The 72,089-nt window shown below is 35.2% G+C and overlaps 3 protein-coding genes across 5 annotated transcripts; 1 reads left to right on the top strand and 2 right to left on the bottom strand.

The window, feature by feature from the left end:
• The first annotated feature begins 24,915 nt into the window (after positions 1-24,915).
• On the top strand, positions 24,916-31,241 carry LOC129880450 (uncharacterized). Of its 2 annotated transcripts, none has more exons than XM_055954485.1 (16): positions 24,916-25,119; positions 25,191-25,266; positions 26,205-26,330; positions 26,805-27,165; positions 27,243-27,338; positions 27,549-27,628; positions 28,051-28,126; positions 28,212-28,388; positions 29,091-29,195; positions 29,288-29,383; positions 29,472-29,564; positions 29,648-29,686; positions 29,786-29,827; positions 30,156-30,283; positions 30,387-30,513; positions 30,678-31,241. In XM_055954485.1, the coding sequence occupies exons 1-16, from the start codon at positions 25,044-25,046 to the stop codon at positions 30,831-30,833; spliced, it is 1,854 nt and encodes a 617-aa protein (XP_055810460.1). In that variant the 5' UTR covers positions 24,916-25,043; the 3' UTR covers positions 30,834-31,241. The 2 variants fall into 2 exon arrangements, with proteins under 2 accessions (XP_055810460.1, XP_055810461.1); XM_055954486.1 differs by having other exon boundaries at positions 25,030-25,119; positions 25,216-25,266.
• Positions 31,242-31,971: 730 nt separating this feature from the next.
• Positions 31,972-32,478, bottom strand: LOC129870780 (TLC domain-containing protein At5g14285-like). The gene has a single exon (XM_055945645.1). The coding sequence runs from the start codon at positions 32,476-32,478 to the stop codon at positions 31,972-31,974; it is 507 nt and encodes a 168-aa protein (XP_055801620.1).
• Positions 32,479-41,991: 9,513 nt separating this feature from the next.
• Positions 41,992-46,530, bottom strand: LOC129880449 (3-oxoacyl-[acyl-carrier-protein] reductase 4-like). Of its 2 annotated transcripts, XM_055954483.1 has the most exons (11): positions 46,193-46,529; positions 45,541-45,686; positions 44,772-44,825; positions 44,487-44,567; positions 44,368-44,413; positions 44,195-44,289; positions 44,080-44,112; positions 43,632-43,766; positions 43,458-43,551; positions 42,395-42,477; positions 41,992-42,294 (listed from the first exon to the last, which is right to left on the bottom strand). In XM_055954483.1, exons 1-11 carry the CDS (start codon positions 46,350-46,352, stop codon positions 42,262-42,264), a joined length of 960 nt encoding a protein of 319 aa, XP_055810458.1. In that variant the 5' UTR covers positions 46,353-46,529; the 3' UTR covers positions 41,992-42,261. The 2 variants fall into 2 exon arrangements, with proteins under 2 accessions (XP_055810458.1, XP_055810459.1); XM_055954484.1 differs by lacking the exon at positions 44,772-44,825 and having other exon boundaries at positions 46,193-46,530.
• Positions 46,531-72,089: the final 25,559 nt, after the last annotated feature.

The raw sequence follows: 72,089 nt of genomic DNA, 5'->3' as shown, positions 1-72,089 counted from the left end.
CTAGGCCATAAATACAAACCTACACGAGTAACATAATTAGGGACTAAAGGTTGCTACTAAGATTTTCTTGGGTCTCTACTTGAGCTTCCGGATCGAACCCCACCTTAAAGTTCTCTCGATGCTTAGTTAATATCCCAACAGAAATCATAAATCATAGTCATAACATCATTAGAAAAGGTAATAATAGACACCAATCCAACATCATAAAAATAGTCATAAAAGTAGCTCATTAACATAATTGATTATTACAATAATGAGAAAACCTTTCAATCCTTATGAATCCGTGATTAGGTGAAAAAATCTTTCACCATCTTTAACATGAATGTGTGAGAAAAACCCATCACAAATATTATACTTTCCTTGTAACATCATTGAAATCATTATTCATCATCATTCATTGCTTTCATGAGATATTTATAAGTCCTTGATAATCATTCATAAAAAATCCTTTATAAATCATGATCATAATTCCTTAGAAAATCATAGTTCAAAATAGCATATGACATGGGTCCATACAAATCAACTTGAAATTATGCAATATAATTTGAATTGTGCATAATTAGGTCAATATTAAAGAAAAAAGCCATACTTGAGATGATCTAATGCAATTTCATAAGAATTAGGGCTACAAGATAATCATGAAAGAAGAATTTGGAGAAAAACCTCTGGACTGCATGGATGGAAGGATCCATGGTTGAATTCTCACATACATTAGATAATAGAAGCCCTAAATGCTCTTGAATTGGATACTTGGACTTGAAAACCCTTGAAATCTTGCTTGAGGAAGAAAAGAACCTTGGGAGGAAAATTTTAGAGAAAAGATTTATGTTTAGGGTGAATGGGAGTGAATGAGGGATTTATGAGGGTTTGTGTTATGTAATAGAATAAAATTAATCCCTAAAAATCATCCAATTACATTAATGAACTAATGAGAAACAGGCCAAAACACTACTTTAAAATTATTGGATGGGTCACCTGGTCGGGAGGTCACCATAGACCATCAAAGTCACCACAGTCTGTGGTGATGGTCATGAATTGGAGGGAAAAATCAGGCTTCAAAGGTAGACTTCTACGGAGGCCACTATGACCTGTCTAGAGCTCCACGGGACATGGAGCCAATTATGGTTGCCACTTGAGTTTGGGGTCTTGGTGAATCAAGTTCATGGATGGGTATATGGTCTATAGATTCCACCATGCCTCATAAACCCTGTCGTGGACTCTTTTCCCCTTTTCCTCATATTTCCCGAACTCTACCATGGTAGCTTTCCACAGCCCATGGTCCTTTCCATAACTCGTGAAGAGCTCCGTGAAGGACCCAAAAAGCTGCAACTTTGAGAAATCTCCTTTTAACTCCATTTTCCAAATTCCAAGGTCCTTCAAAGATATTGCACGTGAACACCTGCTTACACTGCAGCCCTGGAATTTCTCCAATCATTGTATGTCAATCTCATTATTTACTTTTTTCAAATTTTAGCATATAAATACCAATCACACTCTTTATGAGCGGTTAAATAAATAGTTAAACTTAGTATAATTTATTAAATATTTAATCGACAAGTCTCTGTGGGTTCAACATCCAGGTCCTAAAAAGAGCCACTCAAAAACTTATGTTCTAAGGTTGTGGCTACGAGTGATTTGTAATATCAAACCTTTAGATGAATATGGGTTATCATTCAAAGTTGTTCTTGTATTCTTGATTTTAATATTTTAATTCTTGATCACCATTAGAATATAGTTATTATCTGCTTTTGAACTCTCGAGAGGAATAGACGGATACAATGTGGAATGCAAGGAGCATGTTCTTTCTAGGTCAGAAGTTAGATTGATTTGTATCTAAGATAGAAATATATCTAGTATACCATGCTTGGTTACGAAATAAGATGATAGATTAATGCTCTATGATTGGTTCAATCTATCTCTGCTCAATGATGTAGTTAGATTGTCAAATGCGATAGGCGATTAGAAGTAGAGAGATCATAATCGTATTATTAATCTTATAAATCAATAGCTTAAGAACCTATCGAATTCTAAAGTGAAGGATATTACATATCCTACAGCCCTTGAATTTCCCCAATCAATGTAAGTCAATCTCATTTCTTACCTTTTGCAACTTTTAGCATATAAATACTAATTCAACTCTTTAGGCACGCTTAAATAAATAGTTAGACTTAATATAATTTAGTAAAATAGTTCATTGACAAGTCCCTGTGAGTTTGACATCCGTTTTCTGAAAAGGGGCACTCTATTACTTGTACGACCATGTATACTTGCATGTGCATTTTGACATAACAAGTTTTTGATGCCGTTTTTGGGGACTTAGAAACTAACAATTTTCTAGGTTATATTTTCTTTTTATTTATTTAAATTTTATTTTTTATTTTTTTAATTTCTTTGTAATATAAATGCTTTGTCCTTTGAATATTTTGGTAATCTTATTGAGATGGAAGCTTGGGATAGATATTGGTTGGATGGTGGATATTCTTATCAGTACTCTGAAGGACCCCACTTGGATGTCAATTGCTATACTATTCAAAAGAGAAAGTTGTGCACACCTATCCAATCTTTTAAATAGAATGTGTGTAATCTATGTGGTGGTCAAGATCGTTATTGGAATGGTTGTCTACCTCTTATCCCCCTTCCCCAAGCCCCTATTATGATTTTTATATTATTTATGATGTTGGCAGGAGTAATAAAGAATGCTTTATACAAAAATTTACAGAGGCTGACAGTTGATTAGCTGGAACCATTTGCTGATTTGCTCTTTCTCGGTGTTTTTTTCTCTTCTCCCAATAAGTGCTAACAGAGAAGAAGTTCAGGAACACCTAAATATAGATTCTCCCCATATTTTTTATTTTCGACATCGTGGATAGTGCCTTAAAGGTGTTCGATGAAATTCCTCAACGAAATATTACTTTATTAAATGCTATTATTTTTGGATTTTTGGCTCAAATATTCGTTAAACCCAAGACCTGCTATCCACACAACCTAAAGGCCGTTGTGAATAACATCTTGGCAAGATGACATGGATAGTAACACCGATGTAAACAGTAACTCCAAAGTTAACAGTTTTTTTTACAACAACCAGGTTTATTTCAACTGAAGTTGGTACCTTCAATTTCTATATCTTTCTATATCTATTCTTTGCTAATACAATTGTAGTTATATTTTGCTGACTTTAAACCTTTGAATAATTTATTAGTTCATATGCGTTTTTGTGACTTTGGATAGTGATGGTAGACTAGGGTTATATTCTCGCTCAAGGATGGGGACGAGGACGGGGATGAGGGTAAGGATGAGTAAGTGGGTTAAAAAGGCATCTAGACTGAGAGTAGATTCTTGGAACATTGGGATATTGACGGGAAAATCCATAGAGCTAATTAAGATTCTAAAAAAGAGAAAGATTAATATAGCTTGTGTACAAGAGACCAAATGAGTAGGTTCTAAAGCTAAGGAGGTAGATGGGTATAAGCTTTGGTTCTTTGGTAGATCGAAGTATAGGAATAGGGTAGGCATTTTAGTAGATAGTAATTTAAGGGATCAGGTGGTGGAGGTTAGGATAGTCATTGATAGGATGATGTTGATTAAGGTGGTCGTTGAAGGGATCATGTTGAACATTATTAGTTCTTATGCGCCGCAAATGAGCTTAGGCGAGGAGGATAAGAAGCGCATTTGGGAGGATTAAGATGAGTTAGTGAGAGGCATACCGCCTACTGAAAAGCTTTTCATGGGAGGGGATTTCAATGGGCACATTAGGTCTATTTCGGGAGGGTATGATGATGTGCATGGAGGCTTTGGCTTCGGAGATAGAAATGGAGTAAGAGTTTCACTTTTGGATTTCGCAAGAGCTTTTGGGTTGGTGATAGCCAATTCGAGTTTCCCAAAGAAGGAGGACTACTTGGTAACCTTCCAGAGTGCGGTGTCTAAGACTCAGATAGATTTTTTACTCCTTAGGAAGAATGATAAAGGTTTATACAAAGACTGTAAGATCATTCCGATCGACAAACTTACGACCTGACATAAGCTCTTGGTGATGGATTTAGGGATCAAGATGATGAGTAAGAAAGGGGTCAGGGATGACCGACCTAAGATCAGATGGGGGAGTTTTACCACGGCTATGAGGGCCTAGGATAGTAGTGGGGATGCGAATACTATGTGGGGTAGGACAGCTATTTGTATAAGGGATGTAGCAAGGAAAGTATGGGGAGTCTCGACAGGTAGCCATGGCTGACATCGAGGGGACTGGTGATAGAATAGAGAAGTGCAAGAAAAGGTGAAAGCAAAGATGATAGCATATGCGAAGCTGATAGAGAGCAAGGATGGGGTGGATAAGTAGATGAATAGGAAACTTTATAAGATAGCGAGGAAGGAGCGAAGTCATCAATTTCAATGGCAAAAATGACAGCATTTGAATGCCTTTATGCTGAACTAGAAAAGAAAGACGGGGATAGGAAATTGTTCAAGCTATCCAGGGTACGAGAAAGAAGGACACGCGATGTGGATCAAGTAAAGTGCATTAAGGATGAGCATGGAAAAGTATTGGTAGAGAAGACCCTTATTAGATAGAGATGATAGTTGTACTTCCATAAACTCTTGAATGAAGAAGGGGACAGAGATTTTGTGTTGGGAGATTTGGAACATATAGGGAGGCTTAATGATTTTGGGTGTTGCAGGAGTATTTCGGTCGAAGAGGTTAAAGGTGATGTGTGTAGGATGCGTTGGGGAAGAGCGACCGGACCTGACAAGATTCTTAGGGAATTTTGGAAGAGCGTGAGCTCGATAGATTTGGAGTAGCTGACTAGGTTATTTAATGTCATTTTTGAGATAGCAACGATGCCCGAAGAATGGAGGTCGAGCATAATGATTACTCTATATAAAAACAAGGGGGATATCCAGAGATGCAACAACTATAGAGGTATTAAGTTTCTAAGACATACTATGAAAGTGTGGGAAAGAGTAGTGGAGATGAGAGTTAGGAGAGGCGTGTCTATTTCAGAGAACCAGTTCGGATTTATGCCGAGATGCTCAACTACAGAAGCCATTCATCTTTTGAGTAGACTGGTGGAGCAGTATAGGGATAGGAAGAGGGACTTATATATGGTATTCATCGATCTAGAAAAGGCTTACGATAAAGTTCCACGAGAGATACTATAGAGATATTTGGAGGCTAAAGGTGTACTTGTGGCGTACATTAGGGTGATCAAGGACATATGTGAGGGTGCCAAGACTAGGGTAAGGATAGTAAAAGGGGACTCAGAGCACTTCCTAGTTATGATAGGGTTGCATCAAGGATCAACCCTTAGTTCATTTTTATTTGCCTTCGTGATAGATGGATTAATGCGACAAATTCAAGGTGAGGTGCCATGGTGTATGCTTTTTGTGGATGATATAGTCCTAATCGATGAGACTCATAGTGGAGTTAATGCTAAGCTAAAGGATTGGAGACATACCTTGGAGTCTAAAGGGTTTAAGCTGAGTAGGGCCAAGACAGAGTACTTAGAGTGCAAGTTCAGTGAGACACCTCAGGAGGTTGGTGCAAAAGTTAGGCTTGGTGATAGGCCATCCAAAAGAAAAGTAGTTTCAAGTACCTTAGGTCTATCATACAAGGCAGTGGGGAGATTGAAGATGATGTCATACATCATATTGGGGCAGGGTGGATGAAATGGAGGCTTGCTTCCAGTGTGCTATGTGATAAAAAGGTGCCACCACAACTTAAGGGCAAGTTCTACAAAGTGGTGGTTAGACCGACTATGTTATATAGGGTGGAGTGTTGGCCAGTTAAGGTCTCTCACGTTTAAAAAATAAAAGTAGCCAAGATGAGAATGTTAAGATAGATGTGTGGGCATACCAGGAGCGGCAGGATTAGAAATGAGGCTATTTGGGACAAGGTAGGAATGTCCTCGGTGGAAGACAAGATGCGGGAAATAAGACTGAGATAGTTTGGGCATGTAAAGAGGAGAGACACAGATGCCCCAGTGTGGAGGTGTGATAAGTTGGTCATGGATGGTTTCAGAAGAGGTAAGGGTAGGTTGAAGAAATATTGGGGAGAGGTGATTAGACAGGACATGGCACAATTACAGCTTACCGAGGATATGACCTTAGATAGGAGGGTGTGGAGGACCCATATTAGGGTAGAAGGCTAGTACATAGTCTCGTTATTCTTTCTCATTAGTAGGCGTATTAGCGCAATATAATTTCTTGTGCTCTGACTTCTGTTATTATCTTTCTATTACTTTTTATACTTTGATTACTCTATTTTATCTGTATTGCTTTTGTTATTTACGTTATTCATTATTTGCTTTCCTATAACGCTTTAAACTTCTTAGCCTTATCTGACCTCTTTTTATGCTTCTTTTGAGCTGAGGGTCTCTCAAAAATAGTCATCCTACCTTGGTAGAAGTAAGGTCTACATATATTTTACTCTTCCCAGATCCCACATTGTGGGATTTCACTGGGTTGTTGTTATTGTTGGCAGGAGTAATGAAGTGAATGATGCATAATAAGAGGCTCACATTATTGAGTTATTGAAGCAAATAGCCATAAAGTAACTCATTCAAAACTCATGAAAATGCAGGCTATGAGTGACACCTGGAATCTGCAAGTAACACGCCTAGATAATACTCAATAAGAATTAGAAGAGAGTGAATCCCAATAAGAAGATAGTTGTGAAGTACAGATAGTGAGCCAATCTTGGCTATACAAACAAGATCAACTTCTAAAGTTTCATGAATCTCTCCATGATGGTCTCACATACATGACAACCGAACTGATAGAAAAAAGAGTTAAGCTCATGTAAGACATAGACAAATTTGGCTCATTTATTCATGACTTAAAGGTGCACTTGAATAAAATGCTTGAGGCATATAATACTCAATCACTAATTATCGTGAATGATGACCAACTAGTAAGGCAAAAACAAGAATTCCAACCATTCAACTATACCTTACTCCTAAGTGTCGATTTTGAGAAGGAGTACAAAAGTGAGAATATTGTGAATAATGTTGCTTTGGAGTTGAGGCATATTGGACCTTATTCAAAATATCTTTCCACGTTATGCTTGAATGACAACATGAAATTTGAGTTATCTATACTAGTGGAGGAGTGTCTAAATGAGGAACAAGGCTCGTACATCCTAAAGGTCTCCAGTTCATATAGACAAAATGATATTTCTCGCGTAAGGTTGAAGAAGTGCAAGCTGCAACATCTATTGTTTGGTTCCTTTATCTTTATACCACCATTTCTTGAGATGAGCAAAAAAATTGATGCAAAAGTAGGGGTGCAATTTATAAGCTCAAAGTGGAAAGAAAATCTGAGTACCCAAAATTCAGAGCTAAGGAGCATGACAAAGAATGAGTATAGGGTCACACACCTCTTGATAAAAAAATGGATATTCATATGTTGTTAGCTAGGCTTAGAGACCTTAGATAGTTATCCTAAACCTTGCTTTTAATTTTTGTTGATGCTTTGAGAATATAACATCTTTTCAAGTGTGGGGTGGGTATGAAGATTTCCTGTGTAAATATTTTTGATGTGTGCTTTATTTTTTATTTGGGTTCCTAGGAGATTATTTTCGGTTCTTTGGCCAAGGATGGTCCCCTGAACCACACAAAAAGGATTTTCTTTGTAGGATTGAGTCGTAATCTTCGTTAAGTGACATTGTCCTATGATGGATGGATGACAACCATCTTAAGGGTACTTTCTTCAAAGTTTATGTTGTGTCAAAGTATTTGTGCTAAGGCTACATGACTATATAATGGCAAATTTGTGAAAGCTTAAGGTGAACGATGTTTAGAGACTTTTAGGCTCTTTTGTTGACTCAAAATCGACTTAAGCTTAATAGGAATTCTTCCATATGATGAACTCTAAAATCTAGAGTGATCCTGCCTGATTTGAACATGTGTCAATGTGTGGTAAGGTTTAGATATTTTGTGTTACAACATGATGTTTAGAACTTGCCTAGTGTGTGTGAAGTTAAATACAAAGTCTTACTCTGTTAGAATGTGATAATAGGCCTTTCTTGATTTATCTTGTAAAGTTAGCCTTTTCAGATAGCATATCACTAGTTAGCCCCTTTGAGCCTGTAGCTTTTTTTTTGATATCCGTGTAATTTGCCTTAACCATTTTCTTAAATTTCTAGTTTTTGCACCCTGCTTCCTTAAGCACTATAGCATAGACATATTCTAATTGTTTATCGGAAGAAAAGGAAATGGTTGAGTGTGAAAGAGAATTATTCAAAGCTACAAAGTGATAAAATAAAGTCCTTTTTGAAAGATTGTAAAAAAACAAGATAGAAAAAGAAGAATAAGTTAGAAAAAAATATATGATTCATTCTTGATTAGAGGGGGGTTACTAGTGAAGATATGATTGTTAAGGAGGGGGCTGATTAAAAAGAAGGAAATAATGGGTAATGAAGTCAAAAAGTGCAAAGTGCTAAGGAAGTATAAGTCACTATTATATAGTTTCCATACCCATCCCCTAGCCCACATTATTACCCAAAAAATTGCTATTTGAATCTAGTCGAGCATACTAAGTTAGTGGAGCATCACACTGCAATCCTATGGTTTGTTACGTGTATTATGTGAATTCATTTGTAAGAGTGAGTGTGCTTCTATGTTTACGCCCTTTGTTGATGATATATTGCTTTAATATGAGTGAAATTAGGCGATTCATTTGAGTGATGACACATGTTTAATGAAGGATAGGTGATCGAGAAGATATATTGAGTAAATTTTATGCTTGAATGTGCAAGAAGTTGTGAGTTGATACTTGAGGTTAAAAGGTTTCCATTTAGTTTGTTATGGGATAAATATGAAGTTAACCTTGCTTGATTTAAAAACTAAAGGCCTCATGAGTTGTGTATCCAAAGCTCAAATATCTTTTGTGTTTTAAGTCGGGATTTAAAGCCTTGTGTGCAAGTATGAGAATTTGTGTGAGGATGAACAAAGCTTTAAATATGAGGAGGTGATCTAGGGCGTATTTATACACTTAAAAGCCAAGGGAAACCCATGTTTTAAGCTAATTTCAAGAGCAAATTCCATTATGTTTAGAGTATTTGAGTCGTATTTATGTATTTTATCTAACCAATGTGATTAGTTGTTCTTAGGTTGCAAAGCGCGTAAAATAAGCACAAAACATGAATTAGAGGAAATGGAAGTGAAGAAAAAAATAATGTGGGCCTTGAAGAAATAAAGGAAAGAGCGGAGAGAAAAAAAGTTGTATTATCTCCGTGTCGCAGAGCTAGAAGTTAAAAATAGGCTCAGGAAAATATTGAGACAGATAAGTACGTATTGTCTACGTGTTGTGGAGAAGGCCTTACTGAGGAAGTAGGCAGGTTTGTATTGACTCTGTGTCACAGACCTGTATGTAAGAATTTTGCTGCATTTTTTAAAGCTTATAAATAGACTCGTTTTTATTATTCTAAGCATATCTTTTTCTAATATTTTTAAGGATACTACTTGGGAGGCTCTATTTAGGTTTTTTTCTTCCCTTCTTTCATTACTTTAATTTGTGTATAAATTCTTCAATCTATACAAGAATTATTGGAATCCTTAGCGGCTAAATTCCTTTGATCTAGGGTTGTGTCTATGAGTGATTGTGTAACATCAACTCTTCAGATGATGATGGATTCTTGTTCAAAGCTATTCTTGCGTTCTTGATCTTACTATTTTAATTTCTGATCACCATTAGAATGTATTAATTGTCTACTCTTGAATTTGAGAGAGGAATAGAGGAATAGAATGTGGAATGCAAGGAGTGTGTTCTTTCCCGTTCATAACGTAAATTGATTTGTATCTAGGATAGATATATACCTAGTATACCATGCTTGGTTACAAAACAAGATGATATCTTAATGATCTACGATTGGTTCAATCTATCCCCACTCAATGATGTAGTTAGATTGTCAATTGTGGTAGGCAATTAGAGGTCGAGAGACCACCATCGCATTATTAACCTTGTAAATCAATAGTTTGAGAATATATCGGATTCTAAATTGAAGGATATTACACGTGAAATCTTGCTTAAGCTACAGCCTTGGAATTTCCGCAATCATTGTAAGTCAATCTCATTATTTACTTCTTACAACTTTGAGCGTATAAATAACAATTGCACTCTTGAGGTGCGCCTAAGTAAACCGATAGACTTAGTATAATTTAGTAAAATACTTAATCGACAAGTCCCTGTGTCTTCAACATACGGCTCCTAAAAAGAGTCATTATATTACTTGCACGACCACATACACTTGTGTGTGCGTTTGGACCCAATAAGTTTTTGACCTTTGTCGGAGATTTCTTGGATGACTTGGGAGGCTCTTTTTAGGGTTCTTTCTTGCCTCCTTTCATTACTGTAATAAGTGTATGAATTCTTCAATACATACAAGTATTATTGGAATCGTTAGTGGCTAAATCTCTTTGTTCTAGAGTTGTGGCTTTGAGTGATTGTGTAATATCAACTCTTTAGATGAAGATGAGTTATCTTTCAAAGTTATTTTTGTGTTCTTAATTTTTCTATTTTATGCTTGATCACAATTAGAATATATTTATTGTCTATTCTTGAACTCGAGAGAGGAATAGAGGGATAGAACGTGGAATGCAATGAATGTGTTTTTTCTAGGTCAGAACTTAGATTGATTTGTATCTAGGATAAATATAGACCTAGTATACCATGCTTCATTACAAAACAAGATGATAACTTAATGCACTACGATTGGTTCAATCTATCCTTGCTCAACGATGTAGTTAGATTGTCAATTATGATAGGTGATTAGAGGCAGGGAGATTATGATCGTATTATTAACCTTGTAAATCAATAGCTTGAGAACCTATCAGATTCTAAAGTGAAGGATATTACATGTGAACTCTTGTTTAAGTTATAGCCCTGGAATTTCCACAATCATTGTAAGTCAATCTCATTATTTACTTCTTGCAACTTTTAGCGTATAAATTTCAATCACACTCTCTAATAGCTCTTAAATAAATAGTTAGACTTAGTATAATTTGTTAAAATAGTTAATTGACAACTCCATATGGTTTCTACATTTGGCTCCTAAAAAGAGCCACTCTATTATTTTCACTATCACGTCCACTTGTGTGTACTTTTGGACGCAAGAGTGAACCTCAAACTTTCAAAGAATTAATTCTTTCTTCAGACTAGTAGGAGTTGTATCTTATTTATTTTGATCTCTTATTCTTTTGGAAGTTGTTGTACATGTTTAGACTAGCTCCTTGGGAGGGTTTTTAGTGTATTTCATAACTGCTCTTAATTATTAAAGAGACTTCTTATATTTTGTTAACTTCCACGTTGACCTATTATTAAATGGATGGAAGGATTCTCCTATCTAGATGTTAGAGTAGGTGTTCGCATGGCTCATTGGGTTAGGTAGTGACATCTATACTCTTTAAAAAGTTAATTACCAATACCTTATAGTCATTTCCTTATCTGGATTCACAAAGGAAAACAATTTGAGTTTTTAGCAGTGTTTTGTAGTGAAGGCTACTGAAAATATATAAATGAAAGAAGAATAAAGGATGATAGGTGGATTTCATTAAGAATAATTCCAAAAGGAAGGAAATACTATACTGTAAACAGAACGGAACTCTAACAGAAAATACACATGGCAGCTATTCCAAAGGCCACTTGGAGGGACAAAAGATGAGATAAATATAGGAGTTAATTAATAATATAGAAACTACAAGATGGGAGTAGAACTGAGAATGGGCTACCATGTAATTTATAGATGTTATCTAGGAAGGTTTGGGCAACTTGAGAAGATATATAAGGATGGAATAAAGCTATAAAATAGACATACTTAGTAAAAAGATCTACTATGACAAAGATTACCTCTTTACCGTTTGACTTTGGAAATCCTTTTATAAAATACATTGACATATGCTCCCATGCGTTTGAAGGAATTGGTAAGGGTTGCAGCAGTCCCGAGTAAGCTACATTCTCACTTTTATTCCTTTGACACACATTGCATTCCAAAACAAACCTTTTAACATCCTCAAGAAGTACAGGAAAATGAAATATAGATTTGAGTCTTTGTTGAGTGGCATAGACCCTCGAATGGCCTCCCCAAGTATTGATATGCATATCTTCCACCAATTGTTATCTTAGATTTCTGTCGCTTCCAACCCATATTTGCCTTTTGTATTTGAGGATGCCTTGTTTTAACAACATATTCGGTACAACTTTATCATCCAGCAAGAGTTGGGATAATAGTTTAGATACCTCAATGTCTTCCTCATAGTTGTTTAGGACTTCTTGTACCCATGATGGTTGTACAACTGATATACCTTTACATTCAGCTTCCTCTTCAAATATGCATAAAAAGAGCATCGACTGCAATGTTCTCCACTCCATTCTTATATTAGATGTCATAGCTACGACTCAATAGTTTGGTCAAACTATAGAGAAGTAGTCATTCTTTAGTTTTTGAGGAACTTCAAACTGAAGTGATTTGTTTTTATGATAAAGTAGGTTGGTTGAAAGTAGTGTCTCCATTTCTCAATAGCTAACAAAGAGCTATCATTTCCTTCTCATAAGTAAAAAGCCCAAGGTGTTTGTTAGTCAACTCTTGGCTAAGGTAAGCTAAAGGCCTACCCTCATATATTATGACATCCCCAACATGTGACCACAAGCATCGAATTCCACTACAAATGATTTAGAAAAATATGATAGTTCTAAGACAGGGTCCTGGATCATGGATTGTTGTAATATTTCGAATGCCTTCATAGCTTCCTCATTCCACACAAAGGAGATTTTTTGAGTAGGTTGTTAAGAGGTCGGTTAATAAAGGCAAAATATTTAATAAATTTGCGATAATAGCTGGTCAATCCCAAGAATCCATGTACAACCTTCACACTATTTGGCCGAGCCCAATTAAGCATGACTTCAATTTTAGAATTATTTGTACTTACTCATTTTCTCGAGATAATATGCCCTAAATATTTAATTTGAGATTGGCCAAAAATGCACTTAGAACATTTAGAAAACAACTGATTAACCCTTGCTAGTTCGAACACAATCTTGAGGTGTCCATGTGATCATCCAAGTTAGAACTATAAAACAAAATGTCATCAAAGAAAACAAAAACGAATTTCCTTATATGAGGCCCAAAGATTCTATGCATAAGAGCTTTAAAGGTGGCTGGAGCATTTATGAGTCTAAAGGGCATTATCCAAAATTATCACAGCCTATGATGAGTATGGAAAATAGTTTTTAAACTCATCATCTTCCTTCATACGAATCTGATAGTAGCCGGAGAGTAAGTCCAATTTTGAATAGAAATGGGCTCCATTCAATTCATCCAATAAGTTGTCAACCACTGAAATTGAATATTTGTTCTTTATTTTGATGTCATTTAATTTTCTGTAATCCACACACATGTGCCATGATGCATCCTTCTTTTTCACCAATATGACTAGTGAAGCAGAAAGGGAAGAACTGGCACTATTGTGCTAGCTTATAACATTTCATGCGCGAACTTTTCAATGATATTCTTTTGTTCATAAGAATAGCGATAGTGTCTTTGGTTTACTGCCTTAGCTCCATGAACAAGTCAATTGTGTGGTCACATTCACGACTGGGAGGCAAACCTTTAGGTTCAATGAACAAGTCTTGATAATCAGACATCACTTCCTCAATCTGGGTGGGAATGCTTGATTGGTCCTCTATTGTATTCAATTGTGCCTGAGCCACAAAGCTACAATAGCTATTGTGCAGTAATTTCATCATTGTTTTAGAACTGGCAGGTGATACTTGTGCATTTGGTTAACTTCCATACAAAGTTACCATGCTTCTATTCATAAAGAATGAGATTCTTCAAGGATTGGTATTTAATAAAATTAGAGTCACTAAATCGATTTAATCCATTCCTAACACTAGATCGCATCCTTTGACCTTTAACTAGTGCAAATTGAATATAAAGGCCATATCATTCATTTTTTACATGAACTCAGAGTTCGAATGTGTAAAAATCATTTCATGCTTACTAGCCACGTTAACACACATGGATTTTCGCATAGGCTCCCATGCAGGCCTAACATCTTTGGGACATTTGGTTCAATGTATCTATGGGTTGATCCACAACCTATAAGAATAACCAGCGAATTGTTTTTGACCCTGCCCAAAATTTTAATGGTGGCACAAGAAAAGCCCACTGGGTCTAAGATCATTAACACATTCAAAGACACCTCTAGGTTACTTCTGTCTCTTCCTCCTTGGATGGACATTCCTCTTGGACCTCCTCTAGCAATTGGGTTACTCCTGATCCTTCATCCATTTCAAACTCACCAATTAACATATGCGGGACTTTGGGTTTACAAACATGACCTAGAAAATATCGATCATGACATTTGAAGCAAAGGTTACGTTCACGTAATATGTCCAATGACATAGTTTTGGGTGTCCTCTGTTTGGTGGGTTCATTTGTTAATAATTTATATGGGATGGTACGAGGAAGGGATAGGTGTCTAGTAGTTGATAATGGATGGACATAAATAGTTGAAGGACTTCTAGGGTGGGTGACAGTGTATTTATGTTATATATTGCGATAAATAACAGCTAAAGTCTCCTCGTGTAACTTGACAACCTCTAAGGCGTCCATTATCTTTGATGATTAGTAGTACATACTATCGACCTCAAATCAGCCCTAAGTCCTCCAATAAAGTATGAAACAAAGTAAGGTTCATTAAGGGCTAAATTACCAACAATAAGTAATATCGCAACTTATCAAAGTGAATTTCGTGCATTAACATCACCCTTTTGTTATAAACGATTGAAATTGACCACAACATCCATGGGTCGAATATTCATATCATCTACATACATCCATACAAAAAGTTTCCTAGTCTCATATGGTCCATCATGTAAACATCAAACCATGTGTCCATTTTATCTTTCTCATGACCAGCCACATAATACATTTTGAGTTTGAAAGAAATCTGAGACAATTCAAAATATTTGTCACAAAACCTAATCAAACCTTGGAAATTAGTTTCATCAAATTCTAAAAAACTTAGCATAACTCTTGGATAATTAGCTAAGCTTGGTGTAGAAGCAAGGGTTTTGACTAAGGAGATAGCAGCAAGAGAAAGATTTATGGTGTGGTTGAAGAAAGAAGTTGGTTGTGTGGATGGAAAAATATTGGGATTTGGTCGGGAAGTGAAGTAAGATTGTTGATAAGCAGGGAGAGAAATGGGTAGAAAACCTTATATAACATTTATAACAGAAGTAGCAGGGACTGAGAGAGGGTTCGTGAGGGATACAACCTCAGGGATAAAGGAAAAATTAGTAACTCGAATAGATGAAAAATTAGAGATTTCAAGAAAGAGAGTTGGGGCTAGAGGTAAGGATGGGATATTTCGTGGATTGAAGAGAGCTGGAGGGTAAGGGTTAGTCCTCTACCATGAGGAAGAAACAATTAGGTGCCACAAGTGAGTGTGAAAAGAGAGTCAGAAGAACGAAGGTTACATACAACTGAGGACTCACCATGTTCAGTTGATGTTTCACCAATAAGCATCAATGCCAAAGTTGGAGTCCTAACCAAGGACATAGATCTATGATCCTGCTCCAACTGATTTAACAATATCAATCCACGATGGTTGCTATCCATGAGGTGTTGTCTCGATTCAGTATCTCTCTTGGCATGAGCTGCTTTTATGGCCTTAAATATTTTTGAGTATCCAATACGTAAGAAACCATTTGTGTGTCTATGAGGTTCAACCCATCATCCTCAACTTGCTGATTATGTTGAGATTCCACCATCGTCGGACAATGGTGAATCGTCATCACTCTGATACCAAATGTAGCGAAAGCTACTGAAAATATCTAAACGCAAAAAGAATAAAGGATAATAGCTAAGTTTCATTAAGAATAATTTCAAAAAGGAAGGAAATAAGGTACTAGAAATAAAACGGGACTCTAACAAAAAGACACATGGCAACTACTCCCAAGGCCACTTGGAGGGCCGGAAGATGAAATACAATATTTAATTAATAATATAGAAACTACAGACCCAACTTGATATTAGACTAACATCTTTACTTATTCTAGAACCTTTCCAAACAAAGGTAATTATCAATTTACACTCAAATGTCTGCATTCACAACATGTTTAATAATTATAGAATGTTGACAGATGATGTTATGTGTAAGCTTAGAAGTTAATAGAATATTGTGGTCGTGAAGCCAAATATCATCACATTATTCAAATGAAAAGCATGAAAAATTCTATAATTGGTTCAATATCATTTGAAACTTAAAAATAAATTTTTGAAAATTTTTGATGAATAATCTCAAATTGATTTCGTTATCATGACGGAATTAGTTCAACTTAGTGCATATTAATATCTTTGCTTCATTCAAATTTTCAGAATTATACCAAAGAATGCACGCCTTAATTTAAAAGTTCAACACTATAACCGTCATCATTTTTACCTTTTGTCCGATAACACTACCATCAAATTAAACATGGTCAACTTCTACTGTATTAAAAGCAATTTATGGCACAACTTAGCTTCTACTACATTTACCTATTTCTTAACACCGGTTCATTCTCGAAGCAAAAAAATAAATATTACAGATATCACAGTGTTGAATATTTGTAACAAGAAAATTAATGAGAGTTCATCTCTATTATAAGTACAAATACAATGCTTGCCTGGAAAGTAAAGAATTTAGTTGACATCAATGGCTCTGAGAGTGCAAAATAAAATTGCATACTTGTGGCAGATGCAAGGTCTAAATATAGAAACACTGAAATCAAGTAAGCTTCAACAGGTCAACTCATAGAGCAACCTTCAATAGTATTAAACTTTAATATAGGTAGGTTGTGTAAAATATATCAATGGGAAGTCCAAGGATCAAAACAAGTACGATGTGAAACATCAAATGAAAGGAAATTTGAAACTAAAGGAAAAATAAAGAGACAAAATTAATCAATGTTTAAGCTTCTGCTTGCCTTATTTGCTTGAAATCTAAACAATCTTACCCTAATTTTATGAGAATTAATCTTATGAATTCAAGTTACTGCATAAGATTTAAATATTTTTAAAAGCTCATCTCTGATTCAATCCACACATCTCTATGACATGCGAATTAATCGTTCAAAAATGAAGACAATCCTTCAATATTGAAAAATGATGTGTTTAAAAAATAAAAATTTTCAATCCTAAACTACCTGAAAGTAGTAGAAATTAGATTCAACGTATCTCAGCTCTTCGTATCAAATTGAGATCTTGAAAACCTTAGTCCTCTTAGTTAATATATCAGGATAGTTGTTTCTGATAATGCCTCTATTCTACCGAACTTCATGAATCGCCATATGTTAGATTTCTCTTTCCTATTTCAAGATGTCGGTCCAGGACAAAGGGATGGAGAACTTGATGCAAAGTGGTGGACTTCTTACAGGTTGCTGGGAATAGTTTCATACCGTCCTCGACATAGATTTATTTATCTTTTTTCTTATCCTTGCTAGAATATTCACTGTTATTCTTCTTTGTATTCTTAGGTTGGAGATTTTGGAGAGGTATATAACAGAATAAGGTAAAAAGAAGAATTATTATTAACAGATTTTAATACTTTGGTGAAACAATATAACAATAAGAATTCCATTATACTTCTAATGTAAAGTTTGTTGAATAGCTCTATGACCCTCATGAATGTTGACTGTCATTTTATCACTTGTTCAACCTTTCTAAAAGTCACTACACCACCCATATTCAATCAAAAAATGTTTGGATTTTTAGCAAGTTATGCAATCATAAGTATGAGTTGTCCCACCTTCAACATCCCTACTTTTTTTAAATTATGTAAAAATAACATCAAAAAGATAATTTGCTCAACTAACAAAATTTAAGTATAATGCATATCATGGAATTATTCATAGAAAAAAATACCAACGGAGATCTCAACTCCAGCAACTTAAATATAGTAACAACATGTATTTTTTGTATATGGATAAAAAAGCTACAAAAAATATCCACCGCATGTGATCTTTAGTTTTCTAGAAGATAGAAAGAAAAACTCTATAACTTCTCCATTTGGAACAGCCATAGCAATTAAATTCACTCAAGCTTCAGCTATGAGCCGGTAAGTGCTATGGGCTAAGTCACTCAAAAAAGAAACATCTTTTATCAAATGATTGTTTTATCTTGCATTTGGTTAGAGATATTAGTTAGACCCATAATTATGTATTATACTATATAATGATGGAATAAGTTATCCGCATATATGCTGGAAGCCTGGGATTACTAATCCCATGAAATATCTAAATCCATAGGATAAATTTGTCTATCCCATCCCCCTATCAAACGTCCCTTAAGTATTTGATTTCACATAGCATTCCATTTTGTGCATTTTATCAAGCAAAGAAGACATGCAAGTGTAGCGAATGTTGTACATTTTTATCATCCCATTAATGTACAAAATTGGATGAACTGTTAATTTTTTTGTGTTTAATTTTAGTCTATTTTATTTCTTTTTGATAATAAAGGAGGAACAAAGATGTAACCAAGACTATTGCTTGCTTATATATAAATTGGTGGTATTTTTGAAAATTCAAAATTTTATGGTGATTTTCAAGTTTAAGCCAACATTGAGCGAGCCTTGAGCGTAACTACAAAAGGCATCGTCACTGAACATGTTACAAGTTAAAACTATACAACAACCTCTTGAAAAAATGCAAGATAATATTGTATAAATAAGGAACAAATTGAAACTTGCATACTTCCATATCCCCCTCATATTTTAACACAACACAAACTAAAATCTCTGAATGTGTTAGATGCAACTCTTTTTGTACAGGTGAAACTTTCAAATATGTAAGTTTCAAACCAGCCTTTTGATTGCTGAAACTGAAAACTATATTTCATTATTTTTTTTGCTGACATATCGGAAGAAGTTACAACTACAAATTTGAGTTTCTTCAAGAAATTTAGGATTTTTCTAAAACTTTAGCTTACATTTCTTAATCTTTTGAATTGAAAACTCATTATTTAATTGGCTAACAAATGTTAGACATTATATAAAAATATATATATATATAAAAGTGTGTTAATAGAAAACTTTGACTTAGATGCATTATTAACCCAATAGTATACAGGTAGAAAGAAATTATGAGAGACTCATGTCATCATAAAGTCAAGCATGCTTGTGGGTTTTTCATCAAAGTATTCGTTGTCATATATTCTTAGTATTGAATCCCATATTGTGACAAAGTTTTTGTAGTTTTCTCTGCTTCTGCAATTTATTAAATCGTGGATAACACAAGCTTTTCATCATACCAAGATTTGATTACCTAATTTGCAAGCTAGCAATCATTTGAAAAGAAATGATATTTCAGAATCTGTTCTTTTTTTTTACGAAAGAAACAATTTTTTTCTTCTGAAGGCACCGGAAGAATCACGTCAGATAACTAAGTGAGCACAAGTTGTAATAATAGGAAAAAGCATTGACGTTTCGGAATAAAATGAGGATATTTCTCTCTTCAGTTTTCGGTCTAAATAAGGTATCTCCTCCATTAACTCTGTCGTTAAAGAAGAAAGCACAAATAAACAGGAGAAGAAATTTATCTCTTTCCACTCTAGAACCCCTATATAAAATTAAATTATAGTGTAATATATAACCATGTAATGACAGAGGAATGTATTTTTTACTTTCTCGATTTACTTTTTCGACTTGCTTTAAAAGATTATTATTTTTGTCACTTGTCATCCTTATAACTTGTCACGACCTAGCCCGTAGGCCGTGACTAGTGTCCGAATTGGACACCCTCGTATACACACCTATTATCTATAATCAATCGGCAATTAAACATGATATAGGATTTATATGGGTAGCACATTGTTTCAAACTGTTACTTATATATATACTAAAATCACCTATTTCTTGGGGAGTCTTAATTGTCAAAAATAAGATAACATAATATGTAAGCCGACAAGGCTTCCACTCCGAATGTAAACGTCCAAAAATATAAGTCATACTAGTACACCGGACAACATCTATATACAACCCACTCATATGTCTACAGACCTCTAAGAGGATTAACAATAGCATATGACGGAACAGGGCCCCGTCGTACCCCTAAATACACAAATATATACATTATAAGGATTAGTACCCAAAGTTTGGGCTCCGAGACAATGGAGCACTTCAAACCCGTTGAGTAGAATCCTAAGCTGGCGGCTCTCCAAAATGAGTATCTGTACCTGCGGGCATGAAATGCAGCCCCCCAAAGAAAGGGGGTCAGTACGAACTATGTACCGAGTATATAAAGCATAAAATACCGTAAAGGAGATCACATCTGCAATAAAGATTCAGGAGCTAATCACTGTACCTGTGTCTTATGAAATGAATACATGCATATCATCATCATATATCATACCCGGCCCGTTAGGGAACTCGGTGTCACAATTATATCAATATATCGTTATATGTATATATATACTGTACCCGGCCCTCTAGCAAGGGACTCGGTGAATAGAGTAGTGTACACTGATACCGTACCCGGCCCATTATGGGACTCGGTGCCATAATCATATCATCATATCATCATAATATCATATTATCATATCACGTACCCGGCCCTCTAGTAAGGGACTCAGTGAATAATGTAGTGGAATCTATACATGATAACATACCCGGCCTATCGTAGGACTCGGTGAATAATACCATAACAATATGCACGAATATGGTATCATTAGCAATCTTGTGAAATTTGATCATTATCGGAGACTTAATAGAATAAGCAAAATAGTCCATCATTTGAAAACCAAGACAATAGTTATTATAAATCACACTAATTATGGATTATACTAAAATATGAATTATACCACAACATGAGTTATACCAACTAGGATGGCTGGAATCATACACATGAGTCAAGACATAACAATATAAATTTTGAAAATCAAGAACGGTAGCCATCCGAGTATATCTACGAATAAGAGTTTCTTTGGAATTTAAGCATACGTCATTCGTTCATTTCATATGGATCATGCCAAAAGAAGAAAATGTTAACTTTACATACCTTTAGCGTTTATACGTATATGTTGTCCAATATTGTCTCAACCTATATTAAAACGTTAAGCACTATGGTTAAGCTATGGACAAGAATAAAACGTAGTCTATCGTTAGTAGGTTATTTCTAAAAAAAATTGGACAGCACCTCCCCTATACCGCTCACTTTTCCCACTTTCAAACCAGCCATATAATCATCAATCAACATCAACAATCCAAAATATTGACACAAAATAAGATTTATTATTGACAATAAGCCTAGAATATTTCCACCCGACTCATGTTACCAAAGCAGTAAATTCGGAAAGTCAAGTACCTCACGTTGTATCTAAATTTTAAAAATGAAAACGGCAAAACTGGACTTTATGACCTTCATGAAACATTTAGATCTCTGTCTTAAGTTTCCAATGCAAAAGAAATCAACTCAAAAGTCATTTTCTACAAAGATATATCATCAAAATACGAACAGCTATACATGAAGGATTTTTCAATCCAGAATCTGGACAGAATTTGTCTTATGATTCATGCTCAGTTTTTGATATAATAACAGCAGATATAGACTAATACATAAACATAAGAGTTGTAGGTACGTGTATTAGCTTTCCAAAACATGTTTAATATCTAAAATCGAAGGTCTACATAATGAGATATTCCAGAATTACTACCAGCTACTCAATTCCAAAAACGGGTTTGAACATTCACAATCTTCATACACCTTTTTCCTCCAAATTCAAGAACAACAACTCATCAACAACATCAAAACAATATCAACCATTATTATACATCATCACTAAGATAATTCCATCTATTTAATCTACCTAAAACAACCCCTTAACCCATAACTCTCAACAAATCACCAAACTAGTTTATAATACTATTTTCTCCGTTCTAATCCGTTAAAACTCTAACTAAACTTGTTAACAATGAAAAGGAGACTTTAATATTACCTTAAATTTGCAGCACCACATAAAATCTTCTCCTTATTGGCTGATTTCTAGCTCAAATTGAAGCCAACGCGACCTACAACAATTTTCTCTTCATGAGCTTCGGATTTCGGGACTCGAATTTTGGTCGGATTTGGTTTTTCTCTCAAGAACTTCCCCTCTCTCTCTCTCTAGAAATTTTTCTGGATATTTTTTTAGTCTAAACTATGAAGAAAGACATAGAATTTAGATTAATTTCGTGGGTATTGGGCCTGACCCGAATTAGAATTGGGTTGGGCCGAATTCACTATTTAGTTTGGCCTGTCAGACTTAAAACGTCTATATCTTATTACTCCGATATCACATTTTGTCCCACGACCTATGGTTGGAAAGATATTTCAATTATCTACAACTTTCATGTTGAGAGTTTTCCCAAATTCTCAAATTATAAAGAGGTTATGGCCTCCCGAAGTCAGCTTACCCGAAACGTAACTTTAAGAAAAACATATTTGATGGCTTCTATTTTGATTTGGCTTAAGGGTCCTTGAGATGTATTTTACTACACATAAATTATTCATATAACTTGGCATCTACAACAAATCATGTCCTTTTAAAATTCAAAATTAAAAGTCCTTGAATTTATAATCGTTAGCTTACGAATAATCCAAAATGCAAAAATACGGAATGTAACATAACTCTTTTCAAATCACAATAAAATCATTTTTTTAAAGATTTTCTACAATGTAAGAGAACAAATCTAGCTTGTGATAATTATGAAGAGGGTTGAAAATTTCAACCAATTTAAAAAGAGAATGGGAGTAGATGTATTTACCTATTTGGTCTGAGGTCGTTGTGTGGCGATCACCAAGAGATGGCGAATATATCTGACCACTAGAGAACATTCAGTAAGAATCCACAATGACGATGGATTCAATTTCGATAAAGTGAATAAAAAAATTCAGTAAATTCGTCAATTATATTTGATCCTTTACAAATATAGTAGGGGTAGCCATGGATGTGAATTGCGAACGAATGAAGAACAACAGATATTTGACTGGGGAAAGAAGTAGAAGAAGAAGAAGCACAAAAAGGGCATATGAGAAGAGGTGTCTTTTTATTTTTCTAAAAACACATCTTCTACAAATTTGTAAGTGAAAAGTAATATTATAGATTTAATAGATGAGAAAATAATTAATTAATTTCTTGATCAGTGAGGATTGTCATGTAGGTAGGTCTAGTAACCTGGGAAAATAAGGTAAAAGGGACCTTTGAGAGTGAAATGAAGGATAGGGGATTTGTACTTTTTTTTAATTATAAATATTTAATTAGATGTTAATTATGAAGAGATGGGGTTGAATTAGAATATTTAAAAGTTTAGGGTAAAAATTAAAAGATCAAAAACTTTTAATAAAACCCTAATTTTCATTCATTTACTCCACTTTTTAAAACTTATGTTTTCTATTTCCCTCTTCTCTTCTCTTTTCTTTACTCCATTTTTTAAAACTTCTGTTCTCCATTTCTCTCCTCTCTTCTCTTCTCTTTTCTTCATTTTTTTAAACGCTCTTGTTTCTTTTTCTTTCATCTTCTTCTTCCTTAACTTTTTTACTTTTTTTCTTCTCCGTTTTTTCCTTTCTTTTTAAACTTTTTGTGTTTTCATCTTCTTCTTCTTCGAATGTCATTCTCATATTTTTCTTCACTCCGATTTAATTGTGAAAATTATATTAAAAAATTGATGAAAAGAGAAGAGAACAGAATAGAGGATATGTTGTAAATGTTTATATAAACATGAGTTGTTCAAGCAACCAAGAAGATATTTAAACAACCAAAAGTTGTTTAGTTCAAACAACCAGAAGATATTTAAACAGCCCTAAATTATTTAGTTCAAACAACAGAAGTTGTTTAAACAATCAAAAATTGTTTAAACAACCAAAAATTATTTAAACAACCAAAAGTTGTTTAGTTCAAACAATCAGAAGATATTTAAACCCTAAGTTGTTTAGTTCAAACAACCAGAAGATATTTAAACAACCCTAAGTTGTTTAGGTGTTTTTTACAACCCTCTTATATGTTGGACCTATTTGTAAATAACAAAACTTTGGGGTGTATAAAAATATTCTTTTTTAAATTAGCATAACCCATTAATACCTAATTATACTAGAGTTCCTTTTACCCAATTTTTAAAACTTGTGTCCTATATCCTCAAATAGATAACTCAAAAGTCTCTTTTAATTAAAATCCCCCTAGTAACCTCTTATATATATACACACACAAAAGATTAATAATTATATCATTTCCCAAGATATTAAATCTATTATATTTAAATAGTAATATAATAAACTTGTGATTCTATTTATTGTTCTTAATAAGTGCGCCAAATTAATAGGGTTAATTATAAAAATGGGCCTCTCAATTATTTATTTACAAGAAAATGGCCTAATTGGCCATACCTTCTTCTTCTTCCTTCCAATTTAGCCATTAATGACTTCTGTTTTTCTTCCTTCCTCCTCCTCCTTCTTCTTCTTCAATTTCGTCATCTTCTTCTATTTCTTTTTTTTAAAAAAAACTGACGAACTTCAAATGTGAATCGTTTCGAGCGAATTACATATCAAAAGGCTAGAAACACCGAGAGAATTGCATATCTAAAATTTGTGACTGTTTAAAAGTGATTTTGATTTGATCGAGATTGAATAGTCAGTATATATTTTATATATTGATAAGGTATATTGTATAGTTAAAGTATACTTCTTATAACTTTTGGCTGTTTTCAATTTAAATAAAACATGATTGTATTTGTTGTAAGTTAATTCCTTTATTATATATATATTTGAAATTAACCCAAATTAATATTGGATAAATAAAAATGAATAAAGAGGTTATTAAGAAATTAATGCGGATGGAGTATCACTTTGAATCAATTTATTCTTCTTTCTAATTTGAAAATTGGCTAGATTTCACGAGAAAGGAAAAAAGAAATATAACACTCTCTATAAATTACAACAAAAGTAGAAGTGGAGGGAAAGTTTCCCGCCATTTTCCTATCAGCTAAAGTTGTTCTCTTCTTCAAACAGACCAAAAAAAAAACCCTAACACTAGGCTCGCGACCGCCATGGAAGAGGAAATCAAAGCTGAATTCCTAAAAAATGGCTTTAGTCTCGATGATGAAGCAGAAATTCTCAACAAATGTAAGTAAAAAAGTTGATTGTTTTTTCGCATTATGCGGTTAAGCTCCCTGATTCGATTCTGTGTTTTTTAGGTCTTACTTTCTGTATTCAATACAGCCTAAGCCCCTCCGATCTCGTTTCTAGCTGGGAAGTCTACTCTCTCAACAGGTCAGACTTGTAACTTCACTGAAAGAAAATACCATTTGCTTCTTTATTTTGTGCAAATTTCAGTTTCTTGCTTCATAAGTGAAGTAGGAAACTAGAAGAAAAGAAAATTCAGTACTTATATTCTTTATGAAGAAGTTATTATACTAGATAGGGAAGATCCATAGTTCTAGCTGGCGTGATGAACAAATACAACTGCATCTGCAGCTCTGTTCTCTTGTTAATTAAGTCTGTCTGTAACTGAAGCATGATTAGTTTAAAAGACTTAACATAAACGAGTTCGCATGCCCTTTTTGTTGTGATAAAGAGAAGAGATCTGAGTCATTTAAGCTTAATATGTGGCCATTTTACTTGTGAAACAAAGACTCTTTCTTGAATTGTGAAAAACTTGAAGATTTAAGTGGATGAAAAAAATAAACAAAGAACCATTTTTTTTAGGAATGAGGACTGTATCTTCAAATTGCTTAGACACTTTGGGCTTCCAGTTTTTCAGCTTCGCAAGCTAATTAGATAAGAACATAGTAAAATTCCATACTTGTGTTCATTGCAGAAAGATATTGAAGCATTTTTTGTTAGATCAGATGCTGCTAAAATTTAAAAGACTTAGTATTTTCTTGTCATTTAGTAAGTGATAGGGTTCAACTATTTAGGACTACATATATGATTTTTATCCAAAAATTAGAATTCTTTGGTTAAGTTGGTCGGCGAAATGTTGAACAGAAAACGAAGTGGAAAATCGCTTATACAGTGGAGCAACGAGTGGATAGTCAAATAACTCGAACTACTGGATTTTCTTTCTGTTTTCTAGATAGATATACCTAAAATTTGACTCTTTGATGTTCTATTCACCTTTGGATACAAACTGAGGTGGCGTTAAATTTTACTCTGAATTCTAATTGAAATATACACCTGAAGTTCCACTTGATGGCCATTTCTTTCAGGGGGCTGCAATTGACGGTGCAGAGTTCACATATGGGTGCATTTCTACAACAATTACAGAATGAGCGGAGAGAGGACATTGTTAAAAAGGAACCTGGTTTACATTTCTACTCCAGTGATATTTCTATGTGAGTGTACTCCAACCTTTCTGAGTTTATGATTTTAGTATCCTCAAACCTCCTCTCTTTCCATGTCTCAACTGGGCTGACTTATACGATGAATTGACTGTCTGGCCAATAAGCAGTTAGACTTTTTAGGAACAGGGGCCAAATATATCTCATTGTGTGGTTTCAGTAAAATCTTTCCATTTTTTTGAATCTCCTGTGCCTGTGATCCTGGACGTCTCTATTAGAGAAATACTTTCGCTCATATTAGTTGTTAACATGTATATATGCATATTATCCACTTCTCTTTGAACTCTATCTGTCCTCTTGTTAATTTTTGTGAAGTGGGAAACAAAAGAAAAATTTCTCTACTTCATTAACTAACCTAAAAACAAAGGTGAACTTAGTTAAGTGGCCTCTAATGTGGAATTTAGTTTTTTCTCTAGGCTACTGAAAGATGTGACTTTTCGATGCTTAATGCTGAAAATATCAATGCAGGATATTGAATGCTGAATACGAGAACACAAAGGAAATCATTCTTGGTACCCCAACAGATAAACGAAAGACATCACAGTCAGAAACAATTGGTTCAGCACGAAAAACCAATGGAAGCATTTCCACCTCCAGAAAGCATTTAGAAACAATTACACCCTTTGGAAAAAGAAAGAACAAGTTTGTGGTGCAGTTTTCTCTCAATGAGAATGCTAATGGAGAAAGTATGAAAATAGAACACGATGAGGAGAACCCCAATGATGACATTATTAAGAGAGTCCAACCGATCAAAAGATGTTCTTTGCAGATCATTAGCTCTCAACCTGAGCCAGGGTGCAGGTTCATGTTTGATAGGACGGAAAATAAGGTACTTATCATGTTACAGTTGTAGAACACCCAGGTTTTTTCATTACAAAGTCCTTGCTAATTTTTTTTTTGTTTCAGTTTAATTTTCTTGAAAGCCGAATAAAAGATCACACAACAGCACTTGTAGCCTCTGGACTGCATGAGGAACCAACTGATCCTACAGTTGCTTCACAGGTAACATCTTTGCTTCTGAAGTATGAAATTCCCACTCCAAATATTTGCACTGGCATTCCCCTGTTTTTGCACTATAATGCAATCACCAGTATTAAAAGTCCGGCACTTAAGTGCATTGTACCAAGTCTTGGTGCTTTTCTAATTATTATCTTGATTTCCATATTGGTGAAGGGACATATTTTAACTGTTTTATGGACCCTGTTGTTTCAGAGATCTGTATTTGCTGTTGGTATGATTTGTTGCGAGGAAGAAGGGCGTTTGAAGGAAAAGCCTATTTTACTGCAAAGCAGGTAAGGAAATGCCGTGTGCATATATAATTAGTCTTTCACTTTCCCTGTGAAATCAACTCCTTATTTTCAACGGTGTTGGTCTCAATGTTTTCCACAGTTTACAGATGGTCCACCCTGGTTCAATTTATCCCAATTCACTTCGTAAGCATTTGAATTTTTAGTGGATTCCACACCCTTCTATAGCTCAAGACAGTCAGTAGTAGTTGAAGCATGATAGTTGCATCATATTCTTAGAAGCTTATTATGTATATTGCCGTTGATATCTTGACTAGCATTGACATTGAACTTATTATTTCACAATGACATGCTTGATAGATGTCAGAGCAACATAGATAATTTTCCATCTATTTATGTAAATTTGTCTGTCCATGGATATGCTGCTCATTATGGTTGACGATATCTAGTTGCTGACTTGCTGACAGTGTTGAGCATTCTGGAGGTCAACGTGTGCGCCTTGACTTGCAAAACTTGGACCACTTTTCTGTTTTCCCTGGCCAGGTATGTTTAAACTGAGGTCATGCATTATTTTATTCGTACTTCAAAAACGTTGAACAAAGAATAAACCTGAAATATTCATAATCAGGTGGTTGGTGTTGAAGGGCACAATCCAAGTGGCCATTGTCTCATTGCATCAAAAATTGTTGACCACATTCCTTTGTCGGCTTCTTCCACGGAAAATCTCCCACCTACAAAGAAACAAGCAATGGATCAATATCTTCAGTCAACCAGTGCCGTGGTTGCTATGCCAGAGCTATCATTGGTGTGTAAGCTTGTATTGCATATAAGTCTACTACAAAATTAAAAATAAGAGTGAGATGCGTGCATTTGGGTTAGTATTGGTTGAAATCTATTTATGCAATTATATCAAATGACTGTTATACTAAGAAGTATCCTTGGATTTGGGTGTTTGTCTCCGATACCTGCCTTTCTCATTATGAGAAACTTAAGGATATTGACACCTCATTTCAAATCTGTTACCTTTTAGCCTGCCATTTGGCAACAACGATGTTGGAGTGCATTTCGGAGATGTGTTGCCTTATTAGTGGTGGTATCCCACGCAGGCTTGATAAACCACCGAGTTGAAGAACTCTGATAGCCCTTTGTAAGAAATCATTTAAAAGAGGAATACTTGGCATATTTATTATGTATGTCATATGATGAATATTACCTCCATAAGGGGGTGTCTTCTGGTTTGCAGATTTTGCTGCTCTCATTATCCATTGTTTTGTGTGGGTGTGTTTGTTTGGCCACTTCTCTTTTCTTTTTTATTTTATTTTCTTGAACTTAATTAGAAGCTCAGACTACAGTGTAGATGAAGAAAGGGGCTGCATGCTTTGGCCTTTGGTTCTACCTTTTGGATCTGCAACCAATCTCTTTTCTGCAACAGATGATTATAATATCCATTATCTAAAAATAATTCTTCCTTTTTTGTGTCTTCTCAACATTCTACGTCCTTGTTCAGATCATAGCTGCGGGTCCTTTTACAACAGTTGATAACTTATTCTTTGAACCTCTTTCTGAGCTTCTGTCGTATGCGCGGCGCAAGCAGCCTCAATTGATCATTCTGGTAATAGTTTACAGCTCTCATGCCAAAGTTGTATTTAACTTTTTTATTAACTGATAGAAATTTCATTTTACCTTTGTAAATTCGCTTCACAGCTAGGACCATTTATAGATTCAGATCATCCTGTGATCAAGAAAGGAACTGTAGATAGGACATTTGATGAAATCTTTCAGGATGAAATCCTTGCAAGGGTATCTATATATAGAAAACTTCTTTCCCTTTTCGAATTAATTTTGGCCTATATGTTTATTTAGTTTCCTTCCGTTGGTTGGTTTTCAGTTGAGAGATTATGTAGAATATATGGGTTCTGCTGCTCGTGTGATTCTTGTTCCATCTGTACGAGATGCTAGCCATGACTTCGTTTACCCTCAGGTGAAAATCTCCAGCAGCTTAGTCATCTTGTTTGGTGTTACATCTAATGTACAATATTGAAACATCTTTTTTGTTGCTTACAGCCAGCCTTCGACATTCAGTCCCCCAATCTTGAACATCAGGTATGCAGTGTACTGCCACACGTCAAATTGTTCCCTAGAGAAGAAAAAATAGTCTGGTGATCATATACCATTACTAACAAGGATTTTATGTTTCTCCAGATAAATAGCATTACAAATCCTGGGATATTCTGTGCAAATGAGGTAGAAGCTGATAGTTCAAATAACTGCATTCCCTTTTGTTTTCTTAACTTCTACATGCTTCTCTACTCACATTCAAGATACAAGCTCGATTTATTCTCTCACTGATAATTAATCTGAAGAATCTTGGAATAGTTTTCTGTCAATGCTATCTGCCTGTAGCTAGACTGTAAAAATTGAATCGAGGATGATGTGAAAATAAAAGTCGGACTATACATCAATACAAAATATCTATCTCAGTAAGCAGTTGTGAGATTACTTTTACCTCTCGCCCCAAGTGGAAGTGGGTTTCTACATGCTATTCCAGTTCTTGATGTTGTGTTATATTCAGGTGAAAGTGGCTTGCTGTACGGTTGATGTTCTTAAACAGCTCAGTGCAGAGGAGATTTCACGAAATCCACAAGGTGGATCCAAGCAACGGATGACAACTCTTGCAAACCATATCTTAAACCAGCGCAGGCATGTTTCACCATTTGTGGTTCCTCGTTTATGCAGAAAGCTCAGCTAACCTAATATTTTCTGAATCCTTTTTTTTGTTTGGTCTTTTTTGCAACTGCAACAGCTTTTATCCTCTATATCCACCAGCTGAAGGCGTACCCATTGATTTCTCTCTAGCTCCAGAAGCTCTTCAGATGTCAACAGCCCCAGACATACTTATTTTACCCTCAGATTTGGCTCACTTTGTTAGGGTAATATGAGCTTCTGATTTCCAAACCAACATTTATTTCTATCATACAACTATATCGAACTAAAGCAAAGCAACTATGTTGAATAGACATGCATGCTCTTGAACGTGAAGATACACACAATCAGCTTCTTAAATCCTTAATTTCTCAATTTAATCTTCCCGTAGGTGATCTCCCTTGGGGAAAGAAGTGAAGGAGAAGAAGTGAAGTGCATATGTGTGAATCCTGGACGACTTTCAAGGGGAGAAGGAGGAGGTTTCTTTGTGGAGCTCAACTACCATGGAAGCTGTGATTCATCAAGTGCTTCAGTCCTTCGTATATAACATTGAGACACGAATCTTCCTGCAGTTCATGTGTTTAGCAGTAGCAAAGATTGTGGAAACCCATGAACTAAGTCACGGCAACGACTATGAAGAACTGGGGCAGACTGCACTTGTTGAAGGCTCGTCATGGATACCCAAAAAAGAAATAAGTGACTAGTCATGCTGTAGCTGCATCTATTCCCTTGGTGATTTCAAACTTCCCCTTGTTTCCTATGTTAATATTAAGGAAGTCATTGTTCTGTCCAGCCAGTTATAGCATCTTAGGATCTTTCTGAGGTCAATATGTAGGAAGTTTATTTATACCTGAGAAGTTGTGCTGCCTTTGTTCATAGGAAGTAGAAATGTAAGTTTTTGGAGGATCCTTTTCTATATGATGAAATGCAATTTTGCAAGGGTTGACTACCATGAGATGCGGGATTAGATGGTTAACTTTTTCAGTTCAAGTATTTCTGTGAATTTTTTTAAGACCTGAGTTTGCAAGTGCGAAGTGTTTGTTAGTACTTCTATGCAAAGATGTCCAAACTAAGGTTATTTGCAAAACCAAAAAAATAAAGTATTTGAAATATGTGAAAAATTGATTACGAAGAGGTTCAAGTTCTTTTTGGTTAGGTCAAACAGATAGTATTTTTTCCCCCCAGAAACTAACTTAACTTTTGGAGAAGTGGCACCAGATTTTTCTCAATTCACAAGTAAAGCCTGTCTGTATCAATCAATTTTATCACTTGAGCAATATGCTCAAGATATGAATGATCCAAATGAGGGAATATGACATTAATATAAGTTGTTATTTTAATGTTTTTTTAACATGAGCTAAGATGGGACCAAAAACTCATGTTATTGCAAGTAAACTTGAAGCAAAGTAACGAACAAAAACTGGGGAAATATACGGACTAAAAGAAATGACATGAGAAATTGCTTCCCTTTTGGTTTTGTTATGTTTTTGTAGAACTTTAACAACTTGAACAGTCCACTTATATGTATGTATCTAAATAAGAAACTAAAGGACAATGAAGAAAACAGTCATTTAAACAACAATATAATATAAACAAGTGTACAAAATAAGTAGTAGTAATAAGTTTAGCCCCCATTACAGACAAATTCAATTACCAAATTCTTCAATCCAATCATTGAATCTGTATCAATTACATTTCTTCAACTGCTTCCTCTGTCTTTCTCTAAACAAGTCTACCCAAAGATTCATAACCCACAATATACTAACCAAGATTGCACTTACAATCACAACCATCCAAGACATCCACATAGGCCTAGAAATCACACCATCTGCTTTTCTACTTGCAAAAGCCATTCCCATCTTGTAAACAAACAAGGGTCCAAGAATCCCCCTAACCAAACTATACAACATATAAAAGATCGGTGACAATTTTTCATACAATACAGCAGCCATAGGCGTGTCGATTCTTCGATATCTAGCAAGACTCCATATGTTCTGGAAAGGACTTGTGATCTCAGCTAGAACAAGAAGGCCAATAAGGGTGACTGCACCATGATCAACAATGAATCGACAAGTTAAAAAGACGTAAAGGGTAGCCAAATGATGAGCAATGAATAGAATATCAGTTGGATAAAAGACCAAGTAATGCAAAAGGTCAGCTAAGAAGTAAGCAATGCTGTATTCAAGAATCATTTCTTGGAATTTTGAGTTTTGGATGGAAAAATCAAGAATTTGGAATGAAGTTTGGGACATTGAGTATATGGATAAGATAGTAGCAGGGGTACCATGTGCTAAAGACATTATACAACTTGAAGCATCAGACCTCACTTTTTCTTTCCAATCTTTGAAGATGATAAAATATCCAAAGAAATAAATCACAGTGAATAAAAGACTGAATACAACAAGGTTTGTTTCCAAGATTGTCAAAGTTTCCATTAAGATTGAATCTTTATGCAGACAAGGAACTGTGTAGGAAAGAAGTATTTTTTTTATCAAATAAGAAGATGCAGCAAACTGCTTTATATATAACTTCTTTTGGGAATAAAAATTTCCAGGGAGAGAGAATCTAACAAGCAACAGATGAGGTCTTCTTTAATTTATTGGAAAAAAGACTAATTTTTTTGCAATTTAAGATAAGATAAATAGTTGTTTTTTCCAATAGTAATGTGATTGATGTACGTATAAATAATAAAATAAAAATCCCTTCCAACATCCCTTTTCGGTACGCTAGCTATACTTTGTGCTGGGAGAATATTTAATGACCCCATTTCATGATGGGTTAGAAATTTTTACACTAAACTTAAACAACAAAAAGAATTTTAAAAAAATCCTGGCATCGGGGAAGGTAAAATTTGGTAGAAATTCATTTATTTTGCTTAAAAAGCATGAACAATAAATAAATAAATAAATGTTCACACCAATAATATACGCAATATAATTTTCTTAGTGGGTTTACGGAAGATAAATTACATTAAATCTTATTCCAACTTTTGTGATGTAGAACAATAATAGAGTCAAGATTTTCATTAAGGTAGAAGTCAAAGGAATTCAACATCTATTATATATATATATGTATTAAATTAATTTTAATCTTACATATAATATAGTTTTCTAGTGAAGGAGGTTTATTGATCCAACCTTACTCCACTTCTGAAATACAAAAAATATTTTTAATAAATTTTCGATTGAAAGAAAATTATTTTTGAACTGATATGAAAAAAAAAATAATGAAGGAAAAAGGTTCCACTTTTGAAAAGGTACATCCTCCCGAGTCCCGTGGAGTACTAAACTATCTATATGTTGCTTCACTGTCTTTCAATGAGTCCGGAATCTATTTGAGCCCTCAAAAAATAAAAGTGATACAAATAAATTATATTTTTAAAATGTAATTAAAATAAATTTTGTGTAGATTTTTATTCTGTTTTATAAAAAAAAAATTAACAACGGTTGTTAATTGTTAACGTCTAAATTTTAGTGTAAAACGAAACTTTTTCTTACACTTTATAAAATATAATTTTTCTTACATTTTATTAAGCGTAACTATTTCTTCCACTTAAAGTTGTGTCTCTTTATGACCTCTTTATGCTGCTTTTGCCGTGTTTGTCATACAATTATATTGATATGACATATCAAAAAAATGAAAAAAAAATATTATGTTATATATTTTTATTTTGTTTAATTATGAAGCTCCACCAACCTCTATTTAAGGATGGTAAAAAATTACACCTTCAACATCTTTAATCCTCCATTTTTTTTCAGTTCAATTTCAAAAATGTCTTCTGAATCAAAAGTTAGAGTTTCAATTTATTGGGAAGGTGAAATTATACATGATGGAAATACCATTCATTATAATTGTCCCCCCAAACACAATACTAAGTATTCACTTAATGCCCGATTTTAAAAGTTTCTTTCATCAATTTATAAAAGGATGGGCGTAAATAGTATCGATTATGATTTGATTATAGTCGGAAAGTACCCAACTTCATTTTTATCACAAGGACAAGTAAATTTTGGGGAGTGGATTCTCTATAATGACGAATCGTTGACCGATTTTTTGAAGGCTCCAAGTGATTACATAGATCAAATCAAGTTAACTGTGCTTGAAATCTATGTTAGGAAGGAGCCTAAGACTAGTCAATGGTGTTCTCCTTTACCGGATGATGTCCATCCTCAATTAGAAAATCGTGATAACCCTGATGAATTCCCCACAAACCAATCCAATGATTTTCCTAACATGACTCATTACCAAAGTATTCTTACGGTCAATATGATTTTGATTTGAACGAAATTATAAATAAATGATAGTGTAAGAAAAAGTTACACTTTATAAAGTGTAAGAAATAGTTACACTTCATAAAGTGTAAGAAAAAATTACACTTTATAAAGTGTACAAAAAAGTTTCATTTTACACTAAAATTTAGAGGTTCATAGTTAATGACTGCTGTTATTTTTTTTATATAAAATGGAATAAAAATCTACACTAAGCCTATTTAAATTATATTTTGAAAATATGGGTTATTTGTGTCACTTTTATCTCTTTGTGGCTCAAATAGGTTCTGGACTCTTCTCCAATCTTGCCGGATATTGGACATGATTTTAGATTAGTGATTTGAAATTAAAATTTTATTTAGATATATAATTCAAATTTTTAAGTTTATTTTTTTTCATAAACATAAAATCTCATAATTTGTGAAAACCATCAAAATTTCTCAACTCTTATGCTATTTTACCAAATGAGCATAGCAATAGTTCATTAAACAAAGTATGGAAATATCCTAAGGTGTCATGTTCTTTTTAAGGAAACACATAGATATATTATATTAAGAAAATATTTACCATTTATAGCAATAACATTTTATTTTCACTAAACACTTATAATACATTTATAATATAGTTTTAATTAGGGCTGTTCACAGTTTTGGTTAAAACCAAAACCAAATCGAAAATTTAACCAAACCAAATAAAAAAACCGACATTTGGTTTGGTTTGGTTTGGTTTGGTTTTAAATTTGAATAACCGATAATATTTGGTTTGGTTATGGTTATAGGAAAAAATAACCGAATAAATAACCGAACCAAACCGATAATTATATACATAAAAATTATAATTATTTATATGTATAATATTAGTTTTTCATAAATAATTAAAGATATTTTATACCTTTTAATTATTAATTTAATATTAATCTACTTATTTTTAAGGTCCAACAATCCAAGCTCAACTCTCAAGCTCAATTATAAATTCTAATAAACACTAAACAGCAGTCCAAGTCTAACAATCCAAGCCCATTAGCCCAACTCTCAAGGCCAATTTTAAATCCTCAATTCTAAATTCTAAATTCCTAATAAGCACTAAGCACTAAGCACTTAAGCAGCAGGCAGCAACATAAGGTAAAAGTTAAAACTTTAAAACCCTAGTATCTGTTTTCCTTTTACACTTCTGTTCCTCTCACGTTAGTTTCTCACAAAGTCACAGACTCACAGTCATAGACTAACAGTGAAGGCTCAAGAGCAACTTCAACTCCTCAACCCCAAGTACAAGATTGTCAAATTTTGAGAGGGTTTGTAAGAAATTTTTCAAATTTTAAATTGATTTTAAGTTGTTTTCTTTTTTGTTTCGAATGTTTAAGTTTTTTCTTTTTTTGTTTCGAACCTTTGTGGGCCGTGAGGAAAAAGAGCTTCGTAAGAATTTGAAGAATGTAGAGAGAGAATATTTGAATTGTCTCGGCTAGTCATAAACCGAATAACCGAACCAAACCGACAATAACCAAACCCGTGGTTATTATTTTACTTGGTTTGGTTATAGTTTTAGACTTTTAATAACCGATTAAATTGGTTTGGTTATGGTTTTAATCAATAACCGACCCAAACCGAACCATGAACACCCCTAGTTTTAATAAATATTACAGAGAATAATTAATAAAACACCTATAAAACAAATTTTATTGTTGGATAATACATTTATCACACACTTTATAAACTTATAATACGTTGTGTTAATTTCTTACTAAGCAAGCATAATTCACTTTTAATACATGGTGAGAGTTATCATAGTATTATTATAAATGGTAATAAATAAAAGTATCACCAAAACTAGTAATTATTTATTAAAAAGTACTCGCTCAAATAATTTTTCTTTCTTTTTATAAATAAATATCGCGATTACATGTTATTACAAATTTTCAAATACACACAAGTTTACAAAAATCTACTAGTATCAATAGTAATATTCTTTAATATAATTCTTCCACGTGGTATGGACAATTTCTTCACATCGAACATGAGTCTTTTTTTAAAAATTTAAAATAATGGGTAATTTTGTTTTTCAAAATATAAACATATTGGTTAACTTTTACATTTTTAAAAATTTGAAATCATGATTTGAAGTTAAAATTTTGTGCAGATTCATAAACAAACACTGATTTGAAACAAAAACTTTAAATTAGGCGTCCAAATCCAATGCTCAAATGCCTACTGTTAGTTTTTTTAAAAATATGGGGCAACAAAAAAGGGTTAAAATGACTCTTTTTGGATTGAAACGTCTTTCAATTATTTTCAATAATTTTATCAAGCATTGATGAGCTTTAAATAGCCAACCTAAAACACATAATATGCATAATTTGAAATTTAAAATAACCTAAAATATCACAACAACTCAAATAACCTAACTAAAATTTAAAATTCAAATTCATTTAAACTAAACAATTTATTTTGCTAAAAACTACTGCAGTAACTAAAAGAAAGTTTCAACACTCCTCCTTTGTTTTAGTTACTGCAATTTGAAAAACTACTTCTCCTCAATTTTTGCTCTAGTTGTTGATGTTGAATTTTTCTTGGTTATTTTTGAACTTGCATATTTTTTGCATATTGATCTTTATCTTTTTCTTCTTTTTATTTTGTGCTTCAAAAACATTTTCCACGACATTGTCTTGTGTAGAACGTCTTTTGAAAGTGCTTTTATTTAGAGAATTGTAAAATTTACGAAGTGTTGTTACAAGTATTTTTCTTCCACAACAACAAAACATATGTCATAGGCCATAAACTATGATTTCATTTTCACTGACCAAAGCTGATAGTTTTTGTCAGTGAAACTTTTTTTGGCATTCAAAGAGAGACCGCTGCTTGACATCCTTTTTTTAGGTTGAAAATTGGTTTGAAATAACTTGTGCGTTGAAAAAGGCACAGGTTGAAAATAGCCCTGATGAATTAAAATGGGTAGCCCTGATGGGTTAAAAGGATAGCCCTTACAGGTTAAAAAGGTAGCCTTTACGGGTTAAAAATGATATGATAGTTCTTTGAAAGAATCACAGATCCCATAAAATTAATAAAACTCTAATACCACTGTTAGTTTTTTTAAAAGATGGGCAGCAAAAGAGGGTTAAAATGACTCTCTTGGGATTGAAATATCTTTCAATAATTTGATCAAACATTGATGGACTTTAAATAGCCAACATAAAAAAAATAATATGCATAATTTAAAATTTAAAACAACCTAAAATATCTCAACAACTCAAACAACCTTACTATAATTCAAAATTCAAATTCATTTAAACTAAACAACTTATTTTGCTAAAAACTACTGCAGTAACTAAAAGCAAGTTTCAACACCTACTAACGTTTGAACATGCGATTTGGGATCATGATTTTAAATCTCAATTTCTCTCAAAAGTAGAATTTAAGATTTCAATTTTTTAAAATATAAAATTTAACCCATAAGTTTATATTCTATAAAAAAGACTCGTCCTTCTTAAATTTTGTAGGAAAAAAAATCATACTCGGCATGAAAAATTATTTGTATCATGTGAAATAATTATATTAAACTATGTGTATTTCTCGTTCAGGGACAGGGACGGAGACGAGGGTAAGGAAGGATAAGTGGGTTAAAGGAGCGTCTAGACTGAGAGTAGGTTCTTAGAACATTGGGACGTTAACGGAAAAGTCCATAGAACTAGTTAAGATTATTAAAAAGGGGAAGATTAATATAGCTTGTGTCTAGGAGACCAAATGGGTAGGTCCTAAAGCTAAGGAGATAAATGGGTATAAGTTTTGGTTCTCTGGTAGATCAAAGTATAGGAATGGGGTCGGCATTTTAGTAGACAGTGATTTAAGGGATCATATAGTGGAGGTTAAGAGAGTCACTGATAGGATGATGTCGATTAAGGTGGTCGTTGAAGGGATCACTTTGAACATTATTAGTGCCTATTCGCCGCAAGCAGGCTTAGGCGAGGAGGAGAAAAGACGCTTTTAGGAGAATCTAGATGAATTAGTGGGAGGCATTCCGCCTACGGAGAAGCTTTTCGTAGAAGGGGATTTCAATGGGCACATCCTATCTATTTCGAAAGGGTATGACGATGTGCATGGAGGTTTTGGCTTTGGGGTCAGAAATAGAGGAGGAGTTTCACTTTTGGATTTTGCAAGAACTTTTGGGTTGGTGATAGCCAATTCGAGTTTCCCAAAAAAGGAGAACAACTTGGTAACCTTCCATAGTTCGGTGGCTAAGACTCAGATAAAAATTTTTACTCCTTAGGAAGGATGATAAAGGTATGTGCAAAGACTGTAAGGTCATTCCGATCGACAACCTTACAACTCGACATAAGCTCTTGGTGATGGATTTAGGGATCAAGATGACGAGGAAGAAGAGGATCGGGGATGATTGACCTAGGATTAGATGGGGGAGTTTGACCACGGCTAGTGCTCTGGAGATGGGAGAGAAATTAAAGGATATGGGGGCATGGGATAGTAGTGAGGATACGACCAGTATGTGGGATAAGATGGCTAGTTGTATTAGGGATTTATCAAGGGAAGTGTTGGGAGTCTCGGCAGGTAGTCGTAGTTGGCATCAAGGGGACTGGTGGTAGAATGGAGAAGTGCAAGGAAAGGTGAAAGCAAAGAGGATGGCGTATGCGAAGTTGATAGAAAGCAAGGATGAGGTGGAGAAGTGAACGAATAGGGAACTTTATAAGATTGTGAGGAAGGAGGCGAAGTCGGCGGTTTCGACGGCAAAAACGACAGCTTTTGAACGCCTTTATGCTGAATTAGAAGAGAAAGGCGGGGATAGGAAATTGTTCAGGCTAGCAAGGGCACGGGAGAGAAGGGAACGCGATGTGAATCAAGTGAAGTGCATTAAGGACGAGCATGTAAAAGTATTGGTAGAAGAGACTCTCATTAAACAGAGATAACAGTCATACTTCCATAAACTTTTGAATGAAGAAGGGGACAGAGATATTGTGTTGGGAGATTTGGAACATACGGGGTGGTGTCACAATTTTGAGTCTTGCAGGAATATTGAGGTCGAGGAGGTTAAGGGTGCTGTTCGTAGGATGTGCTGGGGAAGAGCGACCGGACCTGACAAGATTCCTAGGGAATTTTGGTAGAGGGCGAGCTCTGTAGGTCTAGAGTGACTGACTAGGTTATTTAATGTCATTTTTAAGACGGCAATGATGCTAGAAGAATGGAGGTCGAGCGTAATGATCCCTCTATACAAAAACAAGGGGGATATCCAGAGTTGCAACAACTATAGAGGTATCAAGCTACTAAGCCATACTATGAAAGTGTGAGAAAGAGTGGTGGAGATGAGGGTGAGAAGAGGCGTGTCTATCTCAGAGAACCAGTTAGGATATATGCTGGGACGCTCAACTACAGAAGCCGTCCATCTTATGAGGAGATTGATGGAGTAGTATAGGGAAAGGAAGAAGGACTTGCATATAGTATTCATCGACCTAGAAATGACTTACGATAAAGTTCCAAGAGAGATACTATGGAGATGTTTGGAGGCTAAAGGTGTACCTGTGGCGTACATTAAGGTGATCAAGGACATGTATGAGGGAGCCAAAACCAGGGTAAGGACAGTAGGAGGGGACTCAAAGCACTTCCCAGTTGTGATGGGGTTGCATCAAGGATCAACTCTTAGTCCATTTTTATTTTCCTTGGTGATGGATGTATTGGCGCGACAAATTCAAGGTGAGGTGCCATGGTGTATGCTTTTCGCGGACGACATAGTCCTGATCGATGAGACTCGTAGCGGAGTTAATGATAAGCTAGAGGATTGGAGACATACCTTGAAGTCTAAAGGGTTTAAGATGAGTAGGACTAAGACAGAGTACTTAGAGGGCAAGTTCAGTGAGACACCTTAGGAGGTTGGCGTGGAAGTTAGGCTTGGTGCCCAGGCCATCCAAAAGAAAAGTAGTTTCAAGTATCTTGGGTCTATCATGCAAGGCAGCGGGGAGATTGACGATGATGTCACACATCGTATTAGGACCGGGTAGATGAAATGGAGGCTCACTTCCGGAGTGCTATGTGATAAGAAGGTGCCACCACAACTTAAGGGCAAGTTCTATAAAGTGGTGGTTAGACCGGCTATGTTGTATGGGGCGGAGTTTTGTCCAGTTAAGATCTCTCACATTCAAAAGATGAAAGTTGCCGAGATGAGAATGTTGAGATGGATGTATGGGCACACCAGGAGCAATATGATTAGAAATGAGGCTATTCAGGACAAGGTGAGAGTGACCTCTGTGGAAGACAAGATGCGGAAAATACGACTGAGATGGTTTGGGCATGTGAGGAGGAGAGACACAGATGCCCCAGTGCGGAGGTGTGAGAGGTTGTCAATGGATGGTTTCAGAAGAGGTAGGGGTAGGCCGAAGAAATATTGGAGAGAGGTGATTAGACAGGACATGACGCAGTTATAGCTTACCGAGGACATGACCTTAGATAGGAAAGTGTGGAGGACCCACATTAGAGTAGAAGGCTAATATATAGTCGCGTTATGCTTCCTTATTAGTAGGCGCATTAGCACATTATGATTTCTTGTGCTCTAATTTCTGGTATTATCTATTACTTTCTGTACTTTGATTACTCTATTTTATCTGTAAAGCTTTCGTTATTTTCTTTACAAATCGCTTTGAATTTTTTAGCCTTATCTGACCTCTTTTTATGCCTTTTTTTAGCCGAGGGTCTTTCGGAAACAACCGTCCTACCTTGGTAGGAGTAAGGTCTACGTACACTTTACCCTCCCCAGATCCCACGTTGTGGAATTTCACTGGGTTGTTGTTGTTGTATGTGTATTTGAAAATTGTAATTACAAACATTTATTTATAAAAAAAACATGAAAATATGCAATTTAGTAATGCGGCTCCTCAGGATATTCCGATATCTTATTTATGAATTATGATTTGCTCATTTCGTATTATATAAAAACTAGAGAAATTTAATGATTTCCACAACTTGTGAACTTTTATGCTTATAAGAAAAAATACAACTTAAAAGGTTTGAATTGTTTGTCCAAACTAAAATTCAAATTTTCAAATAATTCTAATTTCGAATCATGTTCAATGAGAACTTAATGGTACTTGATATTTTCAATTCATCAATTCATTTGCCACATTTCTCTAATGTATTTTATGCTCCTTTTCTCCATGATAACTCCACCAATTCCACCAACGTGAGCTCCCCAAAGCAAAATTAGTGCCAAATCTAAATAGAGGAGGAAATTTGCTATAATTGATAAAATAGTGGAGCATGAATACATCAAAATGGATATGTAGATGATAGTCTGATGTGTGTGAGTGTGCTTGGAATTTGAATTTGGAACCTCAAGATAAGTTTTGAAGCCCTAAACCACTTAGCCAACCTCTAGTCTTAGGAAGAATGACCAATCAAGCTTTGCTAATGGAAAGAAGATTCTAATCAAATTTAAATGGTAGAAAAATCAGAAAGAAGGTTGTTTGTATTAGCCAAATATGATGTTCTGTTGTAAAATGACACTTGAACTAAAGACAGTTCTGATGATAGCAACATACAGAAGTCTCTTTCAGTACAAAAGCTCAACAAGACTATTTCAGAAGTAATAGTTTATTTCATAATCATATCAAGTAGGAAATATAAAGTACACAAAATCCTTGCTTCATTTGACCTAAAAATGTATCAACCATTCATTTTGCTGAAGAGGGATCAAAAGGTTGTACTTTTCCAAAACCGCTTACATCACCATACCCCCATCAATAGTTAAAACCTACAACAACATATAATTGAAACATTAGCATCCTCAATGACAACAAATATTGCACTCAAACATAAACAAGCTGTATATAGATGCTAATAATTATTAAAACCTGGCCAGTGATGTAATTTGCTGCTGGATTAATGGCCAAGAATTCCACGAGTCCAGCAACTTCTTCTGGTTGGCCATACCTTCCTGCAAACATATTTAAGAAACATGAAAACAAGATCAACTCCAGGGGATCAAATACCAGCAATACAACTCAAAGTATATGCACTATTCCCGACTCAATCTCAAGCAAGTTGAGGTCGACTATATGAATCCTCACGAACTGTGTCGCTCAATCTAACCTCATCTCAGTCCAATATTACACAAAATGAAAAAAAAAGTACTATAAGTTATCTCTATTTTGATAGGAGTAAAATATTCCTAGAAAACACATGATTTAAATATACTAATCACAACTAATTGACATTCCCTACATAAATTTTTTATGTGTACCCTATTTTGGGCTAGGTTTACATGGATTCCAAGAGATTGTAGATACTTCAAGAAAACTATCTTCACGTAAATACTTTGTGTATGATTTGAAAAATTGATTTCAATTTTGAAGATTGATGTCACGGTTCCTCTCATAAATTCTGGGATAGGTCTCCTACCTAAGGAACAAGCAGAAGCAAACAGCAGAACTATGAAGAGGCAGGAAAAAATCAATTATTGTAGCACCATGATTTATATTGTGGGAATGAGCTCTAGTACACAAAGCCACACTACTAAGCTAAGCTAACAAAGTTATTAAACCTTATAGGGCTGCGTTTCTTTTTCCTCATCAATGATCAACACATGTGAGGCAAGTAGTCTCTCACATGGAAGACCTAAAAGTTTTCATTATGAGCACATCCAAGACCTCAAGGTAATGCAAGTGCCCGGACATAGCTTAACGTCATCTCAAGGTGCTGCTTTATGCAGCTCTCACCCTGCACAGGTTCTCAAGTCCAACATCATTTACAAATCCCAAGACCTTTAATTGAATATTAGAGAGGATGACTTGGAGTTTACCAACTCCTTATATGCCATCTCGTTTTTTCTTTGCCAACTGAAACAGGATTTATGATAACAATGGCAAAAACAATTTATTCAGAGATAGTAGCTAAGTATGTGGAGAGAAATCTGACCTAATGGGACTTGACCCAAAATCTTTTTCTCGATGTCATCCCCTAGCTTAGCAGTCATATCGGATGCAATGAACCCAGGGGCAACAGCATTCACCTGTTAATATCGAGGACTTGTTAGATTAAAACAGAGATTAACTACTGTAACCTGAAGTTTAGCATGTCTCAACAACTTACGTTAATATTTCTACTTGCATATTCCTTGGCCACAGTTTTAGTCAGACCAATAACACCAGCCTTTGCTGCACTATAGTTAGCTTGCCCAAAATTGCCAACAAGGCCAACTACTGATGCTATATTGATTATCTTACCCTGTTCACAATCAGATGAATGATATTAGTGTTGTAGATCAAATTTTGAGGAAAATAAATGGTTTTACAGATGACTCATAAAACCATTCTCAATGTCGTCCTGAATTTTGTTTGCTGACACTTCTGGAATGAGAAAACTAATTATAAAGTTAAAACAACTTTTCAGCTTAAGATGAGGAAGTACACTTACCCTTTTGCCTTGATAAGGAAAGGAACAAGAATGATTTATTTTTTCAGGGAAAAGAAAACCTTTAGCGAAACAAGAATACTTAGTGGAAATTTAGAAGGGTTATAAATCATACGAATACAAGTACCTTTTTCTTCTTCATCATAATCTTGGCTGCCGCCTGTAGATAGTAAGATGGTTAGATTCACAATCTATATTTGAAACTTTATCAAAGTGAATGATATCAATAATCTAAAAGGCACCTGTGTACAGAGATACACGCCAGTTAGATTTAGATCAATAACCTCCTGCCACTGTTTAGTAGTCATTCTCATTAATAAACCATCTCTTGTAATACCTGAAATCAAATCATTGGAGAGGTTTTAGTGGGTAAAGAGCTGATGTACTAACTAAGAGGAGTGTCTCTTCTATTAACCTGCATTATTTATCAAAACATCTACAGTTCCCCAAGCATCAACTGCCTGCAGAAATTTTAAAAAACCAAAATTAGAACACAGATTTTCCAAACAATAAGCAACATCCAAATATGCTCACAGTTTTTATCATAGCTTCCACATCGGCTTCTTTGGAAACATCTCCGCCAAAACTAAGAGCCTGGCCACCACATGTCTCAATCTGTTGAAAGTATAATAATTAACAACCATATATATATCTCCCGTTAAGCCATTAAGAAAGAAACTTCAAAGTTAAGATCAACTACGGAATCCAGCAAAGACAAAAGGTTAAGTCCCCACCCCCACCCACCCCAACAATCAATAGATGGGACAACCACCAGTTGTCCTAACTATATTGCACCATATGTAATATTTAGTACTTCACCTCTTTACATACTTCTTCAGCCTCCTTGGATGACCTTGCATAATTTACAAGAATCTGCAAGGAGGAGTTCATGACAAACCTTTTCAGAAACACACATTAAACGGAACGATTAGTCGTAGTGAGCTTAGGAGAATCTGGAGCAGAGAAAGAAACATGAAGCGATTAACTCTATGTCTACGTGAACTTCTACAAGGCAACCACATATACCAAAACCATGGTATTTCTCCTTCATAAATGCATTTTGGAAGACATATCAAACACTGTTACAAAACTTTTTCACTAATTTATAAGACTTGTATGAACTATTCTGTTGAAACCAAAACTAGAAGAACTGCACTTGTTACCAAGTTTCTCGAACAAAAACTTCATACGTCATGTTGCAGTAAGATTTGTGTAGATGAGTATTTCTTGAGTTTGTTTAGCCATGCAAACTAAGCACTAATTGCATTTTAGCACAGTGGAAAAGAAGATAGTCGTAGCAATGCTGCAGGATTCAGGTCAAATAGTTTAGTAGTTAACATCTCAACAGAAAAAACTTACACGGCTTGTCTATTCCAGTAATTCTACCATATATATCATTTTTAAAAATAATTTGAACAAGCTTTCCAGAAATAAAGGAATGCTTGGGAAACTGTATACCAACTATATGATTTTACTAAGCAAACCAGTTTTAATTGTTTTCATCATTTGGGACACTGATCTCCGCTTGTTTGTACCAGTTACAATCAAATTTATTATGTAATTTTGTTTAACATAGCCATATTTGTACCTTACATCCAGCTTTCCCGAGAGCCAATGAAATAGCTTTACCAATGCCTCTGGAAGCTCCAGTAACAATAACAACAGGAGCCTCATGAGTTTTAGGAGTGACTTGAGAACCTGCTTGTTCAACTGTGACAGCTTGTGCTTTTACAACTGCACAAAGCATTAGCAATGAATAAAATAAAGTTGTCTACATTTTTTCTTTTTCTGGAGAAATGTGGTATAACAATTTTTTTGGAAGCAAAAGTATGGCCCTAAATACTTGAAAACACATTGTGTTCTTTGTATCCACCATATACAGTTTTCCTCCTCAATTCGAGCTTGCTCTTTCTTCAACATACACATTATTAACAGTTGAGTATTTAAAACGCCTGATCACCCATAACAAGGAGTAAATTGAAACAGAGGCATGAAAAACAGTCCAGTTGACAAATGCTTGAGCAAAACCAAAACTTTATACATTAACATCTACTCCAAAATTTAAAATTTCCCCTAAATTCCAACGTTATTTCAGAAAATTGTGTAGGATCACTTGTTAGTGTTTGATTACCTAAAAAGGCTCATTGTTATCATTTCGTTGATCCTATCACATAAATGGCTCTATATGTGTATATAAATTATAGGAAGCAACCCAGTATTGAAAAGCTATGAGGTATTACCAGCGGAAAATGGATTTGATCTGCATTGCAAGTTGGAGAAGTTTATAGTGTGGAGCGTATTAGACAAAAATGGCTGCCGGAAATGACAGATTTTGTGGCCGGTGTTAGGCATTGTGATTCCCGCTGCCATAATAGCCGATCCAGAAGCACAAGAAGCCATGGATGAAACAAGCAACAAATTCCAAATGCAACAAGGATTCTACCTACTACTTTATTAAAATGTGGACTACTTTCGATGTTTTCCACAAAGCTTTGGAAATTCCGCAAGACAAGTCCTCGTTTATTTGGCATTCGCGGGCGGGCGATAAATACGAGGGGTTCTTGTTCGGCTTCACACTTTTAAGTGCAATAACTCAAACTTGCCACATTTAATTAAGAATGATAAAAAATTGTTGAAATTTAAAAAAAGTCATAAGAGTTTTAAAAATTGATAGTTGGTGACAAATTTATGGTTAGTAATTAATAAGCTTTGATCCCTTTTTAACAAGTCCTCGAGTTTTTCTTTTATACTTTAATCCATTTCTATAAAACCCTAAAAAAGTGCACCAACTTTTTCTATATCCATTTCTATATTGTGTTATTGGTATTACTGTGCCTAAAAGAAGAGAGAGCAAAATACCCTTTTTCTTTTTCTCTTCTTTTTCAATTTGGAACTAAATTGCGTTGGTGTGACATTGGGCATTGCTTGAAGGGTGATTTTCGATCATTTTGGTAAGTAAATATTGTTATTTTGTGTCTATTGCTCATTTGGATTTTTTCTATTGTTTCGGTCACTGCTAAAGTCGTTTCAACAACTGTTACATATGTTTCAGCAACTGCTTCATTAGCAGCTGAATCAAATGTAGCAAATGATAAAACAAATGCAACTATTGTATATGTTACATCAATTGATACATCTATTTTAGCAGTTCTTGCACTAATTGTTACTTATATTTTATCAATTGCTAAAATATATTCAACAATTGTTGATGTAGGTGTTGCACCAGTTGTTGAAATATATTTTAGCAATTGCTGCATTAATTTTTGAAACAAATACTACAAACTGAAACATGTTCGGCAACTGCTATTTTAGATGCTTGAGGTGCTGCAACAATTAATACAGCAATTGCTGAAATTTTTTCAACAATTGCTGCATCAATTACTAATTTAGACACAACAATTACTGAAATTTTTCAGCAGTTGTTGAATAAACTGCAGTGAGAATCAAAAGAAAATTATGAGCAATTTTTTTGAATCATAATATAGGTACCTACATTTAACTCCATCAACGAAGAACAAAGTATGTATTGGAATGGATTACAATGATCAATGGGTTGAGTTCAATAATCGTTATGTTTCGCATTGAAAATGCAAAGAAATAATAAAGACGATGGCAATGATTGTGGATCGAGATATCATGTATGATAATTTTGCAAATAAAATTATTTTTTGTCGTGATCTGAATTGTGAGTTGAAAGATCTTATTATTACTTACATTCATCGTTGTGGTGAAAAGCAAAAGATAGCTCCTTTTAAGATAAAAAATCAAATAAGTTTGCGTACTTATTTAGAAGATGAAGGTAGATCTGTTTTAAGGGTATATGGTTTTTAAACATTGATTGAGAACCATTAAGATCAAGAAATGTTAAATGGTCTTCCAAAAAAAAGAAATTATTGATGAACATACCTCCTTCAATTCCTATACCTACTCCTACTCCTGAATTTGACGGTAAATAAATGTCTAAATAATAGTGTATTGAATTTGTAATAATTGCAGCAACTGATACATCATATGCATGAAACAAGAACAACAATTGTGAAACAAATACAACAACTGCTGAAATTGTTGCTTTGTATAATATATTTCAGTAATTTTAATTTTATTAACAATTTTGATAGTTATTTTATAGGTATAAAATTATAACATCAATATTATTGAATCGATTAAAGCAATGTTTCTTGATGAAAGAGAATTCCCATTACTTTTTTGATGAAATAAATCGGAAATATGGAGAAACTTTTTATGAGATGCGCAAAATGTTAATCAATGCATCAACCATTTTCGTTCTTAAGGTAGAACAAAAAATTGTGAAAAATGTTAATTTGGGGAACAAGTTATTGGTTCATCAAACTGCCAACTATGAGTACATTGTCATCAATCACAATGCAGTTACAACGATCAATTTGCGATGCAAATCTTGCATCTGTAGAGTCTTTGACCTTGACAAAATACATTGTCCACATGCTCTGACAGCGCTTTGATGTCAATATGGTGATAATTACGGAAGGCGTATTTATGAGTACTCATCTCAATGTTACAAGGTGGAGGCATACTTGGAGAAAATTAAACCCGTGCCATCCGAAGATACTTGGAAAATTCCTATGAAATTCTTAGAGAGAGAAATACATCCTCCGCATGTTGAGCCAAGCAAGGTAGGAAAAAGGACCACTAAGAGACGAAAAGGAATCAGAGAATCATTTCCAACAAAGAAAAATAAATGTTCCATATGCAAAAGGGTCGGAGCGAAATGGTCCTTATGAATAGATTTGATATTCTAACTACTATTTATTGTAAGTGAACTTCTTTTTAATTTATATATAATGTTAGTGTTGAATAATTTTCTTAATGAATACTTAAATTCTCAAAAAATTGCATGTGAGATTATTGAATCATAAATAATTAGGCAGTCTACTTCAGCAATTGTTGTACTTGCTGTGGATCTTTTTAGCAAGTACGCAGTATGCTTCAGCAACAGTTTTTCTTGTTGAGAGAAATCTCAGCAAGTAGTTAGTCCTCTTCAATAATTGCTGTATCTATTGAGAAAAATTTCAGCAAGTAAGACAAATAGATTCAACAACTGTTGTCTTTGCTGAGAAAAATCTCAGCAAGTAGGCAATCTGCTTACACAACTGCTTCACTTGCTGAGGTTTTTCTCAGCAAGTAGGTAATCTACTTAAGCAATTGTTTACTTGTTGAGAGAATTCTTAGCAAGTTAAATTTGCTGCAACAATTAAGATATTTGTTGTCATTATTATAAATAAATTACTATGTAAATGTATAATATCACCACTAAAATCAAGTCTAAGTATTATAATATATCAAAATCACTCTATTAATCATTTAATATAATTGATATAATCAATTAACAATCAAATTACTCAATCATGATTGACTACGAGTGCAATCACTCGATTTATAGCCTGTTATGAATAAATTACTATGTAATTGTACAAGATCACCAGTAAAATCAAGTCTAAGTATTATAATTCATCAAAATCACTTTATTTATCATTTAATATGATTGATGTAATCAGTTAATAATTAAATTACTCAATTAAGGCTGACTACGCATGCAATTATTCAATTTATTATCTTTTATAAATAAATTACTATGTAATTGTATAATATCACCATTAAAGTCAAGTCTAAGTATTATAATATATCAAAATCACTTTATTAATTATTTAATATGATTGATATGATCAATTAACAATCAAAATACTCAATCAAGATTGACTACGCGTGTAACTACTCGATTTATTGTTTGCTATGAATAGATTATTTTGTAATTGATTTATCCATCCAACTAATACTTAATTTATTGTAGCAACTAACTAACTTACTATATAAACATTCAACAAGTGCTAGATAATTCACAATAACTCACCAAGTTGCTATGAGTAATTTCAACAGTTGCAAGATGAGTCCTAACAAGTAGCTAACTTGTTGATATATTTTACAATATTTGCTATAACATTTTCAACAACTAGCTACTAAATATTTACTAAATCTAACTTTTAGTCTAAAATTAAACTAACACCACTCTAATTATCAATAAATATAATTGATCCAATTAACTATGAATTAATTTACTCAATCAAAATTGACTTACATGTGCAATTGCTCAATTGATCACACATTATTTGTCTAATAACTATCTCAATGTATAAGGTCTTTATTGAATATAATTTTAGTCTTGAATTGAATTAACACCGCCCCATTTATCATTAGGTATGATTGATTCGTCCAACTAATTAATTTAATATAGTAATATCGACTTATATGTGCTATTTCCCAACTGATCATATATTACTTGTCTAATTTCTATCTCAACGTATAAGATTTCTATTGAATCTATTGTAGTCTAAATTAGATTTTTTAGTCTTAAATTGGACTAACACCACTTCATCTATCATTAGATATGATCTATCCATCAAACTAATACTCAATTTATTATAATAACTACTAACTTGCTACAAAAACATTTAGCAACCGCAAGATAATTCACAGCAGTTGCTAGATGAGTTCCAACAGGTAGCTAATTTGCTGATACATTTTACATCAATTTCTATAACACTTTCAGCAATTAGCTAATTTTCTATTGCTATTTTACAACAATTGCTAGAATACTCCCAGCAAATACCTAACTTGCTGATGTATATTACAACAATTTTCAAAAGAATTTTAACAATTGCTATAATTCAATTATTATAATATTTACAACAATTAGCTAACTTACTACGACTTATTCAATTTAAATCTAGTAAATTTAACTTTTAGAGTCTTAAACAACAACTAGCTAACTTACGACATATTTAATTAAAATCTCTAATAAATGTAACTTTTAGTCTTAAATTGGACTAACACAATCCCACATATCATTAGAAATGACTGTTAGGAGAGTTGGAACTCTTTTCAAAATGTAGGTCCATCACACTTGCTAATTTATTTTACAACAATTGTTAAAATATTTCAGCAAATACCTAACTTGTTGAGATATTTTACAACAATTGTTAAACAAAATTAAGTAAATAACTAACTTGTTGCTGTATTTCATAACAATTGCTAGAACAATTGTCACGATCCAAGCCTAGGTCCTAGACGTGATATGGCAAATGAAGAACCCAAAAGTACCTCAAACAAGACTCTTAGCATTCTTTTAGCCTTTCATAGGTAATGATAATAAATAAAACAGCAAAAATCATAATAGTAAATCTTCAACTTACATATGTCCAACAATACCTCTAACTTTTAGATTTAACGGGGCTAAGACAAGTCCCTTGCTCATCCTCAATCATAATAGAAAGAAATGCCATAGTAAGTGTCTAAATATCTCAACATATTATAAGCTAGAAAGATAAATGAGTATTGTTCCCGAAACATGAGAACACACCAAAAGTAGTCTTCAAACGAAATCTCAACTAGCCACGTGGAGGAGAACGAGGAGGAGCACCGATCCCTACATGGTGATATCATGTAGGAAAAAGAGTATGCATTAGTACTATGAATGTACTAAGTATGTAAGCGTGCATGAACATTGAGGAAACATTAAAACATTTATGTAATATGAAACATAATGCAATGCATGCATAATCAATCATATAGATATCCTTTAAAATATTCATTTTGTGGGAAAATGACCATAACCGACATTTAAGACCATGCGAGCTATTACATAAAATCCAATATAACCCCCTACATTGGCCGGGGAGACTACTTGTCGGGTAGAACTCCGTCAACTTCATTCATTTCTTTAACTTTAACTTTAAGGGCTATTTGTGGATCCATTAGCCTAAGCCTACAAGGGCTCCTATGTTGGGACATAGTTAATGAGACAAAGACTTGCTACTAGGATTTCCTTACCGAATCTCACCTCAATGACCCATTCGGTGCTAAGTCAATCCCACGAAATAGTTTAATACTTCAAAATAATCATAGTATATATAGCTTGAGAATTCAAAATATCATATTTGGTAGAATAACTCATTAAAACCTTTGGTAATTCAAATATGCAAGAATTGTCCTTATTGCATAAAGAATCTATCATTCATATCATTTCATCATTCTTTTATTTCATAAGACTCCCTTTTGATCATAGACATTGCTTTCATAAACATTCATTTGAAGTCAAAGCTTTCAAGTCAAACTTCATTGAAAACATAGTAAAACTATGTGAGTTCAAATCGCTTCAACTTTCAAACATGAATGTAAATGAAATTATGCATAAATATATTGAAATTCATCAATTAAAAATCATGCTTTAAACATAGTAAAACTAGGTGAGTTCAAATCACTTCAACTTTCAAACATGAATGTAAATGAAATTATGCATAAATATATTGAAATTCATCAATTAAAAATCATGCTTCAATTGCCAGAAGATTTTCAGCAATCGCTATAATTCAACAGCTACAACAACATAATTTAATAATTGAAAAATAATAAATACTAGTTATAATATGAAAACAATTCTAATATTTAATACAAAAACTAATATTTAAATAATTTCGACTAATTCAATCGGCTCCAGCATCAATACCACCAACAACTGCAACATCTGTCAGAATATCATCAATAATTTTTGAAGCATAAATTCATATCTTCTAATGGTCGTCACTCCGATCAAATTTTTCACTAATTTTTTAATTTTTTGGATCTTATTTCTCTACTTCCAAAGGTACGAATTCAGTCAAAAAATCCATCTGCTTCTCACTTTCAGTAGGAGGTTTTCATGAGTACACAATCTACATGTAGAATTAATTATTTTAACAAATTTAGTAATGTATGAAAAGAATTGAATAAAATTATATCAATAAATTACAATTAACAATTGACTTCTAAAAACATATTATAGATGCAGTTGTGTGTAACAGTTTCTGCATATTCTTCAGAAATTGCTATAAATTATGCAACAACTGCTGAAAAATATGCAGCAACTACTACAGAAAACTGCAACTATATTATGTTTCAAAAATTAATTTTTGGAGGATCAAATAATTCATGAGTCTCAATTTTACTGTTATTGCTCGTTGTAGCCATCTAAGGATGGAGATGACACTTCTTCATCAAACTCTTTAAATTGCTTTTGAAGATAAGGAATGACTTCAAATGCCCATGCCTACATAAAATAATATCATAAATGATCAGAAAAATAATAAATAAAATATAAACATAGTAATAATTAAAAAAATAATAAATAATATTTACCAAAAAAACCTACGAAAAGCCACAAAGATTATTGGTTTTAGCAGTTGAACTCACAGTCTCCACTAGATACTCTAATGTGAGAGTATAGCTTTCTAGACCCCATGGATAGGCACAAAATGCTTCTCGGTCAGCTAAGAGTTTAAACCAAGAAGCACTAGAATTTTTATTTGGATCTTTATCTTAAAGAATACAGTGTACAAAAAAAATTAAATACAGTAATTTTTTTACACTTTTTAAAATTTTCTTAGACTTACAAAACTCAAGCAACTCCTTCCATTTGCAATATTTCTTTTTATCGCATCAATAATTTTTTTATATCTTCTGTCTACCTTGGTTGTCTTGGCGACATAATGATGAAGTAGATAAAGTTCAAACCAGTTACATTGGCGAACTCATGCTAAAAAAAATAGGCATGCCACAATAATTTATCCAAAACTCATCTGTTCTCTCACTTTTAATCCAGCATCGAAGAAGTTGAAATATCAACTTCATTTGAAATCGAGCATTCACACTTTCATCTACGTCTAGATATTTTCCAAGCACCGTAGACCTGAAGAATTTTTCAAAATTTTAATCCTGTAATATTTCTCTAAAATCATTAAATGATTCTCCCAATTCTGAATTTATCACAAAATTACCTATCATGTCTGTATGTATATTCATAGGTGTCTCAAATCCATAAGATAAATAATTGATAGGCTTGAAAAGTTTGATTGAAAGATCGGCAACATAATGACTAGCAACTGAAGGACCGACAATTGAAGGACCGGTAGCTGAAGGACTACCAATTGAAGGACTGGCAACAGAAGGATTGGCGGCTAAATGACTGTCAACTAAAGGACTAGAAGTTGAAGGACTAGTTGGTGGAGACTCCGGTACAGGTTTATCATGATGTCTTTTTGATCTAACTTCATTCTCACTATCCTTATCCTCATCCTCATCTTTTGAAGCCTATGTACCCTCACCATTGTCTTTATTTTTTTTGAATTATAAGCAGCATCAGAATCATATACATCTTTGGAAGAGTCATATTTTTTTACAGATTCTTCTTCTTCTTCTCTAGGTTGCTCTAAATTTTGATCTAGTTGTCTAGGGCTTGACACTATCTTACCTTCAGTAATGACATGCTTAGCAAGATTAGTCAATTGTGTTTCATCAGTGACTTTATTTTGTAGTTATTCAATCTCTTTTTGTATATTTCTTTGCTTTCTTTTTGAGCTTCTAGTAGAAACATCCTCTCTACATTTTTTTCTTTTAGTTCGAGTCATTTAATCTACACACCTGAGATAAAATAGAAATAATTTATTACTTTAATCAATCATTTTAAATAAAGAGGAAAATGAATTAATTGCTAAAGTTGATTAAGCAACTATTGCAATAAATTCAGAAATTACTGTAAAATACTTTAACAGTTGTGTCATAGACTTAAGCAGTTGTTATATATATTTCAGCAGTTGTTGCAACAAATTTAGCAATTAGGCAGACCTGCTATAACAACTTCAACAACTTCTTTATCTATTCACAACAAGTTCTTAGGTTGGTACAACATATGCACATTTTTCAAGCTCAATACTAGAATATCAGCTAAACATCAACACCAACTACAAGAGAATATTGTTTTTATCACGAATAGTATAATAACAACCAAGAACAACATATTAAGAACACATCACTAAATGAACAAATCAAAAAATTTATGTTCTTCTTCATCTTTAATTTATCACAGTTGAGTAAAACAATTGCTAAAGCTTCTACAAAAGTGCTGCTATAGAAACTTCAGCAACTGACTTACTAAACTCTTAGAGAAAATTATGTAGTTGTTGTAAGTACTTCAGGAGGTGCTGAAAGTACTTTAGAAACTTTTTCATTTATTCAAAGCAAAATTTGGTGAATCAACCACCAACATCAATTACAAGAACATATTTTTTCTCTCAAAGAGTAAAATAAATTCAAGAACAACATATTTTCTCACAAAGAGTACAAAGACAAAAATTAATGAACAACAATATATTTAAAAATACATCACAATAAAAATAACCCCAAAACATATTTACTAAGGCATGCAACAACCAAATTTGTGAAATCTATATATTTTTTCGTCTCCTTTAATCTAAATCATCATTTTCACAAGAAAAATTAAAACCCTAATTATGAGAGAAAGAAGAAGAACTTTACATTTGAAGAGTTTTAAAATCCTAACAATGAGAGAAGCAAAATGACGAGAGCGAAGAAGAGGAGGATGACAAAGAATAAGAAGAAAAGAATGGAGAAGAAGAAGTTGATAAACTTTCTCAGTTTTCTTTCAAAGAAAAAAATATGCAGAAGGAGAATTTCTAAGAGGAAGAAAGAGAAAATAAATTTGAAATGGGTTAGGGTGGGTTCCTTTTATATTTTATTAAAGTTTTAAAAGTTTTAAACATACATTTTACCACTACTTAACTTAATCCCTAATTAGTATAAGATTTGACTTTGGCTAGTCAAAGTTGTCACATTTTTTTAATTGGAAACTTATTTGTCACCTTGAACTTAATTTTTTTCTCAAACTTGTACCACCCACTACCAAATTTCTTTCTCTTTTTTATTTTTATTTTTTATTTTTAGAATGATAATATTATATTATAAGCTAAAGAATTATATGTCCATTAGCAGTTGTGACTACATGGTCACTTTTAGTGCTATTGACTATACTGGGGTTACCAAGTCTTACTAAGTTATTACTTAGTATACATGGATGTAAGAATTAGTCTAGTAGATGTTACTCATATTTTATCTTTTTCAATATTAGATTTGACAGCATTGGAAGGAGGTTGAATAAAGGAGGATGAGTTGCTAGTTAGATGCTTGGATTCTTTCTTGGTCAAAACGTTAGCTACCTTGTTTCTTTGTCTCAAAATATATCGGACTACTGAATTTCTCAATTTCTTCATGAGGGATCTGCAAGATATAATGGCAGTTTCATAAATATGATGTGGATGTTGTATAGGTTTTATTAATTCCATGAGCTTTGTTTCAACTTCAACAAGAAATGAATGATGACGGAGGGCCATTTTAAGCCCATAGTGCATATCCTGTAGTTTTGTAGAAATGTGGTTGTGACTAGTAATTCTATTTTCAAACCCAATGATCCACTCTCCACTGGCGTCCCGGATCACTTCATCAATACCTCCACAAATGTCATCTTTAGAATGCGTACCATCTGTATTGAGCTTGAAGTGATCATGGGTAGGGGGAATCCACTTGATAATTAGTATTTGCTTGTGTGAATTAACATTGGTAGTTATATTGATGGTGTATTTGAATTTCATAGCTCATTTAAAACCTAAGTCTGAGGGAAGAAAAGTATTAATGTTATTGAAAACATTATGACTATGATTTAGCCATAAGTGACAAAAGACAAAGGACAAAATTCGATCCAACTAAGAATATGGTCATGAAAGGAAAATTTAGGTTATGAATAGCTTGAAGCCATTGAGAGTTCATAGAAGGTATATGATGCATTTTAAGACCAAGATCTATCCAATTGTTTTTTAACAATATGATAATGCAAGAAGATATGATCAATGGTCTATGTATTATGCTTACATATGAAACAAGTTGGATAAGTGTTGATACCAATGTGGTGCAGGTAGGATTTAGTAGGCAACCAACTATGAGAACATTGCCACAAGAAAAAAATAATCTTGTTGAGAGTATTGAGATTTCATATCGATTTAAAGATGTAGTAAGTGGAAATCTCAGGAGGATTAAAGATTTTATGGTGAAAAGACCAGTAGAATTTAGTGACTAATAAGGGAGTGTCTCTTCCAACATGATCAGAAGATAAAGAGATATTGGAGGCTTTATCTAGAATACTTTTAGGGAAGATAAAGAAAAGTCTAGTCCAATCCCACTGCATCCCATCACCTATGTTAGAGACTTTAAAATTGCATTAGGTTTTAGTGATGGGACCTTGGATGGTATTTCTTAAACAAAGGAGATCTAATATACACTGAAAGTTTCAAAGATCAATCGTTGCATCATAGGATGGGCCCATGCAATCCTTAGACATATAATTGGCTTCCCTTTACTATGTTTTTCAAATATAAACAAGGTTGAGGAAGAGGATTTGTGATTATGTCTAGTCACTAAAGTACAAGTCCGAAGGATTACATTAATAAAGTGTTTCGAGAAAAGGCTTGCTAAGAGAGTAATATTTACAAGTTTTGTGAAGTCCTAATATGTCACGATCTGAGTCTGTACCCTATCTGAAATACAGTACTTAGAATTACGAGTGGCCACAAGCTAACCCTTGGCATAACACACCAAAGTATATCATAAAAAAACTAAGCTGAAGATGAAAGATATACATACAAGGTCTTATTAGAAAGATAACATATCTTTGAAGACTGAAAGCTAATATCTAAAACAAGCATCTAACATCTAAATCACAAGAAATAAGGTTACCGAAACATGGACTCCGACAACTATAATTTAGTAAAATAACTAACTAGAATTATTTCATGAAGTCCCCAAATAAAGAGGACTCATCAACCACTGACTGGGAACTATTGCAACCTTATTAGCCACGAGTCTCAAAATGAGTGTCAGAATCTACATCATAAAAGAATGCAGCACAGAAAAAGTATGTGTCAGTTTGTCAAATGTACTAAGTATGAAAGCAGCACCAAAAGGCTCATATAAAATAATATATGGAGGAACAATGAACTAAAATCATAATCATAATGAAGGAACTAAAAGAAACAGTTGGAGTCCATACAAAAATATTGGTTTTAAAACCTTCTTCCAAAAGCATATACATCAAGATGAATCTAAATCAGTAGCCTTGCATAATCATATACATAAAATAACATACTTAAAATGAAACATATAAAGTGAAGAAAATATTGTAAAAAGATGCATAAACTAGAGAGTTTCTTAAAACCAATATATACCATGTAAGCTCATTGTGTCCAACAGCTAACCCAGTTGAGCATATTGCCGTATACCTTGCCGTAGTTTAGGACCATATCATATCTATGCAGATCTACTAAGTGCCTCTCAGGGCCATATGGAGTTATCCGATAAAGCGTTATACTCGAACCTATGATGGCACGTAGTTATGGGACTTGGGTTTTCTAAACTATATCCTCTCAGTGCTAAACAGTCCTCCCAAAAAAAATATACATACATATTATTGCTCATAAACATAAAGAGTGTTGATTTATTTGAACCATATATGCGATTAAACTCATAAGTCATATCTAAAATAACTTGTATTGAGGTTGATATTCAAATCATAATAGTTTTCATGCTTCAAAGTCATAAATGTTCAAGAAACCATAGAAATCATGCTAAATTTGTAAAATAAGGTTTTAAAACCAAAGTAAAATCATGAAAACATGAATTAATGAAGAAGGGTTGTAATTTCATAAAAAAAACCTAGCTTTTGCTTCTAACAATCTTGTAGTATTATTGAAATCAAAATAATTTATGGATGAGAGTTAAAGTATACTCTTAGCGAAGCCTTACATACTGGAGAAAATAAAGCTTAAAAGAAGAACTTGCTTGAAAACCTTGAAACCCTAACTTTTACTTTTGTTGCGGTCATTTGTGAGTTGAGGGAGTAGAGAGTGTAAAAATTCAGGAGTGAATGTGTGAGTTTAATAATTAAAATTGATTTGGTACACATTTAGGGCTATTTAGATAACTCTCCAGTTTTTAAAGATATATATACCCTCAAAAAGATAAAAATCATTGAAATTTGGTTGTCTAACATTGTTTACGTGATGGACCATCGCTTGGGTGATGGACAATTGCTCAGGTCGTTATAAATGGACAAAAAAACACATACTGATCATTTGTGATGCCCAAGTGTGATGGTCCGTCAGACCAAGTGTGATGGTCCGTCAGAGACTGTCACAGGTCCCATCACACACTGACAACTCGTAGTGTATTTGGTAAATTAGTTATAACTTCTTACTCCGAACTCCAATTTTTTCAAATTTGGTGGCGTTGAAAAGAAAACTCATAGACCTTTAATTTGATAGGAATGGTCCACATAAATATATATACTTTGATAGCTATGATCATTTTAAATTGATCCTTATATGAACTCATGCGAAAACATAGCCAACAAAAATGCTTTGAACTTGGCTTGGTGCTAGAGGTTCCTTATGACCCTAACTCATATATAATACACTTAAAATAATTAGTTACGTACCATAACATACATATACAACATATAAATCATGGGGTTCAAGGCTATACACATAGAAGGATGGTTTGAATCTTGCTTAGAAGTTGCAGAGTGTTACAATATCTCCCACTTAAGATCATTAATCCTCAAATGAAGATCAAAGCTAGAATAGACATATGAATGAAGTAAACCAAGATTCCTTAGGGATACTTGTGTCATCTATAATAGAATAAAATAGATTTTACTAATAATAGAGGTCTAGTAATCGACAATAAGAAATGTAGAAGCACGAGCTAAGAGCACAAGAATTAGCTTAGGCATGAAAGACATAAGAAAAAACATGAAATTGCCCTCTATTGGAATCAGTATGACTTGGAAAGGGAACTCTTTTAACATTTTGGGGAAAAATCATAGGCATAATTTATGTGAGACACCAAAATAGTTTCATAAAGTATGAACGATATAGATTTGAATGTGGACCACACACCATCTAAATCTACTTGACATGAGATGTGGGTACCTTGGGCATGAGGTAAGAATAGTTCTATTATGCCTTAAGCGATACGACTGCTATACTTTAAGCTTAGAAACACTTCTCAATCATGCTTCTTCTCATGAATACTACCCTTCATCATCTGCAACTTATAACCCTTATAAGGATACATGTTACTACTTTTCCTCAAGTTTGAGTCTAACTACATGTCACGCCCCGGGAGGGTACCCTAGACGTAACCGGCACCCGAAGGCCATTTCTGACCTACGAGCGAACCACTTGGTTCAGTCGCTCATTTATTCAAGCATATTCTCTTAGCGGAAACTCAATTAAGGAAATACTTCTCATAACATAAGGGCTAAAGGCCAAACATTTCAATCCAACAAGAGTAGTAAATTAAGACTCATCAAAATAACAGTTCAATCTCCCACACTCCAATCTATAAAGCCTCTATTCAAGTCAAAAAGGTGCCAATGACAAGCCCATGGCTACCGACAATCTAAATAAAGAAAAGACAATCAAAAACTGTATAAGAAGGCCCAATATCCTCCGGGAACTAGGAGGGCTCACCGACTGGCTGGGAGTGTAGTGGATCTTCAACGGAGCGCCGGTTGATGATCTCTTGTACCTGTCTCTGCATCATGAAATGATGCAGGCCAAATGGCATTAGTACATGGAATGTACGAGTATGTAAAATGGCCGAATACAATGAACATCAAGAAAGAATCAATCAACTCGGGATCTCAACTCAAAAAGGATGACAACTCAATCAAATGTCCTAAGTCTAAACACAGATATGATCTAGACGGGACCAATCATATACAAATCAACTCAATCCGACTCAGAGTACTATCAAAACCTATTTGGGAGTTTCTCTTAACCGACAACCATCACTTATGAGCCAGTGAAAGTACAACAAATCGACGTTGTTGCCGCGTCTGCTCATACTTTGCCAGGGCATGAACGAGTCAACAAATCATGGATCCAATCCAACCAGGTCCTATAATGTCAGGACAACTCTCTCGGGGAAGCATCCAACTTTAACGGTTCCATCCCCCCTAGGTTTGGCAACGCAGTTATTGGGTTCGAGTATGGACTATACTCTTGCCTAATTCAGTGCTCGATACTTCTCCCAAGACTCAATGCTCATAAAACTCTATCCAATCAATTCAATCAAATCACATCGACAAGTCTCATTACAACCTTGTCAACTCATCAACTCTATCACAATCAAATCTCAATCTCAATGCTCAATCTCAATCATATCTTCAAGAAAGTGTTAAAATGCATATATGTACATCATCTAGATATAAAATCAACACTTACCTCCATCCATTTAAGAAAAATCTTTATGACTCATCACATCTTCAAGACTTCAAATCGACATTCTTATAATAGGTGACATATTTAAGAAGATAGTATACTTTATCAAATCTACATAATTAATAAGACCAACAAAACATATTTATCAACTCATTTCTTCATCATCTCATACTCATATAAGGGATCATTTTAGGAACCTCTTAGCTCAACAACATTAACACATAAATAATTAAATAAAATGGGAACAATACTCATTCAAACATGTACCATACCAAGAAACTCCATTTTCATGGATATCTAACCTCAAAACAAGAATAGGGCACATAGGTGGACTCAACCCATGTTTTGAATATCCTTACATACCTTAGTGAAGACTTGGAGAAAACTTTGAGGTTGGGTCTTCAATGGAGGACTCTAATCTTGAAGCTTCTTGGACTCCTTTTTGGTTAGAAGTGGAGAAGAAGAGTAGAGAGAGAGAAACTAGGGCTTTAAGAGAGAGGGAGGGGTTGAAGAAAATGATCCCAAAATACACAAGGATTGTGTATATATAAATTTGGGAAATTTCCCAAATTGCCCTTTCTCCAATTTTTGAAAAATAGGCAAAAACGCCCTTGGCGCGATAGTGGCGCGACGCGCCCTTACAGCGTCAAGGCCAATTACGCCTAAAACCTGCACAACTTTTAGTGGCGCATCGCGCCAGGGACCAAACTACTGAGGCATGTTTCTGGCGCGATAGTGGCGCGTTGCGCCCTTACAGTGCCAAGCCTATTGTGTTAAATTCTGGGAATTTGGCCTGAAAAACCCTGCACACTTTAAGCGGCGTGTCGCGCCAGGGACCAAACTACTGAGGCATGTTTCTGGCGCGATAGTGGCGCGTCGCGCTCTTACAGCGCCAAGGCCATTTCCCCAGCAGTTGTAACCCAGGCCAAAATGAAATCCCTGTCGTGCTAGTTCGTCTTCGGATCGTCATATCTTTTGACTCCGAACTCCAAAATTTACGTTCTTGGTGGAGTTTGAAAGAAGACTCGACGACCTTTAATTTGATAGGTCGTGGGCCACCCAGATTTACGTCTTTCGAAATATAGGGTTGTTAAAAGTCGACCCTTATATGAACTCGTCGTAAACTTAGCCACGACGGATATTTTTGACTTAGCTCGGTCCTAGAGGCCCTCAATGACCCCACATCACCTCCAACACTCTTAAATTTACCAGGGACTCATCCTAACTCAAGCACATACTTCGAAATAAATACGATGGGCCCCCCACACGTATGCAAAGAAGGCTCGAATGTTAGGAAAATTTTTGAGGGGTGCTACATTATCTCCCCCTTGGGATCATTCGTCCTCGAATGACGAGCAACTAAGAATGAACTCAGGGTACAAATCACAATCGAAACTCAGTCATTCAATCAATCAAATTTTCAATCAAGTATCAATCAAACTCAAAAAGGCACAAATGAATTCGAGTCAAGGAAATAGTCATTACCTTCAATATTCTCCTCGGTAGGCACGAATAGATGTGGATATTTAGATTTCATGTCTTCCTCCGCTTTCCATGTGGCTTCCTCAACAAGTTGATTCCTTCATAGAACTTTGACTGAGGCGACTTTTTTGTTTCTCAATTTGCGGATTTGGCAATCAAGAATTTGGATTGGGACCTCCTCATAGGATAAGCTATCCTTAATTCCAACGCTTTCAATAGGGACTACCAACGAGGGATCGCCCAAGCACTTTTTCAACATTGAAACGTGGAACACCGGATGAATGGAAGTTAGCTCTGAGGGTAGGTCCAACTCATAAGCAACACTTCCGATCCGCCTCAAAATTTGGTACGGGCCAATATATCGAGGACTAAGTTTCCCCTTCTTTCCAAACCTCATGACCCCCTTCATGGGTGATACTTTCAAATACACCCAATCATCCACCTCAAACTCTAAGTCTCTCCTCCTCACATCGGTGTAAGATTTTTGGCGACTTTGGGCTGTTTTTAGCCTCTCTCGGATAACTCGTACCTTCTCCATGGCTTGATGAACGAGGTCAGGCCCAATCAACTCAGCTTCACCAACTTCAAACCACCCAATAGGCGATCTACACCTCCTCCTATACAAGGCTTCATAAGGAGCCATTTGAATGCTTGCATGATAGCTATTGTTATATGCAAACTCTATGAGAGGCAAGTGATCACCCCAATTCCCCTTGAAGTCAAGCACACATGCCCTCAACATATCTTCCAATGTCTGAATGGTGCACTCTGCTTGGCCATCTGTCTGGGGATGGAATGATGTACTCAAGTTCACCCTCGAACCAAATCCCTTCTGAAAGGATTTCCAAAATTAGGAAGTGAATTGAGCTCCTCTATCTGAGATGATAGACAAAGGGACCCCATGCAATCTGACGATCTCCTGTGTATACAACTTTGCATAATCTTCTGCGGTGTCAGTAGTCTTAACCGCCAAGAAGTGAGCTGATTTCGTCATTCTATCCACAATCACCCAAATGGAATCATGTTGCTTTTGGGACTTTGGCAAGCCTGTAATAAAGTCCATATTGATCATCTCCCACTTCCATTCTGGGATTTCTATGTTTTGGGCTAGACCACAGGGTCTTTGATGCTCAACCTTCACTTGTTGACAATTCGGGCATTTGGAAATAAATTCCGTAATATCCCTCTTCATCCTACTCCACCAATAGATCTCCCTCAAGTCATGGTACATTTTTGTGGAACCCGGATGAATAGAGTATCTAGAACTATGCGCTTCGGCCATAATCCTCTCTCAAACATCATCGATATCCGGCTCACACAATCTATTTTGGTACCGCAATACACCATCTCCCCCTTGGGTAAAAACCATTACCTCTTGTTTGTGTACTACTCCCTTCAATTGGAGAAGGGCGGGATCTTGGTCTTGCTTTTCCTTCACTTCTGCCACAAGTGAGGATGTAGACCCATCCTGAACTGTAACTCCGCCTTCATTATTCTCTTCCAGATGAACTCCCAATCGGGCTAATCTGTGTACCTCCTTTGCCAATTCCCTCCTTCCTTCCTCTACGTGGCTAGTGCTACCCATGGACAACCTGCTAAGAGCATCAGCAACAATGTTAGCTTTACCTAGATGGTAGAGGATGCTCATATCATAGTCCTTGAGTAGCTCAAGCCATCTCCTTTGCCTCAGGTTGAGTTCCTTCTGGCTAAAGACGTATTGCAAGCTCTTGTGGTCGGTGAATACATCGACATGCACTCCATACAGGTAGTGGCGCCAGATTTTAAGTGCAAACACCACAGCTGCCAGCTCAAGGTCATGAGTTGGGTAATTCCTCTCATGAAGCTTAAGCTGTCTTGAAGCATAGGCTATCACCTTCCCCCTTTGCATCAACACATAACCCAAACCAATTCTGGAAGCATCATAATAAATCACAAAACCCTCTGTTCCATCGGGCAAAGTTAGAACAGGAGCAGTGGTTAGCTTGGTCTTCAATTTCTGGAAACTCTCCTCACAAGCATCAGACCATTGGAATTTAGCCTTCTTTTGGGTCAGTTTAGTCAATGGTGATGATATGGATGAGAATCCCTCTACAAACCTTCGGTAGTACCCGGCCAAACCCAGGAAGCTCCTTATCTCTGTTGGGGATGTGGGTCTGGGCCAATTCTTCACATCTTCAATTTTTTGAGCATCAACCTGAATACCATCTCCAGATACAATGTGGCCTAAGAAGGCCACTTATGCAAGCCAAAATTCACATTTTGAGAACTTTGCATACAATACCCGGTCCCTCAAAGTTTGTAAAACAACTCTAAGATGATAGGCGTGCTCCTCTTCATTCTTGGAGTAAACCAGAATATCATCTATGAATACAATCACAAACATATCAAGATACGGTTTGAATACTCGGTTCATGAGATCCATAAAAGCGGTGGGAGCATTAGTCAACCCAAAAGACATGACCAAAAATTCAAAGTGGCCATAACGAGTCCGGAAAGCAGTCTTCGGAACATCGCATTCTCTCACCTTCAACTGGTGGTAGCCGGATCTCAAGTCTATCTTTGAGAAACAAGTGGCACCTTGAAGTTGGTCGAATAAGTCATCTATTCTGGGGAGAGGGTATTTGTTCTTTACGGTGACCTTATTTAACTGCCTGTAGTCGATACACATTCTAAGGGACCTATCCTTCTTCTGCACAAATAGGACCGGAGTACCCCATGGCGAGACACTCGGCCTAATGAATCCCTTATCTAATAAGTCCTTCAGCTTCTCCTTCAACTCCTTCAACTCAGTCGGAGCCATTTTATATGGAGGAATTGAGATAGGCTGGGTATCAGGAAGAACATCAATTCCGAAGTCGATCTCTCTATCAGGAGGGACTCCAGGCAGATCTTCGGGAAAGACATCCGGAAATTCGTTGACAATCGGAACCAACTCAAGAGATAGGGACTCAATGCTGTCATCTTTCACTCGGACAATGTGATAAACACACCCTTTCTAGATTAGCTTCCTGGCCCTAAGGTATGAAATAAACTTACCCTTAGGCATAATAGGGCTACCCTTCCACTCTATGACAGCCTCATTCGGGAATTTGAATGTGACAATTTGAGTCCTACAATCAATAGAGGCATAACAGACATAAAGCCAGTCCATGCCAAGGATCACGTCGAAATCAACCATGTCTAACTCAACCAAGTCAGCCAAGGTGTCCCTGTGATGAATTGACACAGTGTAATCTCTATAGACTCTCTTAGCTAAGACAGAATCACCGATAGGAGTGGACACACAAAAGGGCTCAAGAAGACGTTCAGGGATTTTATTGAACTTACTAGCCACATAGGGAGTCACAAAAGATAAGGTGGCACCTGGATCCATCAATACATAGCAATCAAAGGAAGAGACTCAAATTATACCCGTCACGACGTTTGGTGAGTTCTCCTGATCTTGGCGACTACCCATGGCATATAGGCGGTTTGTACCTCCACTCGTACCTGGAGTAGTGCCCCTCTGATTACCTCTGGCTGGTGGTGCGGTGGCAGAGGACCGGGCTTTGTTCCCCCATGCTAGGCACTCTTTCTGAAAATAGTCTATTTGGCCGCATTTATAACAACCCATCCTTCCCATTCTGCACTCTCCCAAGTAAAGCTTACCACACTTGACACATGGTGGTTTCCCCTACACACCCTGACTCATGCTAGCTTGGGGTTGAGAACCTTGTGGCCTGAAATTTTGGCGACTCTGTCCCTGCCGATCATACCTGTTCTGCGGCATCGGTACACTGGCGGTAGATGAGGCATAGGTGGAAGACCTCTTATGGAAGAAGGACCTATTGCCCTTGCTTTGCCTCTGCTCATTCTCCTGCCCAGATGACCTTGCCTTTTTGCTCAGGTGCTCTTCTCTGTCTTTTCTCTTCTCCTCCTCTACCTGTTGAGCATACACCATTAATCTGGAAAGATCCATATCCGAGATCAATAATGCTGCCTTGCATTCCTTCTTTACATGCCTCCCTAATCCGGAGATGAACTTCCTCATCTTTGATCTCACATCAGGAATCATTTCTGGAGCATACCTGGATAGCTGGATGAACTTTAGGCCATACTCTTTAATTGACGTACCTTCCTGTTTTAGGTTTACAAATTCCTCTACTTTCGCTTCCCTCAATTCTCAGGGAAAGAAGTGGTCAAGGAAGGCTCTCTCAAACTCATCCCACCTAGCAGGCTCAGCATCTTCACCCCTTCCCTGTTCCTATTGGCTATACCAAATGTTTGCCACATCTTTGAGTTGATAAAACACCAACTCGACCCCCTCAATTTCTGTAGCATGCATAGCTTTCAGAATCTTCCACATTTCATCAATAAAGTTCTAGGGATCTTCATCAACCTTAGAACCCGTAAATGCCGGTGGGTTCATCCTCAGAAAGTCTCTAATTCTAACGGCAGCAGATGGCTCTTGGGAACTAGAGCTGAGAGTCGGCGAACTCTGATTACCACTTCGGGCAGCCATTAGTTGAGTGAGCATTGCAATTGCCCCTCGAAATTCAGCCTCTGATGTGGGTGCAGGTGGGGTAGATGGCACTAGAGGTGCCTCCGCATATCTCGCGGGTCGGCCTCTAGCCCTTGCTGGGCGTGCCTCTGACTGTGGCATCCCTGCATTATCAACATTCCTCTGTCTAGCGGTACGTTTAGGAGGCATTATCTGTAATGTATAACGCACGAATTAGAAAGGAAGTTTCATGAAGTTTAACTCCATCATACGAATTCAGAGTATGAAAGAAGTGAAACAATTCCTAATGTCCTATAGCCTCCTGCTTATAAGTGTGGTGCACAATATACCCATAAGCAAGACTCTACTAGACACGGCTTCAACTGCACGATAGACCATGAGTAAGCACTTTTGACAGCAAGAGAAGAGTCCTCCTCCTCACAAGGACCGACTCCTTCGACCAGAGAGGTCAGTGCTGGGAAAGCAAAGAATGGAATGTCTGTTCTAAAGAAGAAGGTTGCTTGATTATTCTTTTCAGGAGCAAGCCATAAGGACTCTGTAGATCGCGAGAATGCATGTTCTGATGCTTGCACGGGCTCATCTGCTTCCAACAATCCAACAAAGTGAGTTTCACAGAAGGGAGGTTAGCGAGATCTAATCGAAGTCAACTGACTCACATGGAATACGGGGTTCGTTTTCACCGAGCTGCCAAAGAAATACGACCTCTCTGAGATATACGGTTTATGCCGGAAAGGTACGAAGTTGGACTAATTTGGAAACATTGGGCAATTTACGCCACCTCCCAAGCGGCTTCCCTCCAGTGCCTTTGACTATTGCTAATAATCCAAACGAGAAAATCATATCTTCAAAGCTCATCACTTCAATAAAGGCATTGAAGTCAGGAGGCCGACCCCCAAGTTTTTTCTAATGGATCCGCAATTACATCGACTGCTCTATGACGGGCTTCCCTCTTTCCTTGGCTCTGCTCGCTCGTCTACGCTCCGCCCCAGCAAGTAATAATTGAAAAACGATGTTTCCTTTCCTTACAGTCAAGTGGCTTTTAGATTTGGAATCCCTATTGGATAGAAAAAACAGACTAATCAACAATAATGCGCACACGTGAAAAGGCTTACCCCGCAGGCTGACTCTTCCAATCCAACTCTATCGAAAAAAAGATAGACTCCCTAGGATACTTGAACTCTGGGCTCTGATACCATGTTTGTCACACCCCGGGAGGGTACCCTAGACGTAACCGGCACCCGAAGGCCATTTCTGACCTACGAGCGAACCACTTGGTTCAGTCGCTCATTTATTCAAGCATATTCTCTTAGCGGAAACTCAATTAAGGAAATACTTCTCATAACATAAGGGCTAAAGGCCAAACATTTCAATCCAACAAGAGTAGTAAATTAAGACTCATCAAAATAATAGTTCAATCTCCCACACTCCAATCTATGAAGCCTCTATTTAAGTCAAAAAGGTGCCAATGACAAGCCCATGGCTACCGACAATCTAAATAAAGAAAAGACAATCAAAAACTGTATAAGAAGGCCCAATATCCTCCGGGAACTAGGAGGGCTCACCGACTGGCTGGGAGTGTAGTGGATCTTCAACGGAGCGCCGGTTGATGATCTCTTGTACCTGTCTCTGCATCATGAAATGATGCAGGCCAAATGGCATCAGTACATGGAATGTACGAGTATGTAAAATGGCCGAATACAATTAACATCAAGAAAGAATCAATCAACTCGGGATCTCAACTCAAAAAGGATGACAACTCAATCAAATGTCCTAAGTCTAAACACGGATATGATCTAGACGGGACCAATCATATACAAATCAACTCAATCCAACTCAGAGTACTATCAACACCTATTTGGGAGTTTCTCTTAACCGACAACCATCACTTATGAGCCAGTGAAAGTACAACAAATCGACGTTGTTGCCGCGTCTGCTCATACTTTGCCAGGGCATGAACGAGTCAACAAATCATGGATCCAATCCAACCAAGTCCTATAATGTCAGGACAACTCTCTCGGGGAAGCATCCGACTTTAATGGTTCCATCCCCCCTACGTTTGGCAACGCAGTTATTGGGTTCGAGTGTAGACTATACTCTTGCCCAATTCGGTGCTTGATACTTCTCTCAAGACTCAATGCTCATAAAACTCTATCCAATCAATTCAATCAAATCACATCGACAAGTCTCATTACAACCTTGTCAACTCATCAACTCTATCACAATCAAATCTCAATCTCAATGCTCAATCTCAATCATATCTTCAAGGAAGTGTTAAAATGCATATATATACATCATCTAGATATAAAATCAATCATTACCTCCATCCATTTGAGAAAAATCTTTATGACTCATCACATCTTCAAGACTTCAAATCGACATTCTTATAATAGGTGACATGTTTAAGAAGATAGTTTACTTTATCAAATCTACATAATTAATAAGACCAACAAAACATATTTATCAACTCATTTCTTCATCATCTCATACTCATATAAGGGCTCATTTTAGGAACCTCTTAGCTCAATAACATTAACACATAAATAATTAAATAAAATAGGAACAATACTCATTCAAACATGTACCATACCAAGAAACTCCATTTTCATGGATATCTAACCTCAAAACAAGAATAGGGCACATAGGTGGACTCAACCCATGTTTTGAATAGCCTTACATACCTTAGTGAAGACTTGGAGAAAACCTTGAGGTTGGAGGACTCTAATCTTGAAGCTTCTTGGACTCCTTTTTGGTTAGAAGTGGAGAAGAAGAGTAGAGAGAGAAACTAGGGCTTTTAGAGAGAGGGAGGGGCTGAAGAAAATGATCCCAAAATACACAAGGATTGTGTATATATAAATTTGGGAAATTTCCCAAATTGCCCTTTCTCCAATTTCTGAAAATTAGGCAAAAACGCCCTTGGCGCGATAGTGGCGCGTCGCGCCCTTACAGCGCCAAGGCCAATTACGCCTAAAACCTGCACAACTTTTAGTGGCGCATCGCGCCAGGGACCAAACTACTGAGGTATGTTTCTGGCGCGATAGTGGCGCGTCGCGCCCTTACAGCGCCAAGCCTATTATCCTAAATTCTGGGAATTTGGCCTGAAAAACCCTGCACACTTTTAGTGGCGCGCCGCGCCAGGGACCAAACTACTGAGGCATGTTTCTGGCGCGATAATGGCGCGTCGCGCCCTTACAGCGCCAAGGCCATTTCCCTAGCAGTTGTAACCCAGGCCAAAATGAAATCCCTGTCGTGCTAGTTCGTCTTCGGATCGTCATATCTTTTGACTTCGAACTCCAAAATTTACGTTCTTGGTGGCGTTAGAAAGAATACTCGACGACCTTTAATTTGATAGGTCGTGGGCCACCCGGATTGACGTCTTTCGAAAGATAGGGTCGTTAAAAGTCGACCCTTACATGAACTCATCCTAAACTTAGCCACGACAGATATTTTGGACTTAGCTCGGTCCTAGAGGCCCTCAATGACCCCACATCACCTCCAACGCTCTTAAATATACCAGGGACTCATCCCAACTCAAGCACATACTTCGAAATAAATACGATGGGCCCTCCCACACGTATGCAAAGAAGGCCCGAATCTTAGGAAAATTTTTGAGGGGTTCTACACTACATGCCCTTACCATGTTCAAGCCTAAGTCACAGTCACAAGATGATACACATAAGATGAATGTACTAATCCTATATTTCTATAAGGAATTCCATCTCCAGGATACTACTTCTCCTTACCACACCCTTCAATTAACCTCAAGTATAAATCAAGAAGCTACTAGAGAATAACATATTCACCTATATGTTATCAACATAATATTCAAGCTTATCACTATAACGACATCACGGGCTTCAAGGTAACCAATCCAACTAATAGTCTTTAGCTTTCCCAACTTCTTTACAATATGAAATTTCAAGGACTACTACCAAGAGACATACCGGGACTTTTTATCTAACTATTTCATACAATAGATCCTTGATCTCCCTCCACTTTTATAACCTTAGGTAGAGTAGGCATACCCCGTTTCTCAATAAGGGATAGTTATATTCTCATATAAAATCATCGTTCAGCTGCTATTAACACCATTATCATAACATAGGAAGAATCACTAAAATACTAGAATATGTGGATTTGGAATAAGAGAGATACGATTAAATTATAAATTATACTTATCATGACTTTGACATTGATAAATGGGGGTTTTAAAGATAAAAATATAATAGGCATGAGTACGCTATATCCTTGAAGCATAAATCATATATAGAGAGTCATTAAAGGCATAGAACATGCAATAACCATCTATCACCACCATGGTCTAACATAATTAGGGTTTAGAATAACAAAATCATAGGTACGAGTTGTTTCCGAAACCTAATCAGAAAACACACATAACATAATGTGATTATACTTATAACCAAGAATATATCATGAGTACATAGTATTGAGTATGCTGAGAAATAATAGATGCATACACCATGAGTTGTATATCATAGAGCTAGAAGTCATGGATTCATAGAGTAATATGAAAGTCGTTGTTCTAAAGTTAGCACTTTCTATTCTAGAATCTGAGCATGAACATAAATTTATATGAGATACATGAATATGAGTCATGGACAAGATGCTAAAATGCAAGAGATGAGTAGAGTGTCATAATAACTAAAATCTGAGGAATAATCTAGAGTAGAAATGAATTACTATTTTATCATAACTTCTTCTGAAATGCATCCCAATATGATTCACAAGACTTGGTTTGGTTCTTATTCCTATCATTTCCCCTTTGATTAATGCTGACATTCCATGTCTGTGGGACTATTTCATACCCTCTAAACTCAACGACAGATGATATATACATGATGATTAACTTATACAGATAAACTATATTTGAAAGATATGTAACACCCTCGTGTTATTTTAGCCTAGACGGAGTTCGAGAACCATGAGAAAAGTTGAGAA

Source organism: Solanum dulcamara, chromosome 2 (assembly GCF_947179165.1).
Source record: "Solanum dulcamara chromosome 2, daSolDulc1.2, whole genome shotgun sequence".
In the NCBI taxonomy this organism is placed as follows: Eukaryota; Viridiplantae; Streptophyta; class Magnoliopsida; order Solanales; family Solanaceae; genus Solanum; species Solanum dulcamara.
Note: the sequence above shows the minus strand (reverse complement) of the source record. Positions and strands in the feature narration are given on the sequence as shown.

Bases quoted from the DNA above. Each gene is read 5' to 3' on its own strand.
- LOC129880450 (XM_055954485.1), top strand. From the start codon at position 25,044: ATGGAAGAGGAAATCAAAGCTGAATTCCTAAAAAATGGCTTTAGTCTC. The intron at 25,267-26,204 runs GTCAGACTTGTA...CATTTCTTTCAG, and splicing joins GAAGTCTACTCTCTCAACAG to GGGGCTGCAATTGACGGTGC. The intron at 30,284-30,386 runs GCATGTTTCACC...CAACTGCAACAG, and splicing joins CATATCTTAAACCAGCGCAG to CTTTTATCCTCTATATCCAC.
- LOC129880449 (XM_055954483.1), bottom strand. From the start codon at position 46,352: ATGGCTTCTTGTGCTTCTGGATCGGCTATTATGGCAGCGGGAATCACA. The intron at 44,568-44,771 runs GTGAAGTACTAA...TACTTTCAACAG, and splicing joins CTGAAGAAGTATGTAAAGAG to ATTGAGACATGTGGTGGCCA. The intron at 42,295-42,394 runs GTTTTAATAATT...ATGTTGTTGTAG, and splicing joins CAAATTACATCACTGGCCAG to GTTTTAACTATTGATGGGGG.
- LOC129870780 (XM_055945645.1), bottom strand. From the start codon at position 32,478: ATGATTCTTGAATACAGCATTGCTTACTTCTTAGCTGACCTTTTGCAT.